Source organism: Zonotrichia leucophrys, chromosome 2, assembly GCF_028769735.1.
Source record: "Zonotrichia leucophrys gambelii isolate GWCS_2022_RI chromosome 2, RI_Zleu_2.0, whole genome shotgun sequence".
Classification (NCBI taxonomy): domain Eukaryota; kingdom Metazoa; phylum Chordata; class Aves; order Passeriformes; family Passerellidae; genus Zonotrichia; species Zonotrichia leucophrys.
The window spans coordinates 146,300,518-146,372,606 of record NC_088171.1 but is presented as its reverse complement, the minus strand read 5'-3'; positions in this window follow the sequence as shown (position 1 = coordinate 146,372,606).

The window sequence follows — 72,089 nt, the reverse complement described above, 5'->3', positions numbered from 1 at the left end:
AGAACTCTGCTGCTTTCTATAACTTCCAAAAATACTTCAGAACACTGTAAAATGCTCTGAGCAGAGATCCTGCTTTGCTTTGTAGACTCTGCCCATTTTTCAGGGTCATCAAGGCACATGTTGTGCTTCAGTAAATAATGCATAGCCCATTGAGAGTCACAGAATGAGCGAGAGTCACAGAGCAAATCTGGAACCTTCAGTGTCCTTGCCAGAATCTCTTTTAGGACAAAAACAAAACAGCTCCAGCAGAGGTCAGTTAAGGAAAACTTTTATTTTGTTGAAAGATATGCTCTGGCATAGAGTGTAACTTTGAAAGAAAAATAGCAGGCTTTATGTTGTGTTTAAGAAATTCAAATATAAGCATTCCTTAAAAAGAAAAAAAGACACATATCCTCAAAATGTTAGCTACTATTTTTTTCAAGTCCTTAAAAAGTTTAGTTGCTGTAAAAGTGAACAGGAAACATTATTATTCCATTTCAATATTCCTGATTTGGGTTCATAGAAAAGTTAGAGAGGTGTAAATTAAGTTTAAACAGTCCTAGAAGGTTGTTTTAAACAAGGAAAGTTTTCTTCTTCTCTTTCCCCCTTCTTTTGGCTTTCTTGGCTGCTCATGATATTTTAACTCTTCACTGAAGTTCTCTATGAGACCCATTCCCCATTTTAAGGCCTCACAACATCCTATAGTCACTGCCCATGCTGTGATTTTGATCACATCAGAGGGTCCTCAATGAGACAACATGAAAATTTATATCTCTAAAGAACTGAATATTCCTGTGGAGTATCTAAAATAGTGCACAGCCAATCTTACAGTCTAATGCATCACACACCTTTGTGTCTCTAAACAGAAAGCTCTAAAAAATGAGGATGTGAAATCAGGAATACCTCTAAATAGCAGGATGTATGATCTACACACAACTGTCTTCACTGAAAATTTTTCTTTCTCTCTTTGAGTATTTATCTTCTGAATTATTTATTTTGTTGCATTTCGTCTGTGTGACAAGGTTTCATGGGAGGCACAGGGTGAGAAGCTGCCAGAAGTTTTCCCCCATGTCCAACAGCGCCAATGCCAAAGGTCTTCAAGATGGATCTGCCCCTGGCCAAGGGCGAGCCCATCAGGAATGATCATAATACCTCTGTGATAACATGTTTAAAAGGGAAAAAAAGTTCATGTACTGTTTGCAACTACAGCCAGGGAAGAGCAGAGTGAGAACATGTGAGAGGAGCATCTCTGCAGGCACCAACATCAGTGGGGAAGGTGGGGCAGGAGATACTCAAGGCACTGCAGAAGAGATTGCCCTGCAGCCCTTGCACAGCCCATGGTGAAGCAGCTGTGCCCCTGCAGCCCATGGGGGTCCCTGGGGAGCAGAGATCCCCCTGCAGCCCCTGGGGGTCCATGGAGAAGCAGAGATCCCCCTGGAGCCCCTGCAGGAGCCCACACAGGAGCAGGGGGATGACCAAGGAGGCTGTGACCCCATGGGAGGTCTGTGCTGGAGCAGGGTCCAGGCAGGGACCAGTGGAGAGAAGAGTCGAGGCTGGAGCAGCCTAAGACTGACCCTGTGGAGTGGGTGTCTTACCCTCTGTGGCATTGCACGTTTTAAGATATTTATACAAGTTTTCTTGTAAAGTTGGTTATTTTTTATAAGTTGAAATTATGGTTTGATTTTTGGTTCCCCCCATGTTCCTCCCTCACAATGGTTTGTCCCGGAGCTCTTTGTCCCTTGTTTTCCCGCCAATGGCCTGTCCGTCAAGGTGACCGATCCCCTAGTCCTTCCATTTATGTCCTTGTAAGTTTATGTCCTCCCTCCTGCTGCTGCCCAGTTCCCCGTCTGTCATTGTAACCACCCCCCCCTCCTTATTTCAAGAACCTTCTGTGTCAGTTATCCCATACTTGAGATATGATTTGCCCCCTGAACTTTTTCACTCCCCTGTGTCATCCTTATTGGTTCAGTTGTGCCCCTCGCTCCTCCCCTGGGCTTCGTTTATTGGTTCCCTCGTGTCTCCTCCTGTCATGCTCATCGCCTTCATCAGTGCCTTCCCAAGGGTCCTTCTCTGACGCTGTCACTGGTTTGGCTGCATACAATAAAGCTCCTTGGCATTCCACACGAGTGTCTACTCTCTCCTTCCTTCACCCCAGAATTTCGTAGCCATGCTATCCCCTGCGCCACCCACGCTGCAGACAGCGCCACTGCCCGAGGTTCTTGCGAAGAACCTGGGAGTGGCAGACCTTGTGGTCTCCTCCTGCCACACATGGGGAGCGGCTAGCCAGCATTCGTCCAGCTCCTGTGGCTGCAGGGCAGGCTACAAACCACATTGCAGCAGTTTGGGGAGGAGTGATTTCCCAGGAAATGGACTCAGTTTGGAATATTTCTTGGAGCAGCGTCTCCTGCGGGAGGGACCCCACTGTGCAGCAGGGGAATGACTCCTCTCCCTGAGCAGGAGTAGGAACAACGTGTGATGAACTGACCATAACTTCCATTCCTGCCTTCCTGCATGCTGGGGAGGAGGAAGGGCTGGGAAGAAGTGAGGGGTGGGGAGAAGGTGGTTTTGCTCTAATTTTGTTAGTAATAAATTCAGTTAACGTCCTCAAGCTGAGCCTGTTTTTCTGGTAATCACATTTGGAGAGTGGTCTATCCTGGTCCTTATCTCCCATGAATCCTTCATTTGACTTTCTCTCCCCTGTCCAGTTGTGATGGGTGCCTGGTGTCCAGACAAGGTCAGCCTGCTTCAGGGGATGGCCTCCCACGAGTGGGACACCAGTGGAGCAGGAGAAGAGTGTGAGGAGTCCTGTTTCCAAGGAAGGGAGGAGGAGCTAAGGCAGCGTACAATGAACTGCTGCCTCCATTCCCAGCCCCCCAGTACCTCTGATGGGGAAAAGGGAGGGAATTTGAGAATGGAGTTCAGCCTGGGAAGAAGTGAGGGGTAGAGGAAAAGTGCAGTAAGATTTGGGTGGTATTTCTTGTTGTCCTGCTCTGCTTTGTTTGGTAGTAAATTAAGGTAATTTCCCCAAGTGAAGTCCATAACTAGTGAGTGATCTCGTCCTGTCCTTATCTCACCCCATGAGCCTTTCTTTATGTTTTCTCTCACCTGTCCAGATGGAAAGGGGAGTGACAGAGTAGCTTTGCTGCGCATCCAAGGTAAACCAACCATATTTGTTATGAGCCCGCAATGCATCTCCTTTAAGGAAAGGCCCTTGGTGTGTAGAACTTAGCACAGCAGTAGCCTGACAAAGCAGTAATTAAATTGAGAACATCAGAGAAAATGTGAAAATGGGTTATAATTACCTGAGTTTTAGAGATTTGGAAAACAAGAGTAGGATTGGATACTGGTGGGGCCATGCCTCAAGTGCTGAGTCCAGTTCTGTGCCACTCACAACAAGACATTGAGGGGCTGGAAGGGAAATGGAGCTGGGAGAGGGTCTGGAGCACAGGGCTGATGAGGAGCAGCTGGGGATGTTCAGTCTGGATAAAAGGAGGCTCAGGAAGAACCTTATCACCCTCTACAACTCCCTGAAAGGAAGCAGCAGACAGGTGGAGGTCAGTGTCTTCTCCCAAGTAAAAGTGACAGGACAAGAGGAATTGGCTAAACGATTGGAAATGTAGAAAAAATGTATTCACCAAAAGGGTTGTAAAGCATTGGAACAGGCTTCTTAAGGAAGTGGTGGAGTCACCATTGCTGGAGGTATTTGAAAGAGGTGTAAATGTAGTGCTAAATGGTTTAATGGTGAACATGGGGTTGTTCAGCTGGTTTGAAATGCTGGGTAAAAGCTCAGATTTGATGATCATAGGAGTTTTTTTTTTCAACATAATGACTCCATGATGCAATCAAAATAGAACAAAATAGGATCTGCAAATTCACAAAATCAATAAGATAACTATCGATACTGCATGAGAGAAAAACAACTCAAAAAGGCCAATTCTAAGAAAGATAACAAAAATTGTGTGGTTGCTTGCAAAGAGATAGGGCAGAAAAGTAAGCCAGTGTTATAAACATCATTCTCCATACTTTGCATTTAAGTGTGAAAAAAAATACCATCAAAAGATTTATCCAAAAGCGTATGTTAAAATGCTTAAGTAATAAATGAACAGTAAGAATGATGAATAAAACTAGAAATTCATATATTGGTATGCAATACAGAGAGGAATAAGCAACAAGAGGATGAGAATGATTTAGAATATCACTTAAGAGTATAAGTAATAGGATGAAAGTAAGCGCAAGGTAGTATAAAATGACAGTAATTCAAACAAATACTGATGATTTGATATTTTGAAGAACCTTCTTCCCAGAGGAATGGTGAAACCATGTGAAAATTTGCAGAACATAAATAAATGTACAACAGAGAACTCCTGTACTGTTGGAGAGATAAATGTATTTATTTGTCCATGCCATCTATTTATTACAGAGCTTTGGCTGAAGAAACAAGAGGCAAGTGTTTCTTTCCTCATGTGGCAAAAGCAGGTGCTGCTGTAAACAGTATTAGACTGCCACTGGCAGATTAGCACTTGAGACATGTAGCCCAAAAGAGGGACAGAAATGATGGATCTAGGAAGTGATTGATTTTTGAACCAATGTGTGCTGGAAAACCTGCTAGGAATAATATAACCAGATATGTGGTCATGACCAATGACAGGAGAAGGATCAGTAAATAATAAATTGAGCTCCCAGGATCAAGCAATAAAGGTGTTAAACAGCCTGGCAGGCTTTCTCAAGGCAATACATCACAATGAGAGTTTAGGCAGAGTTTTGGAGGTTGACAATTTTGTATTTTACTTCCTTTTTGTTTTACTTGAAAATGTAACCTAAAAGTCCATGATATTTATTCCAGAGAAATCTCTGTGTACATTTCAAAACATAAATTGGGCATTTTCTCTAACAAAAAATAGCCTAAAGAACTGAAGGGCAGAGTGGCTGTTGAGTACCTGTTCCCCTACCACCAGCTCTAATTTGACAACGTTTACAGTGTCATGATCAGAAGGAATATTTAACATTGCCCACAGAGCCTGTCAGCTCTGACCTTCCCCTTCCACCATCCATTATCTCACACAGGTTCTCTTTGGTGGCTATCAAGAGACTGTCAGTGACTTCATCCGTTTTGGGGTAAAACTTGTATGAAGAGTTAGATTTTGTACAGAGACAGCCAGCTCTGATCTTTGGTATTTGATTGCACTCTGTTCTGGCCCCCTTTCAGGAATGCTCCTGTTCCCCAAATTTGTGTTCTGTGGATTTCTTAATGAAATTCCAATTTCTGTCAGGGTTGGTGTCTAGATAAGAACTGGTAACAGAGGTTGTTGCTTTGATTTATTGAGGCAGTGGAAGAGATTGTGTCTTCAAAGAGATTTATGATTGATGAAAGCCTGTGTGCTGTTCTTCCTTTGGGATTTCTCCTCTAGGTGGACACAAAAGTGGCACAGGGTAAAGAACAGTAACTGGGACAGGGTAAAGAACAGTAACTCATAGGTCAGGTAGGTCAGATTTCATCTGGCCTTTCGCAGCTGTTTTCAGTACATCCAATGACCTCCAGTTCCAATGAAACAGAGGGGTTTGAGCCCCACTGTGCCCAGAAGTCCCTTTCAGTGCTAAGTTGGGTGCATCTAAGTTTCTTCATAGGTCGCAACACACTTGATGGATGAGGCAGAGTTGATGAAAATCAATATCTTGCTCCCATTTCACAGCTGTTAACTGGAGCATTCAGAAGATCATCACCATCCTCCTTCTGCTTCTTTGCTGGGTCTGACCCAAACCTAATCTCAGTCTCTGTCATCACATGCTGCTGTGTCTCTGGGTCTGTGTCAGACAAGTAAAGACTTATATAAAGGTATAGGTAGATATATCATGTCCATATACTATGTCTATATACTAAGAGACACAAAAGCCCAATAAAACATAACTGAAAGTTGGGACCTAATTTTCCTAGGGGACTGACAGTCCCAGTGTCACTAAAAAGGGAGGAACTATTTTAAATAACCCTATATAGGCGAGTCAGGAAATTTTTTTATAGCACTCACACCAAAGTAAATATTACAGTGTTTTCAGAAGGTTATTCTTGTTATAAAGACACTCCATTCTTTGAAATGTTTTGAGGTAATCTTTGAAAAATATCCATCAGGAGTGGACTAGACAGAATTGATACTTCCACAGAGCAGAGGAAATAAATAGGTGCATTCTGGAGGTTTTTCTTCTGTCTTGTTTTTTATTATGAACCCAACAAACCATACCTGAAAATCAGACAATTCAGCTGCTCCAAAGAAAGGCAAACCAGCAGGACCTTAGCAGAGAGCATTCATGGAATTTGGGGCCTGGAAGCCAATATTTTAAGAAGAGAAACGAGCATTAGGGGGATCACAGTGCTTCATATATTGTGATATAACCACTGCTGTCTTGGCCTATAATAAGTTTTTCAGCTTTTTCCATTAGATATTTTCTTAAGTGTCATTTAAGACTCTTCAAAACTTAATTACTACAAACTTAATGATGGTGGTACATGGTCAGTGTTAAAGCTGGGGTCACTTATCAATAACAAGGTGAGATAAAGGGAATCAATTGATACTCCTCTTTAGGGTTTGTTAGGGACAAAAGACAAATACATTTATACTGATTCATTTCCAAAGTAAAAGTGGAAACATCACAAGCAGCATTAAAAAACCCTTTGCTACCAGGTAAAGTACAAAGACCAAAGATGAATTTTAGCTATTTTCAGTTTTTCCTGGCCAACGTGGAGACTTATTGACAGGCATTTCTGAAAAAGCTTCTCTTACTGCTGCTTACTACACTTGATTTTGTAAGAAGAAGCTTCAAGCTTAAGGGCTGTCAGTTTGGCACCTGTAATGAGCATAATATTCATTTCAAAAGGAAAACTACCAGAAAAAGCTAAATGACAGGCTAAACTGCATCTCTACAAGCAGAACTGCAGATCTCCCAAGATAGTGTTTCCAGCCCACACACCCCTCACACTACCAGGTGCTGTTGCTTCTTTCTTTTTTTCCCCCCCAGTCTTCCTCATTACATTTCCTTGGCAGAAATTCTACTGTGGTTGCTAGCAATAGACTTGCCTTGATGCTGCTCATCTCAATCCCCAGTGACAGCTCATTATCTCATTATCAACATTAATAATAAACGTGTGTTCCTCTGAATTTGCAATGTGAGAACCAAATATATATATATATATATAAATATATATCTGACTTCACATTGCATTTATTTGAATGTGGAATGGCTGGTGTAAATGCAGTCTCAAAGCACTGTGAGGAAAGGACACAATTGACATTCAGAACCAGGCCTGGTGGAGGGCAGTGACAGAGGGCTCCTGTGTGCCTCTGGGTAGGTCGTTTGACCCTCTGCACACCCTTTTCCTCATTCCTGAAATCCCTCTTGCACCTTTAAGAAATGATTTAAGTTTGGTGTGCTACATACTGCAATGTTTCATTACATGGTCTTAGTTTTTATATGAACAACTACAAACTGATGAGGACAGGAATAGACAATCTGATATTTGTGTTTCTGAAGAGATTTATTTAAGAATAACTGATGGCTTATTTTTCCCTTTCAAGCTGTCTAATAATAAATGTGACTTTCCAAAGAAAATCGACTTTTATTTTTATGCCAACATGTTTTATTTTTTCAATTTGAAAGTTCCTGGTTTTGAATGAATGAAAGTATTTTAGTATAACTTCAAGTATCAAAAGCTGACACACTATCAAAGCCAATTTCATAGATGAAATAAAGAAGAACATTCTCATAATAAAATAAAAACTGGCCATACTAGTAGTTCTTAAAAACCTAATTTCTCATTTTAATTTCTGGGAATATTTTTGTTGCTATTTCAATTTCAAGTAGCCAGAGCTGTAAAGATTTTAGAACTGGTTATTAAAAAAAAAAAAAAAAAAAGTGGTCAAAAGGAGCACTCCTTTAATGGATATTTGAGACTAAAGCTCATTTGGCCTTACTGGGATGCAAGACATGCTGGTGGAAATAAATGCATATTTGTAGTAGGGGATGGTGGAAATCCTCAACCACTGTAACTGAGGAAAATTTCATCCTTAACAGAGATTTACTCCAGCCCAAAGATGGGAGGCAGTGTTAACAGAACCACACCTACCTGGGAGAGTAACTAGCAGTGTCCTTACACCTCAGGCTAAATTTCACAAGAAAGAACCAAATTAACAAAATCTGCAGCAGCCCAGAATACCAGAAAGTATTTCCATTTGCTTTTAATGGGGATTGATTGCAGATGCATTAATCTTAGCAACTGTATTCTGACCTCAGTCTATCCTGGCTGTCAAATTTTATGCAGAAGACATGAATTTAAAAATAAATAAATAAATAAATAAGTATTGAAAATATTACAATTAAGATGAGAAAATGTCACTCTGACAGCTCTGTGTGTCCTTATTAAGCATTTCCCAAAACAACTTCTCATATGGAACAGCTCTTGCATAAAGTTTAAAAAAATAAGAAAATTGAGTGTACTGTGCAGAAAGGAGTCTAGTCTAGAAAGAAAAGTCTGTGTATGCTTAAAATATTATGGATCATCCAAATGGAATGGCAGACGTTCAAAACAGAGAATGCACACATGGAATGTCAGCACCAAGTGTTTTATCTGCTCTCCTGTAAGAAAATGAAAAGCAACAAGTGCTTCAAAGTAGAGCAGAAACATTTTTAAGCATAAATGCTGTGTGGTTTAGTCCTTGGCTGAAATAAAAACTCAGCAGTTCCCTTTTCATTTGAAAGATGACAAAAACAATAGAAGATGTTCAATTTACTGAGTTAAAAAGTCAGGAAGGCAAAACTTTTCCTCAGCCCAAATCTCTTCTCCACCTCTCCACCACCCTTTTGAATTTGCTCTAATTTTGAAGCCAACGTTGTTCTTTGTAACTGAATCTACATGAAAGTTAAAAAAGCTCAAGTGAATCTTATGAAGAAAGGACTGAATATAAACAAAACATTACTTTGAAGTTGCTGTTTTTCTTGCTGTAGAACATTCCTCCTCTAAACTGTAACTCAACTCTGAAACTGTTTTCAGGACAGAAGTATCTTCAGAAATATGCCAGAATCAAGGCTACACCACTTGTAAAAATTATACATAATTTTTTTCAGGAAGCATCAATATGGTCAAGCAGCTGTAATTAGGAAGGTGTCTAATGAAGACATGTCTTAAAAATCCTTGTGCTAGTAAATTTGATTTTTTTGGAAGAAGTCTTCAAGCAATGGGATTAGAGAAAAAGTAACAAAGATTGTTGGCTTGGACTTGCTCTCCGATGACCTGTATAAGACTCAATTTCTCTTTAAGTTCCTAAATATTTAAAAAAACCTGAAATTATACTCCTTGCATGACAGTTTGCAGGGAAGTGTACCCTTTATGGGATATTTAAAGCTGTTTTAGCTATTAAAACTAACTTGGGATCCCAGAATAGGTAGATCCAGGGCAGCTACTCAAAGCAGACACTGGGTGTCCTACAGAACAGAACCATTCCCTTCTGGCATGTAACCAACTCCCACAATGTGTCACCTTCTCTCTTCTCTTGCTTTAGAGAACTGGAAATATTCCCAAAAATATTTCCTGCATATTTGTCTCCTTCTGCTCCTCTCTAAGATCTTAGAAGACTGGTTTTGAACTTACTGTCAGTGTCCTCCCATCAATGTCAAAATCATGTTCATTCATGTGATGATTTGTCTGTGTCCTCACACCTGGAAAGCTTCAGAATGAAACCCAGACTGGCTGAAGGCTGTGCACTTTATTTAGTCTTCATTTCTTCCCCTAAACTTTCTTTAAATCAGACTTTTCAGCATCTCGTTTAGACAGTGAGATCAGGAATGCAGAGCTTAAATTTGCTGAAAAAGACTAAGCAGAAAAACTACTGCAGTATAAAGTTGGTTAGACTTGTCTGAGGATCACTCTATTATGAATATTAAATAACAAAGATAATAACCCTATTTTGCCAATTTCTGTTCTGCTTCATTCAGCCCATGCAGAGTATATTGAAATCTCCATCCATCCATGAACTCCTGAAATGTCTTCCTGGCTGGTATTACTATTAACAAGTGAAAAACATAAAAAAATACAATTCTTGCTAAGGGACATTTTATAAAAAGTAATCTAATTTTTTTTTTTTTGTTCCCTTGCCCAAGTATCACAATTTCTTGATATCTGTCTATCCAGCTGTCTGTCTAAAGGTTCCTTCTTCTCTACTAGAAATAACAATGTCCTGCACCTGGGTTGGGACAATCCCAAGCACAAATACAGGCTGGGGGATAGAGGGATTGAAAGACTTGAGGGTGCTGACGGATAAGAAGCTCACCATGTCCCAGCAAGGTGTCCTTGCAGCCCAGAAAGCCAAACCTGTCCTGGGCTGCATCCAAAGCCCCTGGGAGCAGGTGAGGGAGGGGATTCTGCCCCTCTGCTCTGCTCTGCTCTGCTCTGGTGAGATCCCACCTGCAGTGCTGCATCCAGCTCTGGGGTCCACAGCAAAGGAAAAACTGGACCTGTTGGGATGAGTCCAGAGGAGATCACAAAGATAATCAGAGGGTTGGAATGTCTCTCCTGTGAATACAGGCTGAGAGTGTTGGAATAGTTTGGCCTTAGGAAAAGAAGGCTCCAGGATGACTTTAGAGCATCTTCCAGGACCCAGACGAGTTACAGAAGAGCTGGAGAGGGACTTTAGCAAGTGGTGACAGGACTAGAGGGAGTGGCTTCAAAATGGAAGAGTAGGTTTAGGTTAGTTATTAGGAAGAAATTCTGTACTGTGAGGGTGGTGAGGCACTGGAACATGTTGCCCAGAACAGTTGTGGTTGCCCCATCCCTGGAAGTGTTCAAGGCCAGGTTGGATGGGGGCTTGGAGCAACCTGGTCTAGTGGAAAATGTCCCTGCCCATGGCAGGGGTGTTGGAACAAGATCATCTCAAGCCATTCTATGATTCTGTTATTTCATTCATCTTAAAACCATCTTCCAAATTGTTAGAGGAAGTAATTTCTGGTTTTGATTGGGACCTCACCCAGCTGTATTTTCTCAATTGTGGTTACAGAGTAAATGCACTCATCACATTTTCCTCTGCTGAATTGACTTTCCTTGGATCCCCATGGATCCATAACTGCAGCTATTATTCATCAGACCTCCACACAAACAGTTCTATGCAGCAGAACTCAGTCTTCAAAGAAAAATAAAAATAATTTGAAATTGTCCTACTTTGGTCTGACACTTCATTAGCTAAGTCCTCTCTGTAGCCAAGAGACATTCAGCAGTAGCCTTAAATAGATCTGATGTTCTCTTAGCTATAGGAAGTGAATTTTAGATTTGGTGCAAGGCCCCATATTAACAACTGTGATGTTCATTCTTTAACAGATGTGTCTTCATCCTCCTGACAGAGGACTATTGAGTCAGCAAAACAAATTTTCTTGCAGTAGTTTCTTCTGCAGTGAAAGTTTGTCTCTTTCTCCTACTTTTTGTGGCCCAGTCAATCCACACATTGCCCTTCTGTGGCAGAAGGAACACCTGCTCTGACTTATGTTGTGTTGAAACTTGATAATTTAAATCCAAGATTAATTAATGCATTTTGAATTAAAAAAAACAAACAAACAATATTCATTAGAAAATAATGGCTTCTGATAATTGAGGACTTCAATGTCCTAGATCTACAATTTCTGAGGTAAGAAGTTCTGGAAGAGACACACGACCATCTGATCTAAGCACCAATCCTAATTCCCATGTAGCATGCCTATCAGAAACTAACCTACTCACAAACCCCAGCTCAAGATTTTTTCATTCTTTTGAACTGATGGAAATGATTTGTTGTCATCTACCCTGGGACACCTCTAGCAGGGTTTTCACAGTTACCAACCTCACCCATTCCAAGTGAGCTGCGATTAATTGATCCCTCTGAACTTGCTCTGTTTGGGAGTCTGCTTCAGGCATTGATTTGTTTGTTGTCTTCATCAACATTATTTCAACACTGAGTTCTTTCTTCTAGATAATAAAGTGCTTAGAAGTTTTAAAGTCAATTATAGCCCTACGCATGGAACAGTTAATATCAACAAACAGAACTCCAGATAATTTAAAGGGTAGCTCTGAATGTAATTTACAACATAACTCCCATATTTAGATTGACTGCATCTGGGGATGCTTAAATTTGAAACAGATGGTCAGGTGATTTGAAAATCACTCAAGGAAATCTCAAAATTAGCTCACAGCAACATGAAGGAATATTTGCTAGATTGAAAGGAGACAAAAACATGGGGTGTTGATTGGGCTGGAGAGTAAATGAGACTACAATAGGTGTTTAGTTCCATAGACTGGAAAGAATAATTTTCTGGGTTATGAATATGATATTCACCATGATACATACTTAGTAAGAGAGAGACACATTCTGACAGGCAAATGTTTAGTTTCAGACAGTTTAAAATCAGTGCCAATATAGAAACAGGAAATTTATCTTATAAATAAACATGACTAAATATATGAAGACTCCAGGAATTTGAAGTGACAGTTAAAGTGGCACCTTGTGGTTCATCATATTTGATCCCACTGTGTCAATGTCACCGTGGCAGCTGGTATTGAAAATTGCTGGTGGGGAAGAGGATAATAAGCTCCTCTCCTTATCCTTGCCACCTTTCCTAACCAAGTTATTTATATTTATGGTGGATGGAAACTGGGACAGTGGTTTTGAAAGTAGAAAACAGAGATGGCTAGGTTTACCATACTCAGATCATGCCTTCAAGTAAATAAAAAGTTACGACATTTTAGCAGTGGGTAGGGCAGAAAACAATAATATTTATCCCTCTACAGAAATGCCATTTTTCTCACAAATTCTGAGCTATGATCATCTGTGTAGCCATAAATTTACCCTGTTTTGTGTTGTACAGTTTAATTGTCCTGTATAGGTGTCTGCTTTATATAATAGAGAATGTGTCTCCAAGTCTCTTTAGGCACAGTCAGATCTCATTTTAGCTACATTTCCTCCCCAGCTCTTGGGTTATTGGATGAAGAAAGAGTACAACAATGCCTTCTCCTTCTCCCATTAGGTGTCTGAGTCTTCCCAGGAAATGTGTGGTTCTCCTAATGCACCTCACCTGAATGCTGATTGTTCCCATGATTGGCCACCCTGAAAGTCAGATGTTGCAATATTTAACATCAGAAGATTTGTCCCTCCTGTTCTCTTCACAGTCTTACCCTTGGGGCTGATATCCAGCATTTGGTAGCTCTGTGATTTCACACAAGGAGGCCTCCAGTGAGGCACAAGAGTTTTGTGCAGTGTTACAGCTGGGGAAGGTGCTTGCTGTTGTGGCACTACTACTACTACTACACCAGTTCTGATGAACCTGTTCAGCCAGCTCCTCTAGATGAACCAGCATTGATTCCTCTACTATTAGACTTTATTTTGCCCAAGGAGAGCCCCATGTCTTCCCTGTTCAGTCTATGCATACTTTTCTCCATGCCCCAAAGTGAAGCTCCTACAGAGAAATGCTGTGAACACAATTCAGTGTTCATCATTAGCTTATCAAAAGCTTAGGTTGTGCTCATGACTTTCAAGAGACAAGCAATGCCAGTGACCCAGGATACCATGGACCTTTTTCAAAACTTCCAATGAGTCAGCAAAAGCCCCATGAAATGGGTCTAGGTTGAGAGGACAGGGCTTTGCAGCAATATCTGGAGACTGGGCTTCTGGACATATGAAATATCCATCACTTTGCAGGAGCATCAACACAGGGCATAAACCTGGGTCTGGGTAAAAGACACTTCTCTCCTTAAAAATTATGCCTTTAACATTTGCAACCTGGCACCCTTAGCACCAACTGCCTAATGCCTTTCTCATTAATCCTGTATTTATATTAAAAGTTGAGCTGCAGCTGTTAAAAATGTGTAAGTTAACTTTTCATCCTCTCCAAAATTTATTCATTTCATTGTAATATATATATGGCATTTCCACATCCATCAGTATTTGAAATCCAGTTTTTAAATTGTCCTATATATGCACATATATTTATAAGTTAATAAAAAGATGCCATTCCCACAGTTTTCTCCACAATGAAATAGCCTGTGAGCAAATTACATTTTCTTTTTACTGTTTACTCAGCACAGTAAAAGAATATATTGACTGCTAAGTTTCTATGACTTTTTCCTGAGCCTAAGAAAATGGACTCTCACTCTTATTAATTTCAGATATGCTCCTTGTTGTTCTGTAAATTGTCACTGCAGCTCTGACCTCTTTGCAGATTTACAGGTAGAAAGAATTAAGACACTTATTTATTTATTGTCATTTCCAAAACAGCTGTGTATCCACATGCTCTTCACAAGAGTTTTATGCACTGTGGGTGTTTCAATTATAGAACCATGTGGCTGGCATACAAAAAACAAAGCCACTTCAAGAGCTGAATTTCTTAATTAGATGACTGGAGCCATTATAATTGCCTGTGATCTAGATATTGCTTCTATTAATCTTTTCTTTACTCTTCTTTAGTAGCATGAGTTGTGCCACTAACTTAATTAAAGCTGTACATATGAAAAGGGTACCATGCCACATTGTTCTCATTTCATTTCTGTAACTACCTGCTGCTGGCATGGTGAAGATCCTGTATAATCTGTCATTTTGTTAATGAGGAAATGGTGTCATTCTGGAAGCAGCCTGCACTGAAATCTCATGTTCTGACTTGGCTCCTTGGGCACAGAAAGTGTTCAGATGAAGCTCCCTGGAGGAGTTTAGCTGGTCAGCCCTGATAAGAAAGATTGAGGGCTGGGTCCTCTGCCTCTTACTCTGCTGCATGGATGACATGCACTGCCACAGAACCATCTGGGGAGAATTATTTAACTGCATGGGTGTTTGCAATGGGCAGTGACTGCTGTGCAGCAGAGTCAGTCATATCATCACCATGACCTCCACACCTTTTCTTCTTGTAGGAAGGGATGTTGGAAACTTTTGCTTTTTCATGACACAAATTGTACCCTATTCCTCATAAATATCTGAATTCTACCCTGATGCAACTACAGTAATTTAGGAAGAGCCATGGAAGGATCTTGGTCAAAGGAAACTGTTGCAAAGTTTTCAAATTCAGCTTCCTTAGCTGGACCTCATCAGAATACTTTAGCCCCTGAAACAGGAGAAAAGAACCTCTGTCTAGATTTGCTTTCTTATAATTTCTTAGGTCTGTTATGGTCTAATTAGTGTCACCAAGCATAAAGATGCTAATTATATGAATTTGCAAGATGTAATTTAAATAAAATATTTTAAATAATCTCTTTATTGGAACAAAGGGATAACACAACAACAAAGAAATAACAAAATCAGGCACCAAGCAGCATGGCAGAGAGCTCTCTGTGGCTGTTAAAAATTAAAATGGAAAATAAATGGAGTAGGGGCAATTCAGAACTCGCACAACAGACATTTAACACTTGCATGATATCCAGATCCACCAGGCATAGGATAGAAACAGGTGGCCCTGATCAATGAGAGACAAAACTAATGCCAATCAATATAAAAAGTGTGGGCAGCAAATCATCCACAGCTGGCAGAGTTCTCAAGCTGGTCTCTGCCACTGAGGACAGCTGATAATATGAGAATTTTATCAGTTTAACCCTTTCCACACTGGCAATGTCAAAACCCTCTCTGTATTAACATCTTAACAAACCAAATAACATTTGATTTTTGAACACTTGTTTCAGATTATTTAGTCTGTACTGCAATGCTGACACACTGTTATTGACCCTTAGCCTGTTGGCTAGTACCACCAAGGATGCCACCTGGATTCTCAGGAAGGACAGACACATCACAGGGCTCTTGGTCAAGCTCATCTTTCACTGCACCAGCCAGGATGAACACAACTGGTGTGTGGACTCCCAGCTGGTCCCAACATCCAACAGAGCCCAGCATTACTCAGGGAGTTAAATAGGATTAACTTCATGCCTAAAGGGCTGTTGCAACCCAGGACATCCCTCTGGCTGCCCTGGATGGCTCCAGGGGTCTCAGATCGCTTGGCACGAAGCCAAAGACACTTGTGCTTTTGATTTTAACCCATGGAGAAAATTACCAACCTTATGTGAAGATTTACAAGCCATGAGAGTTTAAGTAGAACGATAGTATGTCACAGGATGGAAAAGTAGAATTTTGGGGGTTTTTAGAATGGGGGTTCAGAAGCCAAGATGTAGGGATTGAGGCGTGCCTTGTCCTTCTTTCTTCTTCTTAGCCTTCATCTTCTGCTGTGATGTTGGCACTTTTGGATTGGTTTAGAGTAGAAACCATCTAACGCAGGTGATAGGTATTGTAAAATTATTGTAAATAAAGTACACATAATTTTTAGTATAAAAAGATAACTCTGCCCTGAGGGCGGTCAGTGTGCCACAAACTGACCTGCTGGACATTTCTCAGCAGGTCAGAAAAAGAATGTTACAGATTGTCGGGATCTCTGCTGGTCAGAGTGACCCCAAGAGAGTCAAAAGTCTCTTTTCCCAGCCAGGTGCTTGAAGAAGGAGTCAGAGCTCTTCATTTCTCAGTCTCAAGGTTGTTTATTGTATCTTGTCTGTAAAATTCTTTCTCCTGTCCTGCCGAGGTCCATCCAGCAGGACAGTTCCAGGCACTGTGCCTGCCCCCAGGGCAGTGTTATGTCTTTATACTAAAAACTACGTATACAATGTTTTCAATTAATTTCTGATACCTTTCACCTATGTTAGACAGTGAGCTTCTACTCTAAACCAATCCAAAAGTGCCACCATCACAGCAGAAGATGGAGGCCAAGAAGAAGAAGAAGAAAGGCTGGACACGCTCAGATCCCTCCATCTTACCCCATTGAATCCCCATTCTAAAACACCCAAAATCTACTTTTTCACCTTGTTATAAATTCATTGTCATTCTACTTAATTTGTCATGGCTTGCAGATCTTCATCTAAGGTTGGTAACTTTCTCCACATAGTCAAAACCACAGGCATTTTGGGCTCTGTGCCAGGCTCTCTGAGCCCCCTGGCAGGGGTCTTGGCTGCTCAGGACAGTCAGAGGGAGGGTCCTGGGTCCTGACAATAGATAACAGAAAATGAACAACCCTGAAAACCACAGCTGAGGAATCCTGACTCCTTCTTCAATCTTGGGGCTGGGGAAAAGAGACTTTCTAACACCTCAGGGTCATCTTAACCACAGAGATTCATAGAAATGACCTTGTAGGGACAATGGTCTTGAGAAAAAACCCTCCCATATCTCACTTCTGCTCTTGCTGGAGCTGCCACGTCCACGCCATCACTAACACAAGCACACAGAACACGGGCACTGAAACAATGAACAAGGGCTTCTCTAAAAGGCCCCTCACTCACTGCTGGGGAGAGCAGAAGGGGCAGGCTCTGAATGTCAGGAGCTGCTCAGGTCACTTGATGTACTCCTGAGCCACTTGTGGTGAGGAATCAGGAGCAAGAAAGCAGAATATGGGCTGAGGACATGGTGTGCTCCTGTAGTGTGCACTGTGCTCCTCTCCAGCACATCAATTACCTGTCAGAAGTTTTCAAAATATCAGGAAAAGTGGCAAAGAATTTTTTTGTGAACTTGAATTATTTCAACATAATTAAAAGATGATAAAAATTATAATAAGGACCATACTTGATTTACAAAAATGTTTTCAGATGGGAACATATTAACCCATGCTTTTTAATCCAGTGTAGAAAACAGTTGACAAACATGTTTTTTAGTATCCTAATTCTTTAATGAATTCTTCCACTAAGCCAAAGCTGTATTTGGGTGAAATGCTCATTCTGGAGATTTCTGCTTTCCTGGCAATTAAGCAAGAAAATAATAATTATTGTTGCAGTTGACAATTACTGCTACTGTTAATAATTATCATAATGCTCTATCAGGGAAAATTATTTTGATTTAGGCAGCAGCATGAAATTGTCAACAACAAAAAAATTCTGGAAATGAAATGAGTTTTAGAAAAAATTCTATTTGCTATCAACCAATGAAATGGAAGGAAAGTAAACACCAAGCTGATGATTAGGCTAAAAAAATCAACAATGACTAATTCATATGTGATAGCATGCTTTTATTTTTAAGGCTACAAAGCCTGAAAACTTCATAGTGTTACAGACTAGATACTTGAGAGTGAACATAAGGCTGTCTGGATTACTTCGTCCTTTTAGTAACATGATTAAATCAAGCTACAGATAGCAAATAAAGCTTTTATTACTGGAAAATTATTCCATCTAGCACATAAAATTGCTGGAAGAATCCTTGCTTAATTACATTTTTTTCTTTGGTACTATCATGCAAATGTTTCCTTAGAAGAACAAGTGCTGCCAAACTAAATTAGACAAAAGTCAGGGGTTTATGGGCTTTGCAAAAAGGTTAAAGTAGTTTCCAGCAATGTATTCTAGGTGTAAGCCAGGGAAAAGAAGTGAAAGATTGTAGACTAAGATATGCCAGATAGGTATCATTTGCTTTAGTGTGAAATGGTCTTGTGGTTGAAAATTGAACTGGCTCACATAAGGGGCCATGCTCTCTGAAAAGTTGATTTATGGGTGTTTTGGGTAAAAAATAAGCCTACCTTAGTAGAAATGCCACTCTCCTTTAAAGAAAGTCATGAGATACTTTGCTGCTTTGGTTAAATACAAGTATTAAATAAATTCAGAGTAGATTAGAATTGGACTATATATATATCCATTAAAGCAGACAAAGTTTTCACAGCAGAATTGAACTTAGGTAAGTTTCATCTTCTCTGTTACACAGCTGAACTTACTCTCCTAGATAGAATTAATCTGTTCTCAAGAGGCAAAAGTGAATTAAAGAAAAGGACTTTTCTTGACACATCATAATGTTTTGGGGAACAAATTAGAAGTGTAACAGATAGTTCCCACAAGGTCTTGATCTACTGGAGTTACTTTAAAAAGGAGGAAGATTCCCATTTCATTATCCCTTGATTTTTTGCTGTTGTCAACTGGTGTTTTGTAAAGGTCTTCTAGCAATAATACTGACTTTTGCCCAGTTTTGTAATCTCCATTTTTATCTAGTTTTGTCACATTTTCAGTTTCTCAGATTTATAGAAGTCCACACCTTTTTTTGCAACACCTTCCTTGAGCTTCCCTATGAATAAAAATAAGCCCAGTTGACATCAAGCCATAATTTGCATGAGCTACTTTTGCCAAATTCTGCAGAATTTGCTTGGGATGAGTTCCAACACATGAGGAGCTGAGAGAAATCATCTCAAGGTCACCACAGAGAAGGAGGGTGTAAGTGAGAGAGGTGTGACCAGACTTGTCACCAATGTGTCTCATGCTGATGAGAACAAAACTCTGCCCCTAGAAGGGCTCTGTTGTATAACTCTGCCTGGTGGCCAGTCCAGAAATACTCCCTTGTTCACATGACGGACTCGTGGCCTCACACCTGCTGCTGCTGAGGTGTTGGCAGGCTGCAGGTTTGTGGATTCTGTGCAGTTCTTGCCTGTTTCCACAGGAGGCATCCTGGAAAGTTTCCCTGCATAATGTGTTACAGGTCAGTCACGGGTGTGCTGCCACCGCTGCTGCTCAGGAGCTCCTTACAAAGCTGCTCCTTCCCTGTGCTTGTGTCAGAAAGGTTTCTGCAAGTGTCCTGTGCCAAGCACTGAAATGAAATGTTTCTACTCCATTTGAAGACCTCTATGACAACCAGATTCCACTGACCATATTAGGTCTTAGAGCACAAAAGCAGCTGTCATTCATAAATCTCTCTTCTCTGGGAGTTACTCCATGAGGTGACCTGCCAAGAAAGGAATGGCTATTAAGGTAAAAGTGCTCTATTTTCTGTCTCCTTTAATCTGTGCAGAGAGCCCTGCATCCTGGCATGGTAGTAACTTGAAAGCATGTCAATATACCCTCATTGCATTCCAGAGAAACAGATCACATGGTACCCAAGTCAGAAGCACACCATTACCTTTAACCCCATCCCAGGAGCAGTTTTGCTGCTACCTCACCTTGGAATTGCAAGTGTTATTGCTGGGATGGCCATGATGTAACCAGGCACCCAACATGGCCTCATCTTCCATTATCTTCCTCCTGGCTCCATTTCATGAGTTTCCTTGCATCTGTTGACAAAATCTACCAAAATTTATTATATATATATAACAACCTCCCTATCTTTATCATAGGAACAGGTTGGCTTGTTCTTGTTTGTTTTCAGGTTCTTTCAGTAGCTTGCTATTTGTGACTTACCTCTAGGCTTGTGTTTCCTATCATGCTTCCTCTAGTGTGTAAAAACATTTCTGGCAGCTCTTTTGCCCTGATAAACCCCTGTGCCAGCGCTCCCAGGTGAGGTGCCTCATCTAATGCACCAAAACCAGAGCTCCAGAGCCAGATCTGCCTCTCATTAAGGATAGAGAGTGTGCTTAGGTATGGTCCAAGACATAAATCTGGTCAAAAAGCGTCACGTGGAAATTCAAATGACAGTTTCATTTCCATTTAATATGTGGTTCTGGTGTTTTCCCTAACATTGCTTTGGCTTTGGGGGTTTTGCTTTATTTTCAACCTGGTATTAATTACATTAGAAAAATTTTGATTCGTTTTGATAACAAAAGTTTTGTTCTTTGATTTAGTTCATCCTAGAGGTGATGCCAGAAAGACAGCAGTGCTGTGTGATAATGGCAGTTCTCAAGCATAACCAGGGTGATTTTAGGAATCAGATGATATTTCCAAACCCCAGATTCATTTTTATGAGTTATTTCCATACTGTTCTCATTCAGACAATTTCCTTAGTCTTTATCATCATATTTCAAATGGCAAAGTGGACTTCAGGAGAAAGTTGCAGGAGCACAAGTGAGTCAAAAGAAAGCAGCAGCTATAGAATTTTCTGAGATTAGGTAGAAAAATACATCATTAAGTGATGGTGAGAAAAGTTAAAAAAGGAATACCCCTCCTTGAGGATTTTTTCACTGTCAAAGTAATTAATATATTATTGGCCTCAAAAAAGAATTGCACAACCTTATCTCTCACTCAGAGCAACCTTGCTAGTAGATATCTTGCCTTGAAAAAAGCTAACACTGTATATCTCTAGAGCTTTTCACCCCAAAAGCACATAGTTGGCAGTCCTTATTGCAACCAATAGGAAGAGCAAAACCCTTATGCACCTTTGAAGGACAAATATTTTGGCTGGGACATAGCAGTTAATTAACATTTTTCTTGTTCACAGCACTGCAGTGTCCCAGCCAAGGTCAAGGCTGCATTACACAGATTCATGGAAGGAGCAAGCTGCTGCTCAAAGCTCAGAAGAAAGCAGTGATAAAAGTTAGAGGACAGAATGGGAGTGCATTCAAAACAAATGCTAGAGAGTACTCATCACATGAGCTTTAAGCTTTGGTTCTGCCCAAACTGTTGTGCTGCCTCATGGCACAAAAAACAACATGTAATGAAATCTCAGTGATTTTAGGTTTTTCTCTGAAGAGGAGAGGTGTAACTGCAGCTAAATGATCCTCCTGAAACAGGGATTGATAGTTATAGTCACAAATCAGTTGGAGCTTACAAGTGGGCAAAGCGACCATAAATGGGTTTTGCTAAGTTGAATGCAACATCTTTTATTCACAGCAGAATAATCTAAGTTGTGTATGGAGGAATTGTATGATTTCCTTAGACCTAACACTCTTGTGCTGAAACCCTGGCCCTGAATCCAAATGAGGTTTGCAAGCAATATTGAAATGGAGATTCTTATATAATGTATATCTCTGGGAATCTGGGTAATGAATGTAATACAATTTTAATGAGAATTTCATTTTATGACTCAGGATACAAGAAGACATAACTTCTCCTAATATAATTACCTTTGATTAATCTGTGGGAGTTATTAATTTCAGACAAAAGTTTTGCTTTTCTGAATGTCCAGACTAATGAAATTACTCTTATTAGTTTGACAGTAGATGATGACACAGATACAATAGGCACTGAAACAGAGATGTATTGGGCAGCTTACTGGAAATTGAAAATTTAGCAAATGAATATTGCACATTGACCCATGAGCACAGTGGCCACTTTTTCAACAAGAATTCTTTTATCTCCCCTCTGTTTGCGCTTTAACATACACACAGCACAATCTGCTTCAAGCCATAACCAAGCAGCTCTCAGAAACACAAAGCAGGAATGGGATGGAAGCACTGTTGAAGGAATATTTAAGTATTCCACCCAGGCATATCAACATTATAATTTATATTCTGTTATGATAGTGGTCAAGGGAGTGAAAGAAAACTGGTGTCCATTATTAAAGGAGTTGTTGTGACTTGCCAGAAAATAAGGTCTGTGCTCACAAAAATTCAAAATCTCATTTCCAGCAAAGCAAAGAAATAAATATAAGAAATCGTGGCAGGGAATTCCAAGAGGTCTGACTAGGGAGACAGTGTTAAGGAAGGACACAGTGATGGATTGAGCTACTCCTTAATCTCCTTTCTTGCAGTCTGATCTATTTTGTTACATGTACTGTTCTGCTGAAAAGGGGTGCAGGAAGGGAAGCTGCTCACCTGCCCAGGCTGACAGATGCTGCCTGCATGAAGTGCTGCTCTCTGGCTTGAGGGGAGTTTGTGCCCTTCCTGAGCACACCCTGAGTGAAGCAGTTAAAGTGCAGAGACTGGCAGAGGGCAGCAGGAAATCTGTAACAAAGACTGAGACTGGTAAACTTCCAGAGAACGAGTGAAAACATTTCCAAGAACCAAATGCAACTTACTCATGTGGAGTTTGTTACAGCCCAGAAAGGTTCTGAAAACCACTGGGTTGAGGCCAGCATTTTAAGAAAGAATAACAGAGGAATCTGATTTCAAATCCTTTAATTTCTAATGTATTTTACCTGAAGGATCTCAGATCTGAAGTATCATTTTACAATTTCACTTTCAAAGTTACTACTTTCTTAAACATAAGAAGCACATCTGAGATGATGGAGAGCATGCTTGATGTTTGTGGTGTGCTCCAAGTCCACCTCAAAGCTCTGACTTATTTCAGGTCCCCTTATACCCATGCAAAATTTAGGGGCAATAAATAATGAAATACAGAGTTTCAGAATTTTTGCGCCATACTTGCACATAATGCATATAGAAATCAAATTAATTTTATATATTTCGTATGTAAAGGACCAAAGAATCTGCTTAGAGGATCAAAGGCCAAATGAACATGTTACTAAATGAATTAGTCTAATAAGCTAAGTGAAATAAGCTAAATTCTCAGGTCCTCCCATACACAAATCTTGCACTAAATTTTAACAAGTTTGCCTTTAAAGGGTTGGGAGAAAATCAAATATTATTTTATTGGATTTAGCAGTGGATGAATATTTCTCATTCTGTCACAATAAGATTATTTACTCACAAAGAGGTACTAAAATAAAATATTATGAAAGATAAATGCTTATATATAAATGGCAAATACTTTCCCTATATATTTTTACTTTGGGGCACAAACTTTACAAATATGTCTTCTGTTTTAAGCATTATTTTTTCTCTAATGTTTTTACCATTATTTTCCCATATTTATAATTTCAAGCAAAATCCCTGTCCAATTACACTTGCAGTCCTGGATGCCCTACTTCCTCCTTAGGTGAAGATAATATGAAAGTCAGGTATTTGCTTTCTTTCTGCCTTTCATAGTGGCAACTTTCTTTTGGGATCTAAAACCAAATCACCAAGAGATGTTTTCTGCAGGGACCATTACCTAGATTTATGCTCTTACATGCTTCTTCTAGGTGCCTACAAGGAAAGGTGAAACTAACCATCCTACTTGGAAAATACAAAGCTCCTTCATTTCTACCATTTCCCTGATAAACATCTCACTGGCACTCTCCCTCCTCAATTTTAATTATGGGTCTTTTTAAGTTCATAAGCATTAAACAGATATAATTTCTGACTTAGGAAATACCACTACAAGTGATTCACATGTACCTCACAACTTTGTGATTAAAGCAATTGTGAATTTTCCTTGTCAGACTCGAAATGAGCATTGTATAGAACAGTCCTACTCTGTTTTCCAAATTACAGGGCAATAATTGGCTCGTGGTTCCAAGTCACGACTGAGTTTCTGTATCTCCTACATTGTTTTCTTCTCTCTTTCATTCCCATATCTACATCTTTGCTTTAAGAAGAATTATTCAGCAGCATAAACCAGCAATTTCTCATTGCTGTAAAACTTTCTTTGACATTTTAGCACGGTATTAAAGACGCTGAAAAGTGTGCATTAAAGACTGTATGTACAGAAAAACAAATCTTAAATCTATTTTTCAGAATTTGTGTCTGTTCTTCCACCCCAAAAAACAACTGCCCATGTTGCCCAATGGCAACATTTGATTCCTGAATATAGATGGTGAAAATCTGACAAGTAGAATTAGCTGTGGATGATGTAGATATTAGAACAGTTAAAAACATAAGAAAATATGCTACCTTTAAGATATCACACTGATTAGAATGGCCCTAAGGCTAACTAAAGATGATCTCCAATTATAAAAAAAGCACTGCTATGTATAAGAAATCTTAATGAGCAATGAAATTAGACAGTGAAGCTCAAAAGAAAATGATGATATATACACAAATCTCATTACTGGCATGGAACATTCAACATAGAAACATCTGAAAGTGAGAAGGTAATAATTTATCTCTAAGTTTCCCCTTCAAATTAAAACTTTGTCACATGCTGATTTTTTAAGACATCCTGAAATGCATAATTGGCATCATATCATCAAATGTGTAATGCCACTTGTTATAAAAGGTATATAATTTTTGTGTCCCACAGTGTTGCTCTGCATCATAAAATTAGCCAAAGATTTTGTCTTTCAAAGGAAAGGACTGAGCTCCATCATATCGAAGCCATCTGCTGAAAGAATCAGACAGAAACTGCCACAATCACCAAACCTGAAACATTGCCAGCTTTACCTAAAAGGAAACACAACATGTCACACTCGTCTGACATTCCCTGTTGTCAAAGAATGCAGCTTGCATACTGATCCAGCAAGCATCTGAGCAGCTTCAGGCAGAGAAATGATTTAGACTGATTTTGTCGTTTGGATCAAAATAGAAGAAAAGGAGAAGGATCTAGGATCAAAGTGTTCCAGTGCCAGATTGTGGAGCTACTATTCTCAGCAAAGGCCATTCATCTTGCATGCCTTGGTTCAGGCAAAGGTCCCAAAAATGAAACTCTAAAATAAGTTACAAATTCATCACCTTTGAAAAAAAAATCTATTCTGTCATGGCACAGTCACCAAAGAGAGTCTGAAATAAAAGCACTGCGCTGAAAAGAAATTGTCTGGCTTCATTATGAGAGGTTTACAGTGTTGGTTCTTTCAGTTTTGTCTATACTATAGACTACCCATGGCAGAGACATGGAAACAAAGCTGGTCCATGATCATCTACACTTTTTAATGTTGTAGTATTCCTGTGCCAGCTGGCATATTTTCCCTGTTCAGCTTGGTATTAGTGTCAGTCATGGTCTCTTCTTGTTTCTCAGTACAGTCATCCTATTTGAGAGAAGAAAGAGAAGAGCTTTACCCAGACAGGTATGACCTGTGCCATGCTGTCTGCCCACTCAGCCAAAACTCAAGCCCTTCTGCATCAGTAGATGTGTAGCCTTTCTGTCCATAGAGAGAGGAATTGCACACGTGGTTCTGTATCACAATTCAATGGTATCCACATCTTTCCAGGGACAGGCCATCCACCACCTCTCTGGGCCACCTCTTTCAGTGTTTCTCCACCCTCAGCATACAAATTTGTTCCTTATATTTAGTTTAAATCTACCCTCTTTTAAACAATCTGCCTCTTGTCCTACAGCAGCACACCCTGCCAAAAACCTTTTTTCTGTTTTTCCTGTCAGTCTCCTTTAGTACTGAAGGAGTGCAGTGAGGTGTCCCCACAGCCTCCTCTTCTCCAGGCTGAACAAGCCCAACTAGCTCAGCTTTTCTCCATAGGACAGTTGTTCTCTGATCATTTTTGTTCCCCTCATCTGGACTTGCTCCAAGAGATTCAAGTCTCTCTTGTGTTGGGGATCCTGGAGCTGGATGCAGCACTGCAGGTGAGGTCTCACCAGAGCAGAATCTCCTCACTCACCTGCTGCCCAGGACAAGGGGAGTTTCTGGTGTGTGAGAGCTCATTGCTGGGACATGTCCAGCCTCTCATCCACCAGGTCCTTCTGGGAAGGGCTGCTCCCAATCCCTTCATCCCCCAGCCTGGACAGATAATGAATTTCTTCAATCCAGGTGCAACACCTTGCCCTTAGTCTTCTTAAACCTCATGAGATTCTTGTGGGCCATTTCTCAAGCTCGTCCAGATCCTTCTGGATGGCATCCTGTCCTTCAGGTGTGTCAACAGCACCACTCAGCTTGATGTTGTCTGCAGATTTGCTGAGGGTGCACTCAGCCCCATTGTCTGTCACTGATGAAGACATTAATTAGCACTGGTCCTAGTGGGGATCCCTGAGGGACAGCACTTGTCACCAGCCGCCATCTGGACAGTGAGCCACTGATCACTACCCTCTGGATGTAACCCCCCAGACAATTCTTCATCCACCAAACAGCACAGCCACCAAATCTCTTTCCCTCCAACACAAAGTGAAGGATGTTGTGCAGGGCCATATCACAGGCCTTGAATGTCTCAGAAAATATCTCTGACTTAAGGAAACTTTGTGCCCAGTGTTTTCAATTTAGAGAAAACAAAAATTCCCTGTATTTTCAGAAGAAAATATTTCTCATCTGCAAATCAGTAAAAAAACTAGAGACTTTTCCATTCCTTGTGTACTGTTCCAGTGACATTGCTATATGTTCTTTGGAAAACAGTGACAAAATGACTGAACAGTGCAAAATGGCTTTGTAAGAACACTGTTTTTCATCTGCAGCACATAAGTTGAACATCTTGTGCCTAAAATGGTGCTGGACTATGTCTTCTGTATTGTGAGCAACTGTCTTTCCCCAAGAAAAGAAAAGTAAAAGGAAATAACCTGTGGAGAAGCATCATTAAAAGACACCAAGCAATGGGTTACAGAACAGTCCAAACCAGGGCATTATTGAATTTCAGACATATCTTGAGCTCCCAATGGGCCAGTTTTGTACTCTTAGAACTCCTTGACAGCACATCGTGTGTCTTGATTTTCTTCTCTCCATACTCCAGGTTTTCTTTTCTGTAGTTAGTCCTCTCATCATGTCAATGAAATAAAAGCATGGAGCTATTGCAGCGTGCTGCAGGGCTGCCTGTGCTGCCAGCACTCCTCACTCCCCTGCATAAAGCTCTTAGCCTCACCCATGTCTCTGTTTGAACTTTAAGTTCTGTAGGGCAAAGATCTCCTACCACTGCATGTTTGTAGAGTGCTTAACGTAAGGAAACCATATCATTTATTGGCTATTAGGCATGACTGTAATAAACATAATAAATAATAATAACCTTTTTAGCAGTCCACCAATTACCAAAGATCAGAGTAAAACCTTACAGGAAATGGGAGGGCTGCTGGCCCTAGGGTACTTTCTGTGCCATTCTTAGCACAAATTATGACCAAAAAGAAAATTGTTCCTAATGAGATCTAGATGAAAGTCTTCACAGGGAGGGAAGAACTATACCAGAAACTGGGGGGAGGGTTCCTCCTGGCCTCATCTTTGCTATAGGCAAATGGTCTTGACCTAATTACATTTTTTTCTCTTAGATTTTGTCAGCAATTGTGGCAAAGAGCAGTCTAAATGGGATAATGTAGTAGTACATTCTCCTCCCTTTTGCCCAATTTGTTTGAAATAAAGTTGTCTTTTTTTTTCCCCTCTGTGTTTTCCCTTTCTTTCTATCTCCCCAAACAGCTCTTGCAGTGTTCTTTCCTCTTCTCTCCTTGCTCTACTTCTGCCTCACTTCAGTCTCTCGCTCTGTACCCCAAAATCATCACTCACACCTCCACACAACACACAGCTTTCCTCTCTCTGCTTTTCCTCACAAAAGCTCTGGGATGGTGTTCCCAGGTGGTGATTAATGAGAGTTCTGGCTGCAGCTAAAAGCTGGGATGAGTGTAGATATAAAAACAAACATTAGTGCAGGAGAGGGAGGCAAAGCACACGTTTCTCTTCCCAAGGCTGCCAACACACTTACTGCTTCACAGCAACTGGTCTGAAATACTGAGTTCCTGGGCCCCATTCCAGCCAAAGATGCCTAAAGGTCCTGATTACTTCTGAGGTGCAGGAGATCACATTTTAGGAGAGGATCTGCATTTCCCTAGGTTGGTTATCATGTTAACCTACATTTCCCCAGATTGGTTATCATGTTAACTCTGCGACAGCAAAGAGATTTTCTTACTGCTCAAATGCCACAGAAAAAAAAAGCAGGAGAAGTTTCTGCATCTGATGATGTGGTTTAAATCCAGCTGGGAACTAAGCCCCACAAAACAGCTCACTCACTCCCCACTGGGAGGGATAGGGAAGAGAATTAGAAAGGTAAAAATTAGCAAATCTGTGGGCTGGGACACCAATATTTCATAGGGAAAGTAAAAACCATGCATAGAAGAAGAACCAAAAAATTCATCCACTGCTTCCCATGGGCAGCCAGGTGTCCAGCAGCAACACAGCCTAATACTGAATACTATGGATAAAATTTACTTTACCTCATTCAAACCCAGCACAGATGGTAACAGTCCACGTAGAACATCCCTCCTTCCACATGGTGCTGCACAGGGCCTTGTTCCAGTGGTCTCTGCTCTGGCAGAGCTGCCTTGACCTGCCTCAAACACCCCCCTGCCAGTCTGTCCTGGTGCTCTCATCCGGTGAGCATGCCTGCATTTCAGACAGAAACCACTCAGGTCCCATCCTGATGGGCTCCGAGGAAAATTGAGAAGAGTGCAAACAGAACAAGTGACATTTTATCTCCACTTCTGTATTTTTATCTGAGAAGCTTGACAATATACTGTGATTGGGTAATGATTCAGGGAGAAATATTGGAAGGAGAAAGTGCAAAGAAATATGTAGAAAGAAAAAAAAAAAAGCCAAAGGAAGAAATGTGTTTTAAAGTAGATATCCATTAGGGCTAATTTTATGCTGAGCTGGGAAGGAAAATTTTAAACTGTTATGAGACAGCCACAAAGCAACAGCTGAGTTTCTGTGTCACAAAGAAAAGTTTTCCTATGGTTGCACTGATAATGCTGAATTAAACTCATGGTGTGAAAAGGTTGTTTCTATATAGATATTGAAACATTTAAGAGGACAGAAAACATACAAAGCCCAGACAAGCTTGAATTTATAAAACACTTTAGATTTGCACAGTTATAGGACATTCTAAGTTAAAATGGATCCACAAGAACTATAGAACCCAACTCCTGGCCCAGGAAACCCCAAGACTCCCATCCTGTGCCTGAGAGCATTGTCCAGACACTTCTTGAGCTCTCTCAGGCTTGGAGCTGTGATGACTTCTTTAGGGATCCTGTTCCAGTGACCAAACACCTTCTGAGTGAAGAGCCTTTTCCATCTCCCCTGATGCACCTTTATTCCATTCCCTTGGCTCTTGGCACTGTCACCACACATTTGTCCCTGGCACCAGGACCAGGGCCCGGCTACACTGAAGCTGTTCCAGTGTCCAGTACAGAGCTTGGTGAATAGCCACACTGCCCTGCCTGATATTCCAACAATCTTGTACCCTAATGAAGACAGGATGTGAGTAAAGCCTTAACCATTGCTCTGGATTGCTTTAATTTGACTACATTAGATCCTCTCACATAAGTTCTAACCCTGTTTTCCTGTATCTATAGTTGTCGTATGGGCTATTGGTCTCTTATCTTTGCAGTTTGGTCTCTCTTAGCTAACCCTTATGCCTCATTTTCTTCCCTCACTTGCACTCAACACTGACTTTGGAACATGGATTTGACATAAATGAGAGCTGAGCAGAGATCAGAATCTATTGTACTCATTAGAGAAACTTTCTGGCTGCTTTGCTCTTCAAGTAAATAGTGTATAACAAGTTGTCTGCTGAAAGATGAAGGTCTGGGATAATGGAAGACCTTGTGCTGTTGTGAGAACAGTCAGCAAGATGATGAGTCCCAGCCTGATGCCAAGGGACACACAGTTTAGTCTCAGCCCTTATGTCACAAATCACAGACACTCATGGCTGTGCCCAGGCTGATCCTTAGGACAGAGTTAGAGCCAAATTACATCCCCCTTAAGGGAAGGTGTGATGGGGTCACTGCAAGCCTGGCCTTGTTATCCCAGGTACTGTAACATTTATTCTCCCCTGTGAATGTGTCTGGATGGATTCTGATTGCATTTTGCCTTCCTGCTCCTAAACAACCCCATTAGGAGACAATTGCAAAAGGAAATCTGGGTGTTTGGGGCTCAGGCTCCCTCTGCTCTAGAGGTGTGCTGGATGCTTTATCTGTGAGGGTCCACGAGGGCTGAAGAATTTCTCTGCTTGGAGGAATTGCTACCTTGGAGTCCTGCTTCTCCTTAAAACAGTCCCTTCCTATGTGCCGCTCTTCAGGCTGCCAGCAGAGGGATGCTGGGAGAGGGGAGGTCAGGAAGGGAGGGAAATGTACTAAACATTGCCAGAGGAGAAGTTGCTGTAGTCTCCTGAGGAAGTCATGGCCTGGCTTGACTCTGAAGGGAGGCAGGGAGAGGGAAATTTGGGAACATCAGAGCCTATCTGAAGAACTGTGCAGGATTTCCTTTAATAATATCAAATTTTTTTCATCCATTTAAGGCCCAAAGTACTGAGAACAGTCACCACCTCAATTAAAATGCTTTATTTCCAATAAATTCACTGTGAAATTTTCCATCCAGTTCAGGAGAAGTATTTCTATCCAAGCCTGAGAAGTGTGGCCTTTCCAGAGCAAATCCCATGCCAAGGGCTCCACTGCCTCAGAATGCTTTTCTCTACACAGCATTTGACAGATACACTGGTGCCTAAAAAAATATTTCCACAATTTTATTTAGACACATCTCAATTCAAAATCTGAATCTGATGGAAACATTCTCTTCAAGGCAGATATGTCCAAAGCACAGCTTCAGCTCAGCTGGACCATTTAGTTTTTCCCCACTAAGTTATATGATCTTTTTAATGGAAATGTCATCTCCTCCTTAATTGTTGAAGCACAAGGAGAAGATATTATAATATCTATCCATGACAGCAAGTTAAAATTTACAAGGTTCACTAGGTGGGAATATCTATTTTCTGAGATGATTGACCTCTCTGATAGAGGTTTTTGGCAACATCCAGTTCTGGAATTTCTAACAGTGAATTCCAAAGAAAAATAAACAGAGAGGAAAAGCCTTATTTAAGCATTTGGTTTTGAAGAATTCAATCAAAGATGACAGAGTGTTTTAGTATTTGTTAGAATCAAGCACTAAAATTCTTCAGTCTTTTCCTTGTGGCCTGAACCTATTTTTATAAAATCTTCTTTTTACTCCATTGTACATCTAGACAATAAATACATATTTTTAGACAATAAATATCCACTTTTACCCATTTCAGAGCCTAAATTCTGTCTCTTTTTATCATGCCCTGTTTTGCTTTAAGATAATTGCAGATACTTTTACTTATTTTATAATATTATTTTATATTAATTCTGTATCCTTTGAATATTCCTATTTTTTTTCCTTCAGTCTGATGGTTTTTTTTTCCTTCCAGTACTTCAAGCTCACTGTTTCTAATCACATCTTTTATCTTTCAGATTCTTACATTGCAATTAACCTTCCCCTCAGTCGTGTAAAGATGTAACAATACCGGTTCACTTTGTCCTTCCTCATGGACTATTTATTCCAGACCGGCTGAAAACCAGCCTGAAGCAGCTGACAAAATTGCCCCTTAATGAAACTGCCCTATGAAATTACTCTAGAATCAGCTCCACAGTCACAGGAGGATTCAAGCTTTATGAGTGTTTTGCGTTAAATTTATTTTTAATGTGAGCATTTTAAATAAATCATTAAAAAGAGAGCAGTGTATGGGAAATGGAAGCTGCATAAAGGTTCTACACTAAGAGAGTCATCCTACCATAGTAAAAAAAAAATCAGCTCCTACTTTTTGTGCAGCTTTATTAATCACTTATTTGAATAACCTCTATCAGAAGCAGCATATTGAATCTTTGCTAAAAAGGTACCACAGACAAGCACATTACATTAAATGACATAGAACATTCTCATAGATAAATAAAATAAAATGGAGATAAAATACTCCATTAAAATCCAATGGAGATAAAATACTACTTTTCACATATGTATAATCTATGCTTATTTATTTTCAGCATACAAGCTGTGTAAACAGGAGAGTAAGTTTGGGATAAACACAGTTTATGTGGTTGGTTTCCAGCTTACTCTTTCAGTTTTCCTAACTGGTAACTATTCAAAGTTTTTCCATGTCAGGAAAACAGCCATGCTTCCCACTGGAGAAAACAGATGCTTAAAAGGGACTTTGAATTTGTAAACCATGTGTTGACTTCTCTCAGTCACCTTTCATGACAGCTGTTTAGGAATAGTCCACCAAACCACCAGGTTTCTCAGATCACAGGTTTAACCCTCTGTGCAGATATAGTCTAATAAAAAGGCCCATCTAACCCAGAGAGTAGTTTGTAATTTGTTGAAACAAAGCCATTAGCACTTATGAAAAAAAATTAATAATGGCTTTTTTTATTATTATTTAACTGGGTTTTTGTTTGGGATTTGTTGTTGTTGTTGTTGTTTTTTTCATCCTGCTCTCCTTTCCAGACTTCCCCTTAAATCTGACCTTATACAAGGAGACAAGCAAGATATCCTTCCTGTTATCCTGTTTGCTTTGCACTTTTAACAACACTTCACCATGTGTTTGCACTGTGGGGGCAAATCAGGTCGCCAATCTATCACCTACTGTGCTGAACAAAAAAGGAAAAAAAAATAAATTCTGCCCCAGATTTAGCACAGGTACAACACAAATTATACCAGGTATGTGGTCTGGAAAGACAAAGCAGGCAACAGAAGAGATGGCAAAACAGAATAATGAATAGGCTGTACCCTTTATCTTCTTCTGGCTGTTTGATTTCCCCGCTTGTCTGTGCAGGTCTCCAAGCATTGCTAAAGAATAAGAAAATAGGATTACAAAAACCTGCAAAAGTTGACTACAGATCTTACTGAAGACCTGTTAAAGCCTAAAATACACCTACAATAAGCATGGGTCAGGTACATAAATATGAATGTGAAAGTCCACCTACATCTTTACACAGGATTTTCAGAGCATCCCTCATTCATGTGCACGCACTGCTGTACCTTTGTGTGTATTTACCAGAGGAACTAACACAGCAGATAAAGAAAGCTCTCACAGACAGGTATTTCAGCAGCCTCTGTGCCTGCACCCCCAATTTATCCTGCAATGCAGGTAAAGTTGTGCCACCAGCTCTGTGTTATCATCTGCTTACTGGTGAGTAACACAGAGCCACACTCTTCTGACTGTTCTTATACCCCCTGGACTGGAATATCAGACCTGCATGTTTCTGCTTGAAATGCTTGAAATGCTGACAAATTGAATCATTATGAACCACCCTCAGGAATTTCATTGCCTGAGTCCTGACAACTGCTGGTGACATGAAAGCATTAACGCTAGCAAAAGGTGTTTAAATGGTTTTAAATCTCCAGTTCTCCCTCCTTCTCACTTGAAATATAAATGGTCAGCTGAACTTTAGTGCAGACATAATCAATAGCAAGCGGGCAGAAAGGAGGCGGCTGCAGCAGAGTGGATGGACACTTCAAAAGAAGCCATGTCAATATGCTTATCTTTTCCTCACACTGCACAAAGACCAATCTCCCTCATGGATAACAGAGTATTCTCCATCATGAATTACTGTCTCTTATAGTGTGGTTCAGCACCTTTTTGCTAGTGCAGTGATAGTGTTTGCAGTCATGGCTGTTTAGCCTTTGAAAATAGGGAGCACGTACGTGCTTTGGAACACTCTGAGTTTCCTGAAAATATTCAGCTGAAGCTTCAGGCACTCTCACTGCAAACAGAAATCTCCAAAGCTGTGGACAGTTTTGAAGAGTGTGGACTGTATAAAAAAATCCAGATAAGCCAGACTTGCTCTTTAGCTGTCAAAGGGTGTAAAATTTCTCCTTTTATATCCGTATGTTTATTTCTACCTGTCAAAATCATTTTCCTGTCATACAAAGATATTAATCTGTACAAACTATTAAAATGAAGACTTTCTCCTGTGTTCCAGTTGGACTTCTATTGAAAATGAGGTATGCTTGGCATATGTACAGAGGCAAGAAAAAGTACCCTTCAGTGGTTACTGCAGGGCAAAGATACTTCTGCACTAAAGGCATCATCCAAAGCAGCTCATCTATATATCAGAGTGTACAAAACCACAACAGAAAACTGAGAGATTTGCCAGGTTAAGGATAACAGATCCTCTTTTTGCATCTGCTACCTGACCAGGCAGAATAGTTTTTTATCAAGTTCTTTCCTGTTGCTGTGGGAGCAGGCCACAGGTACTCTTAGCTTTCCAAATGCTGCTGAAAGACGAGTTATCCTTGCACTTCTCCCTTCCATGTCACCAGAACTTTAAAGTTTAGAATTCCCGAAGACAGAGATTAGGCACAGCTAAATAAGACACAAATCTAGCCTGAATTTATCTCCATATTAGTTACAAATTTTCTTTCCCAGTACCAGAGCTGTATGTAGAAGCTGATGGCTTATATTTTTCAAATCCCATAGTGATCAATGCATAACCCTAAACTCCATATATAGTGTTAGTTAACTGTCTTCACATCTTGGTCAGACAAAACAATCCCTCCAGGCCTGAGATCCAAGGACACTCTCTGCCTCAGGCCCTGAAAAGCAAAAACAAAAGTGAAATTGGTGGGGGAGAATCAAACTGGGGGTACCTGACTTCATTACCTGAAGCTGTAATTGGAGGATTAACTGATATGCTAATAGACAAAACTTATATCTGTCTGAAAAACTCATGGTCTCCATCACCTTGGGTGTAGCCCCTCTTGGAGGCTTTTGACTGCCCAAGGTGTATCTATTGAAGGCCTTTAATAAATATCCAATTTATTCTGTAATCTTATCTATCCTTGTTCTAGGTAGTCACTCCAAGGCATCAAAGTGTTCCTTACTTTATCTTATGTTTGTATGTGTTTAGACAAATTCTGCCTGACTGCAATTCTGCTTTTCTTGCTAATTCAGATAGGCATTGTCAACCACTTATAAAAGGTATAAAAGATCAAGAACAGAGGAAAATCAGAGGCATCACCTATGAAATAAAGGGTCATACAGACATTAAAACCATGTCCTTAGTGCAAGTTGGTAGGTGAAGAGGGGGAATAATGGTGTTGACATGGCTTCCAGTTTTACCCCAGCATGGTTATCTAGAGCTTTTAATTCAGGCTGTAGAAGTCCACCATAACTGGCTGGGCAAATAATGAAGTTAATAAAATTGCCAATATAAATGTGAACTGGTTTTCAGCTCCTCATAAAGCCTAATCTCCTTCCTCTTCAATGATCTCATCCTCCAGAAACATAATTTTGTCTTCCTTGATAGCCTCTCCCATCTAATTCTTGTATTTCCTGTCAACAAATTCTTCACAGTATCCAAATCTCTCTAGCTCTTTGTAACATCTTCATCAAGGGAGAAAATTTATATTTTTAGTATTTCTTCATGAATCACAGCATATTTGGAAAATTACCCAACCCCTCCTACTTAATTTTGGCTCCCTTTTCCCTGAGATATGCAGGTGACTGTATTAGGAAAAGAACAATTGAGGTCTCTCTGGGCACCCTGCACTCCATCCAAAGCTCAGACTGTGCAATGAGAAGAACTGAACTTCCCCCAGTGAGAAATGAGGCCATGGAAGTCTCTCTGCAAAGGGCAGCACACGAGCTTTGAATACAGAGAGATCAGTGTTTGATGTTCCCCTTTCATGGTGTTAAGAGTGAGAATGAAATGAAAGTGTAGGAATGGCTATAACAGGTCAGACTAAAGGTGTGTCTGGTCCAGAATTCTCTGTGCAACAGCATCCAAGAAACACAGGGACATGCAGGGACAGCATACCACGATGCCCAAGGAGAATTTCATAATCTCTAGTCCTTTTGTCTCAGACTGCCTGAGCCAGCTTACTTGCATTTCATAATCCTTGATTTTTAGTTGGTTTCTTTTCCACTCCTGTCATTTTTTCCAATGGTTTACTGAAATTGTTAACTTTTATGATCAACACTTCAGTGAGGAGCTCCCAAACTACAGGAACATGCAGATTGCTTTGGGTTCTTTCTTTAATCTGCAAGTTCCTTTTGATGTTTCCTACAGCGCTCGCTGGAAGGCACAGTGAACATCATTCATCTTCTCCTGCCACTCATGGCTTTAGAGACCTTTACCACCCTTTCTGTAACTCATCTGCCAGCCTGAAGAGGTGCCACAAGACCCTTTCTGTGGGTCACACAAGTGCTACTGTGATGTGGGCACACAGGAACAGGCCTGGCAGAGAAAGGCAGTGCCATGCTGGGGCAGAGGCTCCTTGGCACTGGTGTGTGCCAGGCAAAGAGCAGGGTGGGATTGAGGTAAGGCACTGCTGAGCCTTTCAGCCAAGCTGGGGCACAGGGAGGAGCAGCCCAGAGGGGCTGACAGGGGCTGAGCACAGCCCCCATCCCATCTTTGCTGAGATTTCTCATCTTCATCTTTCCTCTCCTGTTCCAAGGGATAAGGGCAGTGAGGGAACCCTCAGCCCCTTAGACAGGGTTAACTACCACAGGGGTCAGGATGTGGCCTAGGGAGTGGAAATGATGTCAGACAGAGCCTGGGATGGCTGGGAGGAACCCTGGGGGACAAACTGTTCTCTTCAGACTGGACCAAAATGGGGCTTTGCACCCACAGGAAGGGACATGAGAGGCACCAGGTGGGGCAGGTCAGGGCCAGCATGTCCTGGGAGCACCCTCAGAACCAGGACACACTTCCTCCAATTTAATATCTCTTGAAAGGAACCCAAGTCATGGCCTCAGAGATGTGCCAAAAGCAAACCAAAGGGCACTAAGTGGAAAGAATGAGGAGATTTGCTTCAATGACACACTCTCGATGTAAACCTGCTAAGGTCCTGCACTCCATCTTGCACTCCATCTTGCACTCCAAGATGTTTGGATATGACCTCATCCATCCACCCAAGTGCAGCCACAGCACCTCCCAGCTGCTCTGACCAGGGCTGTGCAGTTTAGCACTAATTCCTTACTCAAGACTAGGTCTATTGAGCATCCCCATGCCCCAGAGCTGTTCAAATCCATTTGAAAAACCAAGCATGTTCCCTTAATCTTACCTTCCATAACAAAAATGCAGCAGAGTTCTTCAAAATAAATTAAACAAGACAGTAGCAACAGCAGCAAAATCATCAAATATCAGACTAAAATGGAAAAAAAAGGAAAAAAACCCAAAAAAATATACCACAACACAAAGCCATTCACCAAACACTACCCTGAGAGGGATGATAAGCAAATAAAGAACACATGAAAGGTAATGTGTTTCCCAGTGTATTCCTGGGAGACGCTCATGCCACAGGGAGAATGGTCTGGATGCTGTGGCTCGCATGCCTGCTCTCAGCAGAGAAAAGTGAGATGATAATAACCCCTGTCTGATGTATAGGCAAGGGACATGAGCTGACAAACAGTGTGATTCATGATCCTTGTGTTAGAAGGGAGTGACAAATGATTGATAATATATTTCCACATTGCTTCTGACAGGTGGCTTGTGGAAGGAGAGATCAATCCCTTGCTCTGAAATGCACAGAGATCTCAGCACAAGGTAAGAAGGCAGCAGCTAACACTGTGAATTATGCTCCACAGTGCTTGAGATGGTCTGAGCAGCAGCTATGCTTCCCTTTGGGCATTTTATACAGTAAATGCTCTATTTTCCAAAGCATTCAGCATCCTCTGCTTTTCCCTGATGCTCCTGTGTGTTCGGGATATTGAATATCATACTGGAATGGACCTTCAGAAGACCATGCATTTTTTAGCAGGGATTTTCAATAATTCACAGGATCAGGCCCTAAGTATGCACGGTATTAGACAAGAAATTTTCCAGTCTCTTTACCACACAATTTCAAATGCAAAGAGCCTCTGGTTTCCATGTAGTAACAGTGTTTCAATCTCTCAGCCATATAAAATGCCTGGCTAATTGGACTGGTAGAGGAGAGGGGGATTTTTTGCGTTTGATAAATTAATCAGTGAGCGCTGCTGTACATTTCCCACTAAAATCCTTAATTAGACATAAAATGCCGAAGAATGAGATTCTTTCTTTAGTTTTTAATTGAAGGGATGACTTTTGATCCTCCATTAGTGAGAAGAGAAGAAAGCTTTTCAAATGGAAGCGGCACCCCAGCTGTTGCTCAGCGTCTGAGAGGTTCAGCGCTGCACTTCCAGGATTCCCAGGAGCGTATTGATACTTAGCATGAACATGTTAAAAGGATCAAATTGACATTCACACAAACTGGAGTCCACCAAAATCACAAAAGCTCTTAATCCAAGCCTCTGTGTAAAAGGATCGCTGCTAATTACCAGTCTAGACTAATCGTTAATGTTTAGCTAATAAAAATGAAGCTATCAATAGCAAAAGCAAATTCTGAAATGCTGGTAGAGTCCAGGCATAAGCTAGAAGATGATTTAGTCATTCATTGCAGCATTTCTTTCTTGCTCAGTTTTTCAGCATTTCCAGAGCTTTTGTTACCAACGAAGACAGAAATCCCTGAGGCTTCATTGGTTACAGGTTTCACACAAACACACACACAAAGGCAAACAGGGCAAGAAGCAGGGCAATTGAGGATATCCTGTTAGAATTCTCTGTAGGTCTTTGCTCCTGCCTTGTACTGCTCAGATGGAGCTAACACTTAGCTGGACCCTTAGGCAATGTTATAGGGCAGCTGCAAGTCAAGGTGAAATGCCACTTCTGCTCTTTCATTAACCCTCCCGGGCCTGTCATTAAGTATGGCAGGCTTGGCACTTTTCAGTTCAGATGGAAAAGCTCTGTCAATCCCAGAGGCAGAATTTTTTCGATGCCTAAATTGATGAACAAGACCAGGTCAGCAATTTTCAGTTTATTGACAGAACTCTATTTATCTTTAGAAGTATTGAAATGGTATTCCAGGTGCCCTGGAGCAGAACTGTGACCAAACCAAAAAGAGAGGGTTTATGAGAACCACTACCACTTTACTTCCTGAAGTATTGTGAGTGGCTTTAATTTAACTTGCTACACTGGGAGTTATTTTATGATTAAAAACATTTTCATAAGAATGGAATTCTAATAAATGCAGCAACACACGATAGATGGAGACAAACACAGAGAAGCAGAACAATAGAGAAAGAGCAGAAAATACAGCCAACCACCCATTTAAAGTTAAATATAGGTTCTGATGCAAAAATTGTGCGTGGGCTTTGTTTGAGGTTTGTTTGTTTGCTTAGGAATGATTATCACTAACAGGCTGACTAACTGATCTAGATCTCAGTGGGAGAAACAGAACTGACCATTTGAAATCTGTCCATCATCATCACAATTCACTCATGACAGATACTGAAAGCCACAGCTGAGCTCCACTTCTTTTTATAAACCTAAATAACCTCAGTTTATTCATAATGAAGAATAATAATAATGGGTAACATATTGCTCCAGGAGCAGTTTGCAAAATCTGGATTTTCCCCTGTAACCATTGCTGGAAGGGGGTTGCTCTGAAAGGCTCTGCCTTCAGCTAGAAAAAGGGTCTTTTTTGTCCCCCCAAACAACTGCAGATTGTCTAAAAGTAGGCCAAAAGAGAAATGAAGGTAATAAATGTTTCTAGCAAAGACTAGAAAGTCTAGCTAAAATCTGAAGCCTACTGAATTTAATTCAACGCACTAAATCAATGGCAGACAGGTCTGGGCTGAGCAGGGGACCTGCAGCAGAGATGATGTGACTGCACCTCTGCCATTTTGGCTGCTTCATGAATGAACACTTAGCTTTGCTTAAAACTGCAAATTAAACTGTTGCCTTCCCAGCTTTTGCTGCAAGTGCACTAATCTCTGCTGGTTAAAATGAGTGAAGACCACACATTTGTCAAGGGAGACAGGGTCTAAGGACACACCATCTTTTCATTATACAAACTTTATATATTTAGGGAAAAGCAAGCTGGGATCCCACAGTTCCACTAAGCTAACTTCCCTGTGTGAGGTTTTATTTTTCTGTGAGGTTGTACTTCAGAAACCCCAGGTTTCCTAACAGAAATTATCTGGTTACTCAGCCTTTGAACAGGCAGCATCTCTGCATTCTGGAAAAAAAACCAAAAACTCTTCTGGGTGCCAGCAAAGAAAGCAACACCAAAAGTTTATGGAAAAGCAGATGGGACTGAATCTCTCAAGGTTGAAGCATTGTTTCAGGGCTGCTCTTCTGCTCCTCACAATGATCAATTACCGTAACTGGGGCTTGAAATGAATGTGGCTGCAGGGCTGCATCTCCAACAGCATCCTCAAAGCCAGTGAGGACATTTAGAGGGGAGGATGGGTCTGATTGAGTGCTGTAGAATCCAAGCTGCTAAGAGCCACCAATTTACATTTGCACAGAAGCAGGAATTTCTTGCTAAAGATGTAGATATTAGCAGGCCTTGAGCACCCAGGGAGCCAGAGAACCTGGCAGGGTTGCACTTTTCCCCAGTTTGCCCTTCAAGGACCCCAGATGGTGCTGAGTGGATGTGTATGCATGGAAAATGCCAGTTGGCAATTAATCTCAGGGAGATTTCTGAGGAGGAAAACATTACTTTCATCCTGGAAGACTAGGGATATTAATGATGTAAACTGAGTTTCTAGGTAACCCTTCAAAGTAAAATTTTTATAGTTCCTCCAGACTAGATTTGCAATTTTTAGAAAGTGGTCAAAGGATCAGTACCTGAGATTTGTGTTTTGAGCAGGGAGTAGCTAAGATTTTGTTGATAATCCCAGAGTTTCCTGATGACAGTTTCCTTTATGTCAATGATTCATGTCAATTTTAGCTAAATTCTCATTCCATTTATCTATGGGTTTAGCAAGTCCATGTATTTTTCATTATATCTTTCACATGTATTTCACATGAGCCTGCTCTCATCTGGCTGCAAATTTAACTTGGCAGTGCTAGTGTTAGCCACCAAGTGATGTTTTCACCAGAAAACATGGCCAGCATCCCTCCTCCTTCCTGACTCCTCTCCTCCTGCTGCATCAGCCTTCAGTCCTCACTCCCAGCAGCTGTGCCCTGGGTAGGAAATGCAGTGGCACGTTTAGGCACAACTGCTGTGCACAAGGAGGTCAGGTGAAAGGCACAGTATCTCACAGTTTAATTGATGTACTCACAGCATCAGCCCCCCAAATCAGCCCCAGACCCTCATCTCTCACTGCACATGGCCACTGACACCTTCACCCCACATTCCAGATGCTTTACTCCCCTCACCTCTTCAGGCATGTTGGTGTGGCTCCACGCTGTGCTATGCAAATTTTGGTTCTATGCAAATTGCTTATGGTATGCAAATCAATGCATGAAATAACTAACATAAAGTGACACACACAGAGATGTGCATAACTTGGCAGCTATAAATCTGGAATGGTTCCACTGACGTCAGTGGTTTCACTTCAGATAAGCTCCAGCATGGAAGGTGTTGAAATCTGGCCCTGTGATATTTTCAGTCAGCTTCTAAACACAAACTCAGGAATTAATGATTTCAAAGGTGTCGTTATTATTATTGCCTGTGGGTTTTGTTATTATTTAGGTTTGTATGACTGAATATACACCAAAACGGGGTTGCAGAATGCATTTAATTTCAACAGGGCTCACATTGATGATAAATAGAGCACCTGTCGTTGATCAGAACTTCAGGCAGTTGGAACCTGATCCACTTTGGTCCTAGTGGCATAATAGTTTCTATTTTAAAGTAGCCAGGGCCTAAAATGCAGGATTTATGCCAAAAAGTCTTCAGAGACAGATGTACACCCTAAAGTATTTCAAATCAATTTAGAATGGGGAACGAGTATAGATAGTTCTGTGCTACATGCCGTGTATTTTTGATCTGGGACTGGGAGCCTGGAAGCATATGCACCATCTTGTGCAACCACCCCCTGACAAGGATCTGCTGTTGTTGTGTGCAGGGAAAGCAGAACATGGTAAAGGTTAATGCTGCACATGGCAGCACCACAGTGCTGAGCAGGGCCCTGGCTGTGACTGCTCCAAAAGCGCTGTGCAGTCATTTGCACATTCGCAAATGTCGCTCTCACATGGCAGAATTTCCACCCACTTTTGCCTGCATGTAAATGACTTCAAGAGATGCCAGGCATTAAGTGTTCTCACAACTGCCCCCAGCATCCCACTGCTCAAAAACAGTGCTTCAAAACACTCCTAGAAAATCCTGTAAGACTTTCAAAATAAATCTGTTTGTGTTTCTGAGCCTTCTTGGCCACTAGTGGGGTCAGGCTCAGATTTAGCAGGATATACTGAAATACAGGACTTGTGAAACGATGACAAGGAGATCCAGCAAAGCCTGATAATGAGAGACTGGAAGAGCCAAGATCTGCTCCTGCTGTCTATTTGATCTGTTCAATTCCCCATAAATTCTGTTGCACACTGCATGGGTAAAAAGCTACAGGATGTTTGTATTGCACAGAGAAGCTTCCAGATTTCTTATTAGTCAACTGAAATAGCATCAGAGATTATGTATTTAAGTATAGAAGCAGTCCAAACTGGAAATGTCAGTGCCTAACTGTACAAACAATGTAACAAGTGTGTATTATGTTTTTATCAATATTTTCTTTTGGTTTTGTGTGTGTGGTTTTGGGGGTTTTTTGCTGACATTTTAATCATGGTATCTGCATGTTTGTGTTGCTACAACTAACTTCAACTGACAAAATTAGAAATGCCTATTATAGCCATTACTCTGGGAATGCTTTTTAGTTTGTTTAGGTTTTCTTTTTTAATCCTAACAGTCTCCCTGCAGACCTGAACTGACATCAATTTACCAGTGTCTTGACATCTTAAAGTTGTTTCTTATAAAATTTGCATTGGTGTCATTTTGTTTCAAGCTGATATTGTGACAGTGTCTCCCTGGATTTATACTGACAATTTATTTTTATTTTGACATCATGTCATCCCTATAGCCCTTCACTAGCTTCTATCCTAAGTCTGTGGGTTTAAATGAAAAGTGGTTTCTTTGTGCAAACTACAGTAACTAACTGAACTTTTTCAGTAGCTACTTTCCTGACCTCAATATCTAGCTATTGATTGCACTTGGGTTTTTATAGAAATGTCAGAAGTTCCTGCCTAGTGCTTTAGGCAGCTCTTCCATATGTACCAAATAAGGAAATGAAACCAAAGCTTCCCTTGAAACTAAAAAGTAATTGCCTATAAAAAAAAAGGGTGAATTCATGTTTATAACACCAACATCAAACAAACAACTGGGTCCTGTGGGTGGCATTGCCTGGAGATTGCTGATCTTCCTTTCACTGAAATGTTAGAAACACCTTTGTGGGACTGAACATAACATCTACTTCCAGGTGTTTCCTTGGAAAACACAAAATTATCAATATCTATATATTTAATATGCTGTTGATACTTCATTTAAATATCAAAAATGACATTAGGTAAGCTCTAGTGTGGGCCAGAGGAGGGGACATTTCAGGAAAGTTCCCATGTGATAGTTATAGCTTTGAACCTGGTTTATTTCTTCAGCTCTTTCATTTTTAAATTCAAAGAGGCAAGAAGGATTGTGAGCAATGTCACAAACACCTTGTGACCCTTCCTGAAGTAGAGCCATTGCATGGTAGAGCTAAAATTCCCAAGGGGATATTTGTATATTATAAAGCAAAGTCCTGCCAGTGATTATTGAGTGTTCCAGGGATTATCCATGATCCTGACAGAGTGGCCTGTGTATGTGATTTTGCAAAAGCTATTTTTCATCAGAGTACCTGCATGGTTTAATGAGATATTTGCAGCAGTAACATCATTTCTGTGCTCTGGTATAAATGGTTCAGCTTCGATATATCATACCTGGTAAATCACAGTATGGGTCCAGAGAAAAGGAGCCTTCAACAGCAAAATTCTCTCATTTTCATTGGATCAGAACATCAATTCTGAGTGATGGTTATGGTGATTTGCTTTCATTAATGTCTCACCAGCAGTGCCTAGGCAGAAACCCATCATGGTTTAACCAAAATTAAGAACTCAGACGTGAATCTTACTGTGTGGGTGAGTTTATTTATTCTGCCCCATTTTACAAAGAGTGAAATTGGATTGTCTGAACAGCGTAGTCAGGCATCATCAGAAAGGACTTCCAGCTCCTGTTCTAAAAGCACCGAGGTCTGCCAGAGGTCTGTGTGGTACCTGTCAGCCTCACGTGGAGCTTTGGAAACCACAGCAGGAGATCTCACCCCCAGGCAATGAGATCAAGACCTAAGTGTGGCAAGACCAAGACAGGAGACATTTTAGCAGCAGTGGAAATAGACACCTGAGAAGACAGTTTGTGGCCACAAAATTTATTTTTAAACTCATCAAAACAAAAATTATGACTTCATTATAAGTTTAACTGCCACTTGGAAAGTTAGATTGGAATTACTTTGAACTTTATCACCAGAATTCAAAGGGGAATCTTGGGCTTGAAACTACATAGACAGAAACTGAATGCAAGACCTGCACTAAATGTAGATAAAATTTCAGATATCCAGAAGAGCAGTGTCAGTTTCTATAAATGATTCAGATAAGGAAAAATCATAGTGTATAAACCTTTCAGTGAAGTTTCTTCTAAATCCTTAACTTTTTATTAGGTATTCTCTTTTCACCCTTCCAATATTGAAATATGTTGCTGCTGCTCTTAGAATTAAATCAGTATATTTCTGTTTATCTGCAGAAACACTCAATCTGCCCTTGACTTCAGCAGAGTTTTATATGTAATTAAACATCTGTCAGATTGGAATGTCACTTTCAATAATTCTTTTGGGGAAGGGAAAGACCACCACTGGAAACAGCACTCTGTGCATTAAGCATGGTAAGGAGCACTCATATTAATCTTGCATTTTAAGTCTTCCAAGCACATCTTACCTGACTTTAAAGCTGGTCTTACTGAGTAGACATTTTGCAACTAACTTTTGGTTTTTGGTGCCTGTCATTGTGTGCCAGTTTTTCATATCAATCAGTCAATCAGTCAATCATTCCTGAGTGATGCTAGCTCTAAACATGGTTTGGGGGCTTCCGCATAGTGCTAAGGGTGTCCAAAAATGTAGGACCCTTTTTGAAAATGTAGCTTTGCTCAGCTGATATTGAGCTTTCTGCCTGTGGACCATGGTTAGTAATACTGATGTAGTTGCAAAGGAAGCTCTGTGATGCTCTGCATCTTGCTACAACCTGTATGTGTCAACAGAAACACCAAGAAATTTTTGGTAGTAAAATCAGGAATTAGAAACTTGGCAAGTGTCTCAAGTGTATGATTGCCTGAAACTTGGTTTTTCACTGCTTTGAGCAGTCACCGCAGCCAGACTCACCCAACCAGTGCTGGAGCAGTTCTGTGGGTTCAGAACTGGTTAACAAGGGACCACAAGTTGTGAATAGTCCCAGATCTGGGTTTCACACCTGTGTGGCAAGATACAGGTGAGGGCTGGTCTTGTTGTCCTTCCCACCGAGATTTATCCAGGCTTAGGGTTTATTATCCTCAAAATACACAGCTCTAGAGATTACAGTTAACTATTGATTAGCTGCTCTAAATTGGGAGTCTTTCTTGCTGGGAGAAAAGAACTGACAATGGATTTGCTTATCCTCTCTGCAGAGGATATGGTCCCTTTATAGAAATTCCATCGTGTCCTGTGAAGTGAGACACTGAGAGTTGCTGCTCATCCCCACGTTTGGATGGGTTTGAATACAGATTTCTGCTTCAACAAACAGAAGGGTCAGTCAGCCATTAAACCAAGGGCTATAACACCACTGTCTGTGGGGGGGCTGCTTGATGACAGCCCCCCACAGTGGTTTGTAATGCTTGGATAAGAGCAGAGGTGTTGCTGTTCTTTACAGCATGAAAAATCCAGATATGTACAAATCCAAGTACATACTCATACAAATGAGTATTCACTCTGCTTTTCTGATGGTCATGTGATAGAAGGGAAAATCAGCTTTGCAAGAAAATTGCATAAGGTGAATTTATTTTGACATGCAGACAGAGTTGTGAAGGATATATTGAAACCTTACATTCTAATTTCAATATGTAATTGGTAAAAAAGGAAAGTACATAATGACCCTTTGAAGATCTAATATTTTTTGGTTATAATTTAAAAGTCAATCATAATTTTCAACCATTATTTATTGCACTTTTAAAATGCATTTGTTGTTTTCAGCATGCTCCATCTTTTGTTGATATTTGAGGAAAACCAACACCTATTTCTCAAGAACCTACATATTATACTCCATAAGTTTTAACCTTGTGAAACTCCCTTTTAAAATGTCATCAAGCATCCCAGATGATGTGGAGGAAGAAGGGGAGCATAACCCAATTCTACATAAAATCACTTCAGCTTCTCCTTATTCCATTACTTAAAAACTCATCATCAATTAAGTGTTAAGAAAATAGAAATGCCTTGGTCAAGAAGAGCAAAATCTACAGTAATTAATTGCTTCAATATTTCTCACAGCCATTCCCCCTCCATAGGAAATTAATTTTCATTCATACTTCAGACAAGATACAGAACGTGGTGAACATGGGTGTACAAGGGGAGAAAATTAATTTGGTTGATGTCATTCTGTAGTTTAATCCCAGCATTAATATCCTTTGTATAGTGACTGGGAATGGTATCTGAGTTTAAAAGTAATTCTGTGATATTTGAGGCTTTACAGATTTGATATTGTTCTGGGAATGAAGATGTTGCAATCTTCCTGCCATTTGCAAAAGCCGGTAAAAGTGAGGAATCAAATGAGACCTAAAATTCCTGCCTCTCTCTCCAAAAAACACAGCTGTCATCATCATCTCCCACTCCCCTTTTGTAATGATCACACAGACTTGCCAAGATAGTCACATCTACAATTGTCTGTGTTTTGATGGATGAACCTTTAAAATAAAAGAAAAAAAGCTGAAATATGCCTGAAGGCAAAAAAAAAGAAGAACGTCTGTGTCTTTGTGCAGAACTCTCACTGGGCCCTAGATGAGAGAAAATTCTGGTCAGAAGGGAACTTCAGAGATACCTGCAGCATTTTTCATCCAGGGAATAAAGAGAGATGAGTTTGGGCTCCTACCTGCATCCCAGTCCGAAGAAGCTTCCTCAGGAAGGGAATTCTCCCACTGCTGAGCAGTATTTGGGGGGAGCTGATGTTTTGCACCCTGTGCTGGCCTGATTAACACTGGGGTTTGCACCTCAAGAGGGAAAGGACTCCTCTGCAGCTGTGCTGGCAGAGCACAGGCTGGGGCAGCCAGATCACAGAGGGGAAATGTGGCTCCAGATTTAGTACATAAGAATTTTAAATGCCCACCACTGAGATCACCAGAAGCTTCATACTGTGAATTTGGTGCAAACTGATGGAATTTTCTTTTCTTGACTCTGAAGAGAGCCTTAGCTCTGACTTGAGTCTGATTTCAAATCCATTTATTATAAAAGCTAGTGTTTGTAGGGTAACTCTAAAGGGACTTCATTTGTGTTTGCTGAAGAGATTGGTGTGTCTGCTTCTGACATTCTGATTCAAAAAATCTTCTTTGGACCCAGGGTATCTATTTCTGTGTTCCTTTTGTGGAACATTATGGAGAATAATTGTTTAGTGAAAGCATTGTCATTTACATTATTGTATGTTATTCATCCTTCCTCAAGAGCACTGGGACACCTCCAAGCACAACACTTAACTTTGAATATTGGCACTTGTGAGCTTGTTCTTACACTCTGGTAAGATTATTAATGTACCTTGGAAATTACCTAATGGCTCGATACACCTTCTATCCAGCCTCTTGTAAGAGAAAAACAGGATAATATGAGATTCAATTTATGGGTATGAAATGGAGGAGTTGAAACAGAGAAACTCATTCAGAGGTATTGACAGGATATCTGTAGTGCTGAACATCCACACAGCAGAATTTAAAAGCCTGCATGAAATAGAGTGCTATTGGAACACATCCCAAACTGATGGAGACACCTGGTTGACAAGGACGTTCCCTCTTTAGAGACCTGTGGAAGGAACATGGAGAGATTTATCTGGTCAAAATATTGGCATGGAACTCTGCCTTTTGTTAGAAGATGTGAAGGATTGGGTGTCTATGACACCAAAATGTCCTAAATTAACTTTATTGACCACTTGGAAGGAATGGATAGGCTAAATGTTTGGATCTGTCATTCCTCCTTTTTGGACACTGGACTCATTTTTAGCAGAAGGGAAGGGTGTTAAATGGATCACACTCTGATTAACAGTCTGAGTAATGGCTAGAATACAACTGGAGAGTGTTTATCTGTGTAATTCATTTTTATGCTGAGGTTCATGATCTCAGTGGCATTTTTATTGACATTTATTAATTTGAGTGGCTCTAATTCTATAAGTTTATAATGGTAATATAAAAACATCTGTTCTAAGTAACAGCATATTTCTGTGATTCATTTTTTAGTGTTAGGACTTGACAGAGACTGGTTATCTGCACACTCTGGATGCCCTTGATGTAACTTCAAAGTACAACTTAAGTGCAACAGTACAGTAAAAAAGTACTCCAACAGGAAATTTCAATCTCAAATCTCTCATGTGTCCAAAAATTTCCCCACTGTTGCTATTACAGTTCCTGTCCTCATTTTCAAAAGCCTGAGAGACAAATGAGCTTTTGTTAAGTGCCCTAAATCATCACTTATTTGCCTGAAGGTGTTAATGATAGGTCACATTCTTTTCACACACAGAGTAGAACATTATTTCTAGAATTCTGCTATTGATTTCAGTACTGGCAATATACAATGATTGCCACTGAAAATTTGTCACTAATCGTAGAATTTCCGATTCTCTCTCCATTGTTCCAAAAATAATATCTTGCAGGAGTGCTCATATCACTGTCAGTTTATCAAAGAGCAACTTCCACTTGAAAAGCCATGAGATGTTATTAGCTTATATTGTACATGAAAGTTAAAAGTAGTGTGCATCTGGAAGGCAGAATACATTACACTCCAACAGTATCTTCAAGAAGGGACATGAAAATACACTGCCAAAAATAATGCAGTCCATGGGCTTATTCAGCTCATCTCTAAGTATTGTCAGTATCTTTTATTATTGCCATTATTATTATAGCACATTGGGTGTTTTTTCTTCCATTTGACAAAAAAAAAAGTAATAATCAGTTTCTTTTTATTGGCCTGAGACTATCTAGGAGCGACACAGAGGATCTTTCATAATGAAAAACTACTGAGAGGAGCAGCCACTTTTGGCAAGGTTAAATTATTAAAGCAATTCTACCAAACAAAATTCATGAGTCACAAACATGCTGCCACTGAAAAAAAAAAAAAAAAAAAAAAAAAAAAAATTAAAAAATAAAGCTTTCTCTTCCCCTGTGTCTAACATACATACTGATACAGATTTAGGGGTTCAACTCTTTGCTGCAGGCTTCTGGAACAGCAATCAGTCCCCTGAGATTGGAGAGAGACTATTTACAAGAGAATGTAGAATAAAGGAGAATGGCTTCAAACTGAAAAAGAATAGTTTTAGATTAGATATTAGGAAGGAATTCTTCACTGTGAGGCTCTGGCACACATTGCCCAGAGAAACTGGGGCTGCTCCATCCCTGTAAATGCTCAAGGCCAAGTTGGATGGGATCCTGAGGAACCTGGTCTGGGGGAAGGTGTCCCTGCCCAAGGCAGGGGGTTTTGAATGATGATCAGATGATCTTTAAGGTCCCTTCCAGGGCAAAGAATTCTATGATTATATGAGAAGTTTTGGAAAGGGAAAGTGAGTGTAGTTTATCTCTGGCTCTTCCTGAAAATATGGTATCCTTTGTTGGATGGAAGCAGATAAATTAAGGAGAAAACAGGTTTTATTCTTACAGTAGATGCTGATATCTAGTCAGTCTGGAAAGCACAAGAGTGTTGAAAAGCTCTGCACCCTGTTACAGGTTCTAGTGTTTTTATGGATTTCAGCAGGCTTCCTTTACCACAGCAAGTCAATCTCTGTGTACAAAACATGAATTTCTGTCAATGGATAACTTCAGTAGTGCGAACAGTGGCTGAACCCAGTTGAGAAATTTGCACTATGCAATAGAAATTGAGTTTTTTGTATGGCATATTTCACATTTTCTGTACAATCTTTCAAATCTACTGTTTTCCCCTCTCCCCGTGCAGGTACCCCTGGATCAATGCTCCAGGCTTCCCACCTACAAAAGCAGGTCTCAGGGCTCCACCAGCTAACCGAAAAAACCAAAACCAAAACCAAAAAAAAAAAAAAAAAAAAACAAAAAACCAAAACAAAAAAAACCCAAAAAAGAAAACCAAAAAAAAAAAAAAAAAAAAACACAAAACCAAAACAAACAAAACCCAAAACAAACAAGACAAAAAGCCAAGCAACCAAACAAATGTTTTAAACACAGGAAATTATACCCATTTTGCTTAGAGTTTTTTTCCTGGGTGTAGTTATAGAAAGCCACAGACAGCTATCTCCTGCTTCCCAATATGTAAATATACTGCATTATATTGAGTAAAACAGAAAGAAATTACTCATCAAGAATTTTCTCTGCAAGCATGCAATTAGAAATGGTTTCCAAATTAAAACACAGCCAGAAACTGCAGAAATCCACATCTAGAAGTAAACAATTTACAACTGCTTTAGGATAAATATTCTGTTACACTGCAGGAATTTAAAGAAATGAGAAAAAAGAGTGAGAAACACAGTGCACTCTACCTGTGGTTATATGGACTGTAGTTAAGCTGATCTTATGACACTCAAAAATTCTGTTTGTGTTTAAAGATAAGTGTTTGAAAGAAGAAGAATTGATCTTCACTGATCTCCATCTGTGAAGTTCTGACCTCTGCTTTCATCAGCAAGCCTTTCTGCCAGGCAGCTGAGAGTCAAAAGAAAGCCTTGCTGTGAGATCTACCAAATTCACTGTGACCCTAATTCATCCTGTCTTATGCTGAGAGTTTAACTGCACCACCTCCATGAGGAGTGCAGTCCCTCTACACTCCCTTGAAGATCTACAGAAAGTTGTAGAATCAGATCAGGCATCTGACAAAACTCTTCTGCTCCTAAACCATGAAAGATGTCTCTGTTTGAAAATGCAAAAATGTAAACAAATTCCAAAATTTGCTTTAACCTGGACAAAGGCTTTAAGCAGGAGCCTGTGGTTTAGTTCTGGAATGAAGATTCTGGTGAGTATTTAACACTGTGCAGTATCATTTGCTTTTGATATGTCCTTTCATCCTGTTCCCTTCCCCGGCCATGGTGTGCGTTAAATAGCCATGGGTAGACTCTGATGTCTGCAAAGAAAGGCTTAAGATGCTGGAACTAAACCTTTCAAGTCTGTAATTAACCCAAACTGCATCTTCAGTTTATTGAATTGAGCTCTGTGAAAGGATCCTGTTCACCCACATCTACAAAGGCTTTTCAGCCATCCATCCATCCATCCATCCATCCATCACCATGCTTCATCAAGCTCCACCCACTGATTTACTGAGGAGCTCTTGACATCTTACAAACTTCTCCATCTCAAATTTGTGAGTCTCACCTACATCCTTCCTGATTTGTGTAAGAAAATGATGAGCCACTAATGTCATTCCCTGCCTCAGCCTGAGGGATATAATTTTCCATCTTCAATCAAAAATATTACAATCCACTGAACACTGAAGTAACTTGTGCTGTATTTATTTGCTGTAGTACAGTGTCAAGTACTGTGTTAAGTCCACTACTTGTGAGAATACCCATGGGGAATCATGGAAAGGCCAACTTTGAGCCTTTCCAAGCAGTAAAAGTGGAAGTAGTAATACAGACATAGCTTTGTCTGGATGCAGGCAAAAGCATGACATTGTATAAACCATGTTAATAATGTTTCCTAATGAAATTCTTCTGTCAGCTGATTAAAGATTTTATTAGAGGCCTCCCAAATCCTTTTGCAACCTCGGTTATTGTCAAGCTTAAAATACTGCTCCACACTTGAGAAACATATTTAGAATCCAGAATAATGTATTAAATGGCTTGACATCTTCCCACTCTGTTGAGACAGAAACTGCTTTTCCATTTCTGTGCAGCTTACTTGGAGTTTCTCTCTAGTACCAGTTCTTGCTTTTGTTCTACACAGCAGCCAGCTGAAATGGACAAGTAGCAATAAATTTGGACTCAGAAATGTGGAAAGAACAAACTGTTCTCAATGATCATTCCATATGAATTTACCACTATTAACAAAATTTTACATGATGGGCATTTGCATCAGAAAGAAAAGGGAGTAGTGGAGTTCTTTTCTTTTTTTCCTAAGTTTTTTTTTTTTTTTTTTTTTCGCTCTAGCTTGATGTCAGACATACCTGGGCATATTTAATACTCCCAGAGCTGGAAAAGAAGGTTTATGAAATGTGGGCTGGGATCTATCTGCAATAGATTAGATGACCCATTCATGTTCAAGCAGCTGAACTGAAGGCAAATAGCTCCAGGGTTTGAAGCCTGAAGCCTCCACCAGAAGTAATGGGACAGCAGAGTTCCCTGTAGACACTGATTCCTGCCCTTTCATCTTGACCAAGCTCTTCCTGTGCTTGTTCCTGTAAGAATATATTGTATTTTCACTGTCTCTTGTAGAGATCCTAACAATATTTTTATCTCTTACTTTGCATCTCTTTTAAGCATATTAATGTCCCACCACCAACAGAACCAAAAAGGAAATTAACTTTTGCTTTACTGTGCTCCTTTAAAAATCTTAGCTGGGGCTCTACTTTTCTGTGCTGTGTATTTTTTCACTGTGGTTATCTTGCTGCCATTTTTTCTTTTTCTCACCCAAACCAGCTGTCTCTCTAGGATCCTTACCCTACAGCCAGCTGTCTTGTTGGAACCACAGATCCTGCTAGAACCTCTCAACAGTAAACAAAATCCTTTGTGATTTCACATGTGCACTTTGTTTTGCTGCCTTTAGATATTCCAGGGGTTTCTCTCTGTCTCTTGACCTCCTTTTTCATCAAACCCTAAACTGACACACAAGGCATTAACATGGGCCTTAATTTACCTAATCCACAGGGTAATTTAAAATTTTTAATAGGCTGATACATCCTGATGACAAGTTTCCCAAATTTGCCAAGGAATCTCTATTGTTAAATGGATATATCCAGAAGGATGTCAGACATAAATTTTTAAGGATGAGTTTGAGAATGAAATTTAATATTACTGGGTCTGACATCCATGAAATGCCTACCAGGTACACATTGAGGAGCTGAGGAAGGAACAGAGTTCCAATTTTGCAGATGAGAGATAAAATCATTGCTGTGTGCTGGCTTTAGCTGCTGATTTGGTCCCCCTTAAACAACAGGAATTTGGGTTATCCGAAAGCTCTGCTGGTCAGGTGATAAAACTTTGACAGCTGTGCTTTATACAGGTCAGAACTTCAGTCCCCAGCATGCTGCATACATACCTACAGGTTCCTTCTAGGTTTATTTTCATGAATAATGTGCTTACTTCATTAAATTGTCAGGGAAAGTTAGAGAAAATTAGTAAGACTGCTATTCTTTTAATAATAAAATGAGTTCAGAAAAAAAAACCTTAGAAAATTTTTTTTTCTCTTTTTCTTTGTCTTTTTCTTTTCCTTTTCTTCTCCTTTTTCTTTTTATTCCTCTCTTTCTCTTTCTCTTTCCTTTTCTCTTTCCCTTCCTTTTTCTTTAGGGTATTGTAGCCATCACAAATGGCAGTATTTGAAAAGGAAGCTACAGAGGATGTCCTGTACATACCTATGTGTACATAAACACAGCTACACCTTTAGTGGTGTTCCAGGGGTTGACATTCTCCCCACTCTGTTCAGCTCAGTGTTGTTTTTTTACTCACACTGCTCATGCATTTGTAGTTTCCTCACTGAGGATTGGTCCAGTGCACGGGGCTGAAGCCAAGTTTACATCTTCTCCAATTATAAAAGGGCCATTAAGTTCAGATAATGTGAAATATAAATTTAAGAGGAATTCTGGGGAAATCATAATTAGGTGCAGAGACATTACATGAGTTTAATGACTGAGATTTAATTTCAGTTTTCAGGATTATTAATTGAGAATCCTTATTTAGCTCATCTTCTTTTTTTTCCTTAATTAATTGGAAATTTATTTTCAAGCAATTAAGGCAGAGATTCTTTTCAATCTTCAAGTGTTTGTGAGCTATATACTAATGTTCTCTACCTTGCTTTCAAAACTCTGTCCTGTAAATTTCTTTGAGCTCTTTCTGATAACATAATAATTCCTGGATGTGTTATTTATACAGAAAGAGCAATCTCCAATTTATATATTCTGTAGGAAATTGAGTTACCTGGGACTCAGAACTGAGCATTTCATAAATACTGATAGATTAGAAAGATAGTCTGCCACAAAACCATACAGAAGGAAGAAAATTAAGAAACAGCATTGTTCTGTGTACCTCTGCAAAAAAATGGCTGAGATGTTCTGCTGTGGTGTGTTATGGATTCTGAGTTACATGGTCTCAACAAGTCAAATCCATTTAATTTGGCTGCAGCCACACACACATGATGTGCCCACACTGAAGCAATCACCTTCACTCTCAGGGGAAGAGTCACATCTCCAAGTAAGGGAAGCTGATTCCTTTCAAAGCAAATTTCTTTTTTCATTTTGTATCTTGATGGTAGAGAAATGGTTCCATGTGCCAAACCTGCTCCCCAGCTGGGTGCTGAGGTGTGATATCCAGTGGGTTGGTACATCCATGCAGGAATTCAGCTGCTGCTTCCCTGTTTGGCGCCATGAAAGAAATCCAGCTTTCTACTTCCAAAGCTCTGCATCTGGATGCATTTAAAATGTGAGAGCTGGTACATCAATTTGGTTTTTATTCTCCTGAAGCACTGCTCTAATCAAATGTGAATGCTGACTGCTAACCAAGAATACAACAAAGAAGATTGTATTTTCAGGGTCCCCCATGGCAGGAGGGAAATGATGAATCCAACTCCTCTTAGAAGGCCAACTTATTATTTTATGACATTATAGTATATTAAAGAATGCTATACTAAAACTATACTAATGAATAGAGAAAGGCTCTTACAGAAGGCTTAACAAGCTACTAATTAAAAACTCGTGACTGCTTCCAGAGTCCTGACACGGCTGGACTGTGATTGGTCATTAAGTAAAAACAATTCACCTGTTGGATAAACAATCTACAACCACATGCCAAAACAGCAAAACACAGGAGAAACAAATCAGATAATTATTGCTTTCACTTTTCTCTGAAGTTTCTCATCTTCCCAGGAGAAAAAATCCTGGCAAAGGGTTTTTCCAGAAAATATGATGGTGGCAGAAGATAGCATCAATTCCTAATGACTTAAACCTCACACTAAACTATTTTAAAAACTAGAGATTGTTTTGCCCTTATTTTTCAGAGCTAGGTCCTGCCTACAATGTGATTTTCTCCCTCTAACTCTCTAGTCAATTTCTTTACACCACAGCACTAAAATGCCTACTTTGCATTATTCTCTTGCTTTCCAAAAATCACCACCAAATCTTCCCTGGCACCCATGTCAGAGGTAACTCTTTGGACAAAAAGCCCAGACATAACACAGAACCCTCTGAGACAGAGAGGCTGTGACTTCAGAGAAAGAAGCTTTATTGCACAGAAACACCAGAATTTTTTTCCAATGCAGGTAAAGAGGCCTCTTGAGAGGAAAAATATCAGGGAACAAAAATATCTTAAGGTAATTTTCAGCCAAAAAAAGTCCATGAAAATACACATTAATAAAAAACTTTTTTTAGAACTGAGCTGGTATCCCCTTTGTATTTGGGATCTATCAGAACTGGAAAAGGTAAGAAAAATTAGTGATGTTTTAGATCAATAAAATATTATGCAGCAAAAGAAAGCACAAAAAATTCTGCTTTTCAAAGAAAAATTAATTGGATGGTTTAGAGGGCTAATGGAAGGAAATATACTTCATGTCTAAATGACCAGTTCCACTGAGAAAAACGAAGCTGGTCTACAGTGGATGAGTGTTTATATGAGCTGGTTTACAGTGATGAGATATCTATAGCCTCTCTGCCAACAATACACTCAGTTCACAAAAAAAAAAAAAAAAGAAAAGAAAAAAGAAAAAAAAGATCTCCTGAGGCAGCATCAAAGGTACAAATTATCATTCAATTAAATGTTCATGAAAGTTAAAGTCTCCTGGGGAAGCTCAGACTCAAATTATTTTGTGTTTCCAACTTCAGCTGACACATGACTGGCTGCTTGGCTGTGTCTTTGACTCACGAATTCTGTGTCTCACACTCCTTTTCTTCTTTATAAATTGTGATTCCTGGATCAACCCGGAGTACACCAGTGTGACATTTCAGGGTCAAAGTGTTTTTAGGTTTTCATCAAAAGGTCAAAATCTGCCACAGGAAAAACTGATTATTATTATTATTGAAAATTTATTCATTATCTTTTCTCAAATGAAAGAATAATTTCCCATACAGCTGAAGAGTGTCAATCACTGAGTCAGACATAAAGCAGATTATGGGACCTCAATTATTGTAGGGTTGACTTTTTCAGTGTTCATTTGGGCACAATGTGAAAAAGTTAACTTTGATGCATTATAAATGGTATCTGAATAAATAAACACATTCAGAGTCATGATAATGAAGTTCCTGCCTCAAAAGCAACATAGAAAATATTTGAAATATATAATTATCTTCTGCTGTCTTTTCAAGCAAGATAGTGGAAAACAGGAGGTCTAATACAGCATGGCTTTAGTTCTTTATTGAGTTTCCAAGGTTAAGAGAGCAAATGACAAATATGATTGTTGTTTGCCATCAGCCTCCATTTCAGTGAGCTCTTGTGAGGAACACCTTGCTTCTCCTGCTTTATTCACAACTTCAGCTCAATTAGATGCATCTTTCTCAGGCCAAACTCCTTTGTACAAACACACCTTTCTCCCATAATTACTTTTTAAACATGGAGCTTTGTCAGCATTTCTAAAAAAAACCCAGCTGTCTGAGAATGTGCTGTGTATTGGTAGAAGCTCCTTATGTCTCTGTGAGGTTTTTTTACAGGCAGAGGTTTTAGTCATGTATCATCACTGTTATTTTTAAAGCACCTTGTACTGAGATCTGGTATCAGTTGCAAGATAGAAAGGAGAGTCCTCACTTTTAGTCGCAATTGGCCTCAATTTTTGGACTGCTTTCTTATTTTCTCTATAAAGTACAAGTATTTTCTAAGTTTAACTAGATTTTTCTCTCTTCCTCTTTTGTCTTCCATGACTTATTCAAATGATTAATTTTCCCTCTTAATTAGGAACAATCTGTAATAGTGGTGCTAATATTAGCTAGGATTTACAATGATGGATGACTACATCATCTTACTTTGTTTTGAAACATGGCTGAAAATATGCTTGTAGGTAGAAATAGGATCCCTGTAAGGCAAGATTTCCAGTTATGAGGGTTTTAGAGGTTATAAGGTAGGAAACAGCAGATGGATTTGCAAAGGAGAGCACAAGGCAATGATGGCAGTTGCAATTACAACAGTCTTTTCAAATTCTCTTTAAATATAAGGTAGTCAATTTGTATTTTTTAGTTACATTTAGCACCATTTTTGTCTACCACTGGTGAAAGGTTACTAGACTCCATCAGGGAGATCATCAACTGATGCAAATGAGTGTAACTCCATGGATATATTCTGTGACATTCACATTCTCTGAACATGATTCCTTCACTCAGGGTTTTATTCCTAGGAAGCTGAAAGGCTGCAAGAGGCCTCAGAGAAAAGGAAAACAATTCTTATCTCATTTGCTTCTCCTGTGCTGGGCTCATGTGGAATGTGTTTGGAGATTGTTTACCCAAGGTGATTGTCTGATTGGATTCTGGTGTGAGTTGTTTTGACTCTTTCGTCAATTGGGGCCAAGCTGTGTCAGGACTCTGGAAAGAGTCATGAGTTTTCATTATTATCTTTTTAGCATTCAGTATGTATCTTTTATGTATTCTTTAGTATAGTATAGTATAGTATAGTATAGTATAGTATTCTTTAACATAATATAGTATAAGAAAGTAATAAGTAACCCTTCTGAGAGCATGGAGTCAGATGCATCATTCCTTCCTGTCACAGGGCTCTCTGTGAATTTATAATAATATTCCTCCTGCCCTCATGTCCCAACAAGCCCTGCAGTGCTCCAGGCTGGGGGCAGAGTGGCTGGAAAGTGCCCAGTGGAAATCAGGACCCAGAGTGTGCCCAGGTGGGCAGGAAGGCCAGTGGGCTCCTGGCCTTCTGTGTCAGCACTTGTGTGGCCAGCAGGACCAGGGCTGTGATTGCCCCTCTGTGCTGGGCACTGGGGAGGCCACACCTGAACCGGGTCCAGTTTTGGGACCCTCCATTCAAAAATGTACATTGGGGTGCTGGAGCATATCCAGGGAAGGGCAACAAAGCTGGGGAAGGGTGTGGAGCACAAATCTGATGAGGAGAAGCTGAGAGAGATGTGTAGCCTGGAGAAAAGGAGGGTCAGGGATTACCCTATTACTCACTACAGCTACCTGGAGGTTGTAATCTGGTGGGGGGCAGTCTCCTCTCCCAGGTAAAAAGTGAAGGATAAGAGGAAATGGCCTCAAGCTACACCAGGGGAGGTTTAGAGCAGATATTAGGAAAAATTTCTTCACCTAAAGGGTTGTCAAGCACTGGAAAAGGTTGCACAGACTTTTGGTTGAGTCACCATTTCTGCAGATGTTTAAAGGTGTGGTATGCAGGGACATGGTTTCATGGAGGACTTGGCAGTGCTGGATTAAGAGTTGGATTTGATGGTCTTTAGATGTATTTTCAAACCAAAGAATTCTACAATTCTTGACTCTATACTGATGAAATTTACCAACTTATTCTCTGAAGATCCACATCTCTGCTTTTAATTAACATTTTGTGATCTTATAGATTTCCAGAATCTATGACTTTTATGTTTTCCAGTTGTCATGTGCAATCAGATAAAGAAAGAATCACAGAAAATGTGTGAATTGTTATCACATGTAGTAGTCACATCTACAACAGCATTTACCTAGCACTGTTCACCTCTTTGTTACTGTGCCCACATAGACATAGAAGCTAAATATGTGGGGTTCCAACTCTTTTCAGAAGCAAAGTAAAACAAATCCATTCTCCTCTTTGCAGAGGTGTCTTAGACTGGAACAATGGCTCTTGATTTCTATGAGTCTGTTTCAGTTTGCACTTTAATTTGGAGAGTTCAAGCAACCATTTCTATGTCTTAGCTGTGAGGATATGATAAGCATCGAAGGGTCATCAACTTCAGAAACTATTGCAGATGTTCCAGGGAGAAGAAAAGAAAAATGGTGATTATGCATTTAAGGAAGGTATAGCAGCTATGTTTGCACAGTGAACATCACACATAAAATTACAACACCTAAATGTCATGTAAATGCGAATGTGAAGAAGTAGCAAATTTTCTAGTAGTGTAATTTTGGCAGTATTAGTTCAAAAAGATTTCCAGTGGAGTCTAACTAATACTGCCAAAAACACATGTACTAATGAAAATCAGGCAACCTATTGAAACCAAAACTTAAAGGTTCAGAGACTCAGCCAGGGAGCTGTCAATCTGTTTTCTCATATAATCTATTTAATATCCCTCCGTCACATGTATAGTTCATCTGCTTCATGGGATCAGACAGGTTGCTTCCAGGTTTTTTAATGAAGTTCAAAGTAGGTTTCATTTGGTTTTCTTCTTCTTGGTGGAATTTTTGGTGGTTTCTTTAGCATCACTTACAGTTCTTAGTTTTTGCACAATTGTTTTCCTTCAGCTATTGATGACTATATGATGACTTCATTTTAGTTCATCACAGCAAATATAGTCAAAAGACATTTTAGCTCTATTATTTGCAATTATGCAGATTCCAAGCATAGCATTTCATAACACATCAGTGTTGGAATTTCCTTTTTTGTTTGATAGACTGCTTGAATGAATCTTGAGGCTTGAGTCAGTTGCCTGTTCAGAGGTGTCAAGTGTTATTTGCAACACCCACAGAGAGCTGAGACATCTTCCCAGGGCTGGCAGCTGCTGCACAGAGCCTGTGGGATGGTGGTGCTTGCCTGGAGCAGCAGCTGGAAGTGGAGCAGGGCTGCACATGAAATGGCACCAGCCACCCACCCATCCTGGGCACAGTTATCCTGCCTTTACCAGGTGGGATTCATTTTAATACTCCTAATTGCAAGTATTTACAAATAGATGTTCACCTCTGTTTTTAGCATCTAAGACTTCACTGTGGTTGGTTGAGATTTATGAGATGAATTTCAGTTGCTTGAATGTCATCTCCAGTGGGATGAGACATTTAGTGCACCCTGCTTTTCCTCTGGGCGCCACTCCCAGGAGTGATGCACCCTTAGAACTTCCGTGTCATAGGTTCTTGGGTGGTCCTGGGTACCTCTGAGTGTCCAGGTGCCATCAGACCCTCATCTATCTCCTTGCCTGTCTCATCTGGCCAGCTCAGCCAACAGAGCCCAGGGAGCAATTCAGCTGCTCCATCGACTTTAGGAGCTAATGGGATCTCCCCCTGTGCTTGGATTGGGTAGTGGTAATATCCAGACACTCTCAGGTAGATATGGAGGTGTTTAAGATACCAGGGGGCACACGGGGCTCGCAGACACCTTGTCAGATCTACAACATACTCATCTTCTGGACCAGCAGCCAGAGCCCAGGCAAGGTACCCTACTGCGTCTCAGGTGTTTGGTCATTATCAGGGCCCATAGATCACCATCAATTACAGAGGAAACCCAGTGAACACTAAGAAGCAGACCCCTGATGCAGTTGTCCTAAATTGGGTCCCAACACTCCCCACTGTACTTGGAAGAAAAAAAAAATCAATTTTGGAAACATTAAACAAGGTATATTATGTAAAAGAGAATGTGCAAGGTCCTCTGCTCTTGCCCAATGTGTTCTGCCTCATAACAGCCATAACTTTGCTATTCTGTAAGGCCAGTTGTGATGGGCTGACCATCCAAATACTGACCCTGACTTTATCTCACTCCCCTCTTGGAAGGTGTGGGACTGGAGGAAGTTGTAGGAAGGCAAAAGGACTTGTGAATCGAGATAATAATAATAATTTAATAACAAAAACAAAAGCAGTGTGTGCAAGTAAAGCAAAACTGTCAATTAATTCACTGTTTCCTGTTGGTGGGCAGATGTCCAGCAGTGCCTGGTAAAAAGAGCCTCAACTTGTATAACAGGTGCTTGGAAAGAAAAATGCCATAACTCTGAAATTTCTGCTTCCTTCTCCTTACCATGAGTTTTACTACTGAATATGATGTCAGGTGGTATGGAATAACTCTTTGGTCACTTTGGGGCAGCTCTCCAGGATATGTTTCCTCCCAATCTGTTGCTCAATCCCAACCTTCTTACTTGGCAGGGTGGGGGAAGAGAGTGAGAAAACCTTGATATTGTACAAGAGGTGCCAAGCAAGAGCCAAAACACTGCTATGTTATCCAAACTGTTTTATTTCCAAAGGCAAATACTCACACAGGCTGTGACAAAGGAATTCACCTGTGGAACTTCATCCCAGCCAAACCCAGTAACATCATTGCTCCAGGACATGCAGATTGTCTTCTGGGTCATACCTGTCCAATACTGCAGTAAGTCCAATATTCCACTGCAATTCTTTCCCATATCATTGTTCTCAATAATTCTGAAGGTCCCTGTCACTTCTAGGACACATTACAGTAGACAACTCTACTTTGAAGAAGAGACTTGGCCTACAGCCATGCAAAAGAAAAGATTCAATTGTTTCATTTAAGAAGATGGGAAAGAAAAAGTGGGATTTTCAAAAATGAGATAGCAGATGTCCATCCTAGCTTGACTGTCCAGTCTTCAGGGCCAAATATCTCACTGATGCAGTATCACCAAATCTGGGTGCTGTGTTTAAATTGTCTTAACTGGGAATCAATAATTTCTGACATACATTTGAGACATGCATTTTTCATGTTCCATAGCCTTTATGAGCTACAGAACATTCTTAATATTGTAGATCCAAAGTTGTTTCCAGGTCTATTTTAGACCATCATAGCTGAGTAGAACAGAATTTTTAACAAAAGTTTAGACTTCAGTCCTACACCAGTACTGCCAGGAGCCAATTTGTTATTGTGTTGTCTAAGCATATTGTGATACAGCAAGTACTATGTTTGAATGATAAAGCCACAGTAAAGAGGGGCATAACTAAGACTTAACTAGAAAATGTAATGAGATCAAAAACTGGAGCTTTTGACCACATCAACAACTTCCCTAGAGCTTGTGTGAAAAGCACATTTCACAGGGGATTTACAATTCATTGTCCTCTTTATCCACTGCATACTGACAAACTTGCCACTTGTCAGTTAATTCAGGCAAATTATTTCCTCTTTTAGTACGAAAGAGGAAGTTTAATTTTTCTTTGTTTATGCAAAGCAGAGTCCTGGTTTGAGTGTTGCTGATTGACCAAGTATCATATGACACACTTGAAACTTGGGAAATTAAAACTGGATTACCCAGCGCACTCTTGAGTTGAGTTTTCTGGCACAAGATTTCTGTTAATATTTCACTTCTAGTCTTCTGTGCTAGGGGTGCTAAAAAGTGAAGACAAGAAAAAAAGGAAGAAAAGAACAGAAAATGAGTTTATATTGGATTTGGGTAACTGACAGCGATCGCTATCAAATCACAGAATAAATAATGTATTCCTGAAATGTTCAGTGCATTTATGTTTACAGAGTAAAATTTCCTGCCTCTTTCTCAGTCTCTCTCACTGCCTGGAATACACATACACTAAAGCTATTATTTAAAGACAAAACCCACATCAACATTGAGCACTTCAGTGGTGCAAAAAATGGTGAAACAGAGATGGCTCACAGAGACTGACTGGATACCATATGTTGTTTTGAGAAGAAGTTTCGTCCAAGGTTAAGGCAGTGATGTCAGGAAATTTCCTGAAATTTCCTGAAAATTCATGTGAATTTCCTGAAAAGGAAGCTTCTTTAAACATCCTGTGACATTGACCACTGACCTATCCATGGGAGGGAGGTGGGGCACTCTGTTACAAAGGAGAATATCTAGCACTGAGTCCTTCCCCAGCCTACTCCTTTATCATTGCTAAACTGCCTGGTTTTATGGCAAAGTCTTAGCAGAGTTCTAAGCCCTGATTCAGCTTTCCAATAACTGCCAGCTCCAGCAGTGCACTGCTGGCACAGCCCATGGCAGGTGAAGGATTTGCTCGCTGACTGTGCAAGATGGGCAGATGTTGGGTGAGAGACTGAGGAGTGACTTGCCAGAGTCAAACAAACACAAGACTCCATGTGGTGCCCTGCCAACTCTCCCTGCAGGATCCTGCCTGATAAACTCATTAAAGTTCACAGCAGAATTTGGAATTGAATTTGAATGGGCTGAATAACACAGAAGTGTATTAATTAGCTGTGAAAACTGCATTAAATGTAGGAATGGTAACACCAAAGTTTATCAATTGTGACACGAATGTATAGGAACAACAGCAGTTTAGTAACTTGGAAAATGAGCCAAAAATAAAAACTTTCTAATGAACCTAAACAGAGCAAGAGGAACATTATAGACTAGACCTTATCTTCTCTGTCTCCTGCATTAATCACATATAAGGAAGAAACTCTACATCTATGGGGAACTGGCACATATCAGTGATATTTGATATAAATGGGATATATCAGCAGTAATAATACTACTGCCATTGCTCTGGATATGAGTGACATGTAGCTCTTACATCTGAAATCCAGTCCTGGTGTCAGTGGAGGCTGTTCTGTCAGTGTCGATGAGCTGTGGACGGCATGGATTTGCCCATTTCATTTCAATATGATGGAAAGGACATATTTTTCCTTACGAAAAATAATAGATATTAAAGTGATTGGAAGAGCAGTGTTAAGTTTTAGCCTGTTTTGTATCCTGGTACTTTCTCCTTCTTTTTACATAAATAAAAATGGAAAAGAAGTTTAGGAAGTTTGGCTTATCTCCAACACATATTGACAATCCAGACATGCAAATATTTATGCCCAAATGGTTTCCAGCCTGGACAGACTTACAGTGCTCACCTCATCAAATGCCAATATCAGAGGAAGGAGATACTCAAATTCCTGTTTATTTTGTAAAGCAGAGTCAACCCACTCCTTTCTAAAAGTTTATCTTGTAGTGAAGATTTCGGTACATAATTTAATGTTGTACAACAATTTTTATTCAAGGCTGACATTTGAAGGGCAAAAAAATGAAAAAAAAACCAAAAAAGAACATAACCTGACAGTAAGTTGACATTTAGATTAATTGACTTTATTTTTAAGCTTCTACTGTAAAAGTTGTGATGATAATTATTTGCCTTGTATTATCTCTTTCTTTCTGATTTTGCTGGTGAAAAGGCAGAAATAGGCAATTGAATTTGCTGACTTTTAAGGCATTCAGAAATAATTTAAACACTGAAGGTGTCTTTTAAGAAACAGTCTATTACATTTTTGCAATGAATGTATTCTGAGAAGACAGCAGAATGCAGCATTTGTGAAAGCAAAGCAAAGTTTCAGAGACAGATAGCAGAATCTAAACAAACTTTGATTACCAATGGACGCCTACACATTGGTAAGGGTACAATTAAATCCTTATGAACAAATTTTTTCAAATTGAAGATAATAAAAATAAAGGGAAAGTCAATGTCTTCAAAATAGTGTCTCATAAGTGACATTCAGACTAGTTATAAATGAGAGTGAATTGTACAATTAGTCCCAGTGATAATTGCCAAATATTTACAATTTGGGTAATCTAGTATATTTATAAATATTCTTGTTGTTGCAGTTTCACAGTTAAGACTTTTTTTTTTTCCCTATCATGTTGTGAGCATGAGAATGTAAGTATGTTTTTATCTACAAATAAACTAAATTATATTACTGGCAAAAGGTAAGCCATATAGAAGATAGGATGAGTTGTTTCTTTACATGTTCATGCATCTTACAAAAAAGCATGAAGAAGTGAATATTCTTTGGGTTACAAATGGCTGAGGCCCTATGTCATCAGAATGGAATAAAACAATATGAATTTACATGCAGAGGATCCTCAAGAAAAACATTCTGATGATAACTCAGATTGACAGGGTTTCCCCATCCATGTCAGAGCAGATTTCAAGGAGAAGGATCTCCAAATTTACACTCAGACCGGAAGGACTGAGGTGTTGTCTATTTCTCTGTTCCTCCTTCTCTGAAACCACAGTGGATGGAGGGTGTTGCGAGTGAGCAAGGAGCACATTCTGAAATCAAAAACTGCTGAAAGTAGAAAAACTACAGGCTGTGAACTGATCCTATTGCAGTGCTGCCCACTGCTTCCCACAAACAGCCTGAGGGCATCCAGGTACGCATGGAAATGAGTGCAATAAGGGAGGAATTTGTCAAGTGGCAAAAACTGGTAAAGATCAGACTTTCTTCTTTTGGCAAGGAGAAAAAGGAAACCCAAAAAATTTTTGGAAAACCAAAAGGAGAACTGAAACTGGAGGAAATAATGGTACTCAAAAAAGAATGTGTATTTCTGATTGGGCTATGAAAATCCTTGCCACAGTATTCTATGGAAGCAAGAGTATATCAGGGCTGAGAAAGCAAGATGATGTTTCAATGGTCATCAGAGTAACCACAATGCTAATTGTTAACTTGATGAATATTTTATGCTGCTTGATAACTATTTATTCTGTAATGGATTATTGTTAGCAAACATTTGCCTTTCAGAATGTCTGACATCTCCTGTTATTTTTGCTGGAAGTGAACCAGACCATTGGTAAACATACACCTTTTCAATAAAGACTTTGGAATTACCTTTCAAGTTCCACATGGAAATGAAACTACTCTCCCTCAGGGAAAGATGGTGGACATTATGACTGAGACAGTAGGTGTTTAAAATGGTTCCTGCTGAGCTCAGTACAGGATTAAAATTTTACTATGTTGGGAGAGGTATAAGAAACCATTTTGCTGAATAGAGAACCAATATGATAAACTGAGACCTTTTCCAATTATCCTGAGGTAAACACAAGCTATAGCTCCTTCCTAAACCACATTTGAAAGCTGCACTGAATATTTCTTGATGATCAAGTCCTTTTTTAACTGTACTAGAAGGCAAGTTTAAATTTTTTCACTTTCCCTGTGTGTTCAAGGATAGATGCCAGTATGAAAATACAGGGACAATTACTAGCAACTGAAAAGGTAATTAGCTTTCAGAAAGGTTAGTGTTTTAATTTTTTATTTCTTACTCTGTAATGAAAAAAGGGCCAATAAAAATAGTCACATGGCTGTTCAAAGTGTTTGGAACCTTGGTTAAGTCAAACGCAAGGAAGAAATATTTTTCATAGACACAGTGAGGGTAATGTGTTCTGAAGGGTTTGCACAGATACATCTTCAGTAAGTAAGGTCAAACTATGTGCAAAGCAGAGATGTTTAGCATAAAACCAGTATTAATAATTCATGTGCTGAGCTGAATAGTGGAATAATAAGATACAGTAATGGGGGAAAAAAATAAGAATAAACCTGACCAAATAGGCAGAAACAAGGGAAGAAAGATCTCACATAAAACAAAAGGGCAATAGGAGAGGTGAAAATACTGGTTATGCTGATTTAGACTTTTCTTAGAAGTGTACACACAGATTAAGTGTCACAATATGACAGTGATTCTGATTTCTCTTATTTGCTTGCTGGTTATCTCAGGCCAGATTGACTCAGTGCAGAACCTCACCTTGTATCTCACCAGCCAGCTACACAGTGTTTATCTTCACTGCAGCTCAATATGGAGAAACAAAGCTCTCTGGATAAAGGAATATATTAGTACTATGTGAGGAAGAGAATGGACAAGGTGGCCCAGGCCTAAATAAGATTTTGAAGTCTCACACAAAGTATCTTGCAAGAGCTGAGTGAGCTGGCACCTAATTAATGTTATGCCTTTCAGGGATTCGGAAATTATGCCTTTTCTCAGTTTACAATCCTGAAGAAATATCAGGAATACTTTATGTATTCCTGAAACTAAAACCCTCACAAAATGCAGTTTCTTCCAAGTGACACTTTCTGGCACTTGGGCAGAGCTACAGGTCATAGTCTCAAAACAGCACATGTAAAATTAATGGGGGAGAAGCCACTAACAGCAGGTGAGACCAGTCAGTGAGAATGACCAGGGTACCATAAACTCCTTTTCCTGCTCCTCAGGTTTATACATCAATAGTCTTTCTCACTCAGCTGACTAGTGCTTCAAGATAAGGGCAGAGATGAGGAGAAAGCAGAGATGAGGATCCACTTCAAAGAAATAGTATTTCTAGCCCTTGTGTGCCCTCTTTCATGTTTGTCTGAGAAAAGTAGTAACTCCTTGCAGTGCAATTCCAGGGGAACAACAATGTGTGACCTGCTGAGTCTCCATTTCATTAGAGGTCTCTCATAGAATCATAGAAGAATTTGGGTGGGAGGAAACCTTTAAAGGTCATCAAGTCAAATCCCCTGCAATAAGCAGGGACATCTTCAGCTAGATCAGGCTGCTCAGTACAACCTGACTTTGACTGTTTCCATGGATGGGCAAACTACCACATTTCCAGGTAGCCTGGTCCAGTGTTTTACCACCCTCATTGTAAAGAATTTATGCCTTACATCCAGTCTGAATCTACCATCTCTTAGTTTAAAAACAATACCTCTTGTCCTGTCACAAGAGTCTCTTCTAATAAGTTTGTCCCAATCTTTCTTAGAAGCCTAAATGAAGTATTGAAAGACTGCAGTGAGGTCTCCCTGGATCCTTTTTTCCTCTGAACAATCCAACCTCTTTCCGTCTGTGTTCACAGCAGGGGTTTTCCAGCCCTCTGATCATTTTGTGCCCCTGCTCTGAACTCACTCCAACAGGTGCCACTTTTGTCTGCTCTGGGAACTGCAGAGCTGGATGGACCCTGCAGGTGGGGTCCCACCAGAGTGAAGTGAGGGGCAGAATCCCATCCCTCACCTGCTGCCCACATTCCTTTGGAAGCAGCCCAGGATTAGTTGGCATTCTGGGCTGTGAGTGTGCTTTGCCAAGTCATGTCCAGCTTTTCACTACCGGTAGCCCCGAGTCCTTCTTCTCAGGGCTCTTCTCAATCTATTCATCCCTCAGCTTGTATTTATTGACTTTGTGCCCAGCCTATAAATCACATGAGATTCCCATGGACCCACTTCTCAAGCTTGTCCAGGTCCCTCTGGGTGGCAGCCTGTGCTTCAGGTGTGACAATCTCCCCACTCAGCTTCGTGTCATTTGCAAATTTTCTGAAGGTGCACTTGACTCTACTGTCCATGATATTGAGGAAGAAATTAATTAGCCCTGGTCACAATACAGACCCTTGAGTGACATCATTTGTGCCCATCCAGACACTTTGACACTGACCACCACCCTCTGGATGCAACCACACAACCAGTTCCTCATTCACCACAGTCTAACCATCAAACCCATCTCTCTCTGCCTTAGAAGGAAGGATGTTGTGGGGACCTATGTGAGAGCCTTTACAGAAGTCCAGGTAAATGACATCTGTAGCCCTTCCCTTGTCCGCTGATGTGGTCACACCATCATAGAAGGCCCCTGAGTTGGTCAGGCAGGACCTTCCCTTGGTGAAGCCATGCTGGCTGTCCCGAATCACCTCCCTGTTCTCTGAATACCTTTGTGTGGTTGCTAGGAGAGTCTGTTCACCTTCCCAAGCACAGAGGGGAGTCTGACAGGGTAGCAGTTCCCAGGGACCTCTTTTCTATACCTTTTAAAAATAGGTGCAATACTTCCCTTTGTTCAGCCACCAGGGTCTTCACCTGAGTGACATGACTTTTCAAACATCATGAAAAATGGCTTGGCAATAACATTAGACAATTCCCTGGGGCAACAACATCAGCCAGGACTCTGGGATGCACCTCAGCAGGTCCCACAAGTCTCAGCTTTCTGCCTCCCTTTTTTAGTTGAGCAGAAGCTTTGGGACCTTTCATTTTTGGGGCAGGAGTCCTCTTTGTGTTACGTTCTTGCTTCACAAAATATTTCCAACCACAGATGAATGGAAGTATTTCTTGAGGTCATCTAGACACCACCAGCAGCATCACAGCAAGACTAGCTTTAAAGGTACCTCCAGTTGTCTGTTAGATCAGGTCCTTGTCCAGCTGAACTGTGGCAGCCTTCAGGGATGGAGAGATCACAGTCTCTGTGGTTAACCTGTGAAGAATGGGTCTGTGTGAATAATCATTCCCTGCATTTAACTGAAATGTCTCTTGTGGCAACTGTGACTATTTCCTCTTTTTCCTTCCTCCGCATCTTTGAGAAAAGCCTAACTTTGTTTTTCTTATAGCTACCCTTCAGGGAGTTGAACACAACAAATAGGTCTCCTCCTAGCCTCCTCTTTTTGAGGCTAAAGAAACCTTATTTTTTAAGCCACTCTTTGTTGATAATGGAATCCAGAATCACAGCTACACCTTTGAGCTTGACAATCTGGTAAATGTAATACTCACCAGACAGTGCACCCATCCGGTGCATATATTCTCATTATGACTGCAAGGATACTAAAGAAGCTGTGTTGCAAGTTTTCTTAAAATTGATGTAAATTATTTAAATCCCACCCCACCCAAGCTCACAGACACTGCTATTTCAACCTGGAAAAAACTCAGTTTGATCAGGGACAGTTTACCCTGATTTATTGCACATGATTTATCCAGATTCTGTTCCCAATTATCTTGTCCCTCTTGTGCTTGGAAATTGCTCCTACAAGCAACACTCTTTTATCAAGAAGCCCTGGAAAGTACCTAAAGAAGCAACCTCTGTGATCCAGCTCTGATCTATGTGCTCCAGCAAGAAGATTTCACACTCTTCAGGACAGCAGAAATAAGAATAGTAGAAGTGTTTGGATTGGAAACAATCTTAAAGGACCATCAGTCCCACTTCCATGGGCAGGGTTTCCATCCACTAAGAATTTCATATAAAATGGAATACCAAGAAGGGACAAGCTGCGTGACAACTTGCAGTTTGACTTACAGTTTCTCAAGGAGTTCTGTACTCCACAGTTCAGGAGCTACAAGAAAAAAGGTATAATTTACAACTCACCCTCACCTAGATCATTGATTTTTGTGAATCCTGGTTTTGGATCTTGAATTCAATGTGCACCGGCACTGACATTAGGGCTGTGAGTCCTCTAATATATCTGGTTATTATGGTGCCTAAATTTGTCACTTTAGTCCTTAACTTTAGGATTTGTGTCCCATATTGATACTTGGGATGTCCACTGTGCGCTTCAATGGTACTTACAGAGTAGGCAGAATTGAAGGTGACATAAACATTTGTTTTAATGATGAAAGGAGAAGTTTGAGGCTGGAGTCAGGAAGCTCTGACATAAGTGTGCCTCAGTAAATTTGCAGCCTTGAGTCACACCCTCGGAATTCCCACACATTGTCAGGCAGAGAATACATCTCAAAAGCAGTAAATACAGACAGAAAAGATTTTAAAATAGCAAATAGGAAATTCAAAGAAAGTAGCAAGTCTTAGTTACCTCATGCATTTTTGGTAGCAGGGTGACTCAATACAGGAAGATGAAGCTCAGTTATTATGATATATCTAAAAGAAGGCTAGGGAAAAATCTCTTGTATTTAAAACTTACCAAAATCCTGGATTTGGTTTTGAAGTTCCCATGTTCTGTTCTTGCTCTGGACATAGATGTTCACAATTACAGACTATTGCTTATGCAGAGCAAAAGATTGCGCATTTCAGAAATTCTTTTTTTTTTTTTTTTGTAAGAATATTCAGAGTATGTAAGAGTGATAAAATAACTTGAGAGGTATTTTCTAGCAAGTGTGAATGGCTGGACAGTAATCAGAGGAGACATGAGTACAGGGGGGTGTTTCTTCTTCTTTTCAGTGGTCTGGGCTTATTTGGGTTAAAGCTGAACAAAGAAGATGTGTTTTTATTCCTTTTCTTCCTCTGCATTCTGTGAGTGATAAAACTTGAGCTGTGCTGCCAAAATAATCACAGCTTAAAAAGCTGCTTTAAGGGATGAGGATTATCTCAATTATCACAGCTTTTCCAAAGGTATGAGCATAGAGGACATCAATCTGATAAGACAAAAATCCTTGTATGTTGTGTTTCCATATCTATAAATTCTATAATACACCCAGAGGCACCAATTCTAGTCACGCTCATGCTGTGCCTTACCCGTTCAAGTAAGAGATCAGGATAATTCTGTGTCCTGAAGCCATGGGATTGTGATCCCAAGATCAGACTGTAAATTATCTGCCCCTTTGTTGGAGGTTAACAAGGGGGCAGCTCTGTTGCAGCTCCACCATGGCAAAAGACCATGACCTTCCTGAATCCTAGAAATGCTTCTGGTGGCAGGCCGGGGTGTGGGCAGCATGCAGAGCCATCCTTTAGCAGTACAGTAACCATTGAATGGTGTGCCCTGCAGCATCCACCAGTTTCCTTTCCAGACCCAGGTACAGACTGTGATGAAAGGACCACCAACAAGATGGATCTCACAGGGAGCTCAGCTGATCCCGAGCATCCTGCACATCTCTGATTGTAACTGCAGCTGCTCCTTGGTGTGCAAGGGAAAGATGCACACATTGCTGATACGCTGTCAGCAAAGTGCACTGTTTCTGAGCGGGGACATGTCTGCTTAATTGTATTATGTGTGCCTGACTTTCAGGCAGCATAAGAGCTCTTGACTCTGTCTTCTCTGTTCAGATACTTACAGTGTCTCCACAACACCCTCCTGCTCCTTCTGACTTCTGTCCTCTTTAATTAATTCTTGCACCCACTTAAAATCCCATTTTGACTCTTCTATAAATACCCTGAAAATCACATTTGTGGATGAAGTCACAATGTGACTTCAATGTGACTTCATGTGACTTCAATGTGACTTGGTAGAGTTGGAGGACCAGTGACTACATGTGACTGCAGTACTTTTACCTTCCATGGAGTCCCACCTCTGTCAAAGCTTGGAAGGTTTGACCATCACATCACAACCCCAAGCAAGCTGAGGTAGGCAGAAGCAGCATGGCAAGTTCACTCCACTCAAAAAGAAAGTTGGATCTTGCCTGCCTGTTGCATTTCTTCTATTGTTATTATTTTTCAATTAAATAACTGTAATAATGGGAAATGACATAATTGGTTGATATGGTTTCTGGAAACATAACATATGTGTCTTTTGAGCTGAACAGACTC